General features: G+C 44.3%; 1 protein-coding gene across 2 annotated transcripts; it reads right to left on the bottom strand.

Moving 5' to 3' along the window:
* Positions 1-33,172: 33,172 nt before the first annotated feature.
* On the bottom strand, positions 33,173-69,313 carry IRS2 (insulin receptor substrate 2). 2 transcript variants are annotated; one of them, XM_075918593.1, is made up of 2 exons: positions 65,539-69,312; positions 33,173-35,455 (listed from the first exon to the last, which is right to left on the bottom strand). In XM_075918593.1, exons 1-2 carry the CDS (start codon positions 68,984-68,986, stop codon positions 35,451-35,453), a joined length of 3,453 nt encoding a protein of 1,150 aa, XP_075774708.1. In that variant the 5' UTR covers positions 68,987-69,312; the 3' UTR covers positions 33,173-35,450. The 2 variants fall into 2 exon arrangements, with proteins under 2 accessions (XP_075774708.1, XP_006121905.2); XM_006121843.4 differs by lacking the exon at positions 33,173-35,455 and adding an exon at positions 44,725-46,403 and having other exon boundaries at positions 65,539-69,313.
* Positions 69,314-72,089: the final 2,776 nt, after the last annotated feature.

The raw sequence follows: 72,089 nt of genomic DNA, 5'->3' as shown, positions 1-72,089 counted from the left end.
AGAAAAGACTTTAAAAAAATTCAGGGTAGCTTTGATCAGAGCTGCTTTGACCCAGCTAGGGAAGATGAATGTCACTAATAAGCAAACTCCAGATTTTAAGGAGAAACTGGGAAATTCTTGCTTGGTGCATATGAATTGCATCATGAACAGGATCCAAAGGACCAAATCTACCCTCATATCTGTGCTAACTCACCTATAGTAAAGGTAATGCAAAGGAGAGAATTAGTGCATGGCTAGAATTGAGCAGAATTTGACTCCATTTTCCCCATGGAAAAAATAAAGACCCCAGTCCAACCTGAGACAGAGGAGTACATGGTACAGTTCATGACGGTGGCAAGAAAGTGGCTGTAAGTTTACTTTTATTATGCCCTCAGTCCATGCTGACTCCCTGCCCAAGATAAGGGATCTCACAGGCCCCCTGAGGCATAGGCATCAACTTCTCTTCTTGCCAGGGGTTGCTCGACACCCCCAACCTTCTGTTCCAGGCCCTGCCTCCTTCCCTATCCCCCTGCCTCAACCTCCCGCCTCTGTTCCACTGTCACCCTGCCTCCTCCCCTGAGTGCCCATGCCCCCGCCCCCACCCCCACCCCCACCCTCACCCCTCCCCTCCCACTCCGTCCTGGAGCTTGAAAGCTGCAAATAAACTGCTTTTGGTGCTCAGGAAGTGGTGAGAAGGGGAATAGTTGGTAAGTGCGGGGCTGCCGGCAGTCAAGAGGTGCAGGAGGAGAGGAACAGAGAGAGGGAGCTTGTTGCTGTGGGGTGCTCTGCACACACTATTTTTTTCCTGTGGATGCTCCAGCCCCGGAACACCCATGGAGTTGGCGCCTATGCCCTGTGGCCATTTTAGCAGGGCCTGTGGACTCCCTAACCACATCTTCATTTCTCTCATTCACTCAGTCTACACTAGGCATCAGGAAGGAAGTTGCACAAGAATAACTATGGCAGCTCCAGAAAACCTAAGGATTCCCCTTTCCTTTTCTGTCCAGATCCACGAGCTTTCAGGCTGCTTCATGCTAACAGAGTGAACAAAACCGCCCCACCATACTAGAGGATTAGGACCAAGAGTAATAAATATGCAAGTTTAACTAGTTTTTCTTGGCACAGGGGACGGACTGTATGTAAATATAGTCCTCTTCAGCATGGAAACCACTTATTCAAATTGTTTCTTTGATTTGGCTGCGCCTATAAGCAATGGAAAGAAGAGGTTAATATCCATTCTATGCATCATTTGAGAGAACAACGCAGTGGCCAGTGACACGTTAATTGAAATGGCTCTGGACCTGCTCCCGAAAATCCTTCCTGGAAGGTTCTCCCATTTAAATCAGTGCATGTTCACATCAGTTATCTATTTCCATGTATTCTAAATCTCCAGTGCTAAAGAACAGTTTTCAGTGCTAGTCTATTAGGGCCTAAGCAGGGTGCGTCCTAAGGACACATTTGAGGAGAGCAGGGTGGGGAGCAGTTGTGCGTACTGGGACATGGCTTGCTTTTCTTTCTGTCCCCCTGACAATAAGGGAGCAAGGGGAATGTACTTGGATTCTGGGCATGCCTCTCACTCCTAGCTGGTGAAAGGAGGCAGCAGAGGAGTAATTCACAGAGTCCAAGTTCTTTCCCCTCGCTCTCTTATCATCAGGGGAATGTGAAGAAAAGCAAGCCACATCCCAGTATGTATGGCTGCTACCCGCCCTTCCCACCACCACCACCTGCTCTCCCAGAATGGTGCCCTTGGACTCTCCCTACACACAACACATACTGAAAAAGCAAAAAGAGGAGGCTTCATGAGCTTCTTGGTACCCTAAGCAGTTGCTTAGTCTGCTTATGTTTATGTAAGGGGACTGCTGTTAGCCCCTTACTAAAATTCAGTGGGAGTTATTGGTTGGCCAGCTCCCAGTACCAAAAGGGGAAGGGTCCACGAGAAATCAGGGCCCTGAGACTGACAGACCCCAGGCACAATGGAATGAGGAAATTAGGAGGCCAAGTTCAGTCCTCCGTGAGCCGGGATTTTCTGGGTCCCTCTGAGAAAAGGAGAGTGAGCTAAGAAGAGCTAGCTGTACTGAGGAGCAGTCCTGCAGTGTCGGAGCCAGAGGTCCATACAGCCCACAGAGCACAGACCCTGTGCTAAGAAGCAGACCTGCAGTGTCAGAGTTAGACACACACAGCCCAAGGAGTGCAAGCTGAGCTGAGGGGCAGTCCTGCAGCAACAGAGCCAGGCACACACAGCCCAAAGAGCACAGGCCCTGTGGTGAGGAGCAGACCTGCAGTGACCAGAGAGCCAAAGGGGACAGAGAAGCAACGCAAGGAGCTGGAGACTGGCAAAGCAGCACAGTCTGCAGCTGGGTGTGGTGAACAGCTGGGACCAGCAAAAGGGGGGGGGGGGGGGGAGAAGCGCTGGGCAGGGAGACACCACCAGCCAAGAGGCCCTGCCGGCCAGACTGGGAGAAGGGTCCTGCCACCTAGAGCCTGAAGTCATGTGGTCACTGCCAGAGCAAGCGTGTCCAACCTGCAGCCCCCCCTGCAGCACAGCCAGGACCTGAGAGAGCCCTGGGACTCATAAGGAACAGACTGTGAACTGTCCTTACACTCTGCAGACTGCTGTTTTGATGTCCCTGTGCTACAGAGCAGGACTACGTGTTCTCATTGAACCTCTCTCATTTTTTCCTTATTCTTTTCTTTTTAATCAGTTGCTGTTTAATAAATTGTATTGACTTTGAATGCAGTGTGAAGAGAGCACCCCAGAGCGGGGACCCCTTAGCCCCTTTCCTAAGTGACTACAAGGTCGGGGATTAAACCCCAAAAAACCTGGGCCCAGTCTTGTTGGGACTTCGAGGACTCTGCTACTCAGTAGAGTGGAAGGGGAGCCTTCAGGGTCAAGGAGGCCTTTGGGTAAAAGAAGTGGGAGCGGGGACTCAGATCCTTTCACTGGTCCATTTCACCAGGGCAGTATAGAAGCCAGGAAAGTTCCCCACAATAGCGGGATCATTCCCCGCTTACACTTAGCTCGGAAGTTGAGGATCTTCTTTATGATACGGGTTGAACCTCTCTAGTCCAGCAGCCTTGGAACCTGACCAGTGCCAAACCTGAGAATTTGCTAGACCACAGGAGGTCAATATTGTCTAGCAGCATTACCAACACTTCCACTGCTTACTGGGTTCTAAGAAGACATTTTGGGGTAAATTCGAGCTAAATAACAGCACAGAACATTAAGAGCTAGGACTGGTGGCTGTAAACGAACTTTATGGGACCACAGGAAATTGGGTCACACCCATGATAAGTGAACATCTGGCTAACTAAAATCATGCCGGACCATGGATTTTGCTGAACCATAGAGTGCCGGACCAGAGAGGTTCAACCTGTAATATTGCTCCATTGTGCTTCCTTGACAATCCATTCAGCTACACACAACTGGGGGTGGTCTATAGGTAAGGGTATGTCTGTACTGAAGTCAAGGGTTAGTTCAGATTCTGGAACAGGAAAGCCACCACAATATAAACCTTCTGGAAACTCTGAATAATTACTGGGATGGCTAGCCCATGCTGAAGTCCATCAGCTGTGGCTTCCCTGCTCCAGCTAAGCAAATGCTATCTTGTATACGACTACTCAGAAGGTAGTCACACCCCATGGCTGTAGTATGTGTAGACATACTGTAAGAGATTATAAATAGATTATTGGCCCCATTCTCCGCTACTTTGGACCTTTCATGGTCATTTACACCTGCGCAAAGTAGGTGTAAAACGCTGCCGTATGGGTAGAACAGTCTGTAAAGAAAGCCCAAAACATTAAGAATATCTGATATGAGCATTATAGGGCTGTGTCTAGACTAGCAAGTTTTTCCGCAAAATCATCTGCTTTTGCGGAAAAACTTGCCATCTGTCTACATTGGCCGTTTGAATTTCCACAAGAACACTGACAATCTCATGTAAGATCGTCAGTGTTCTTGAGGAAATACTGTGCCTGTTTGGGCAAAAGCCCTCTTGCGCAAATCATTTGCGCAAGAGGGCCGGTGTAAACAGCACAGTACTGTTTTCCGCAAAAAAGCCCCAATCGCGAAAATGGCGATTGGGGCTTTTTTGCGGAAAACCGTGTCTAGATTGGCCACAAATGCTTTTCCGCAAAAAGCGCCAATCTAGACACGATTTTCCGAAAATGCTTTTAACGGAAAACTTTTCCGTTAAAAGCATTTCCGGAAAATCATGCCAGTGTAGACGTAGCCTAGGTGTGTAGAACAAGTTCTTCATGGGAGTGATCATACAAGGTGTTCCTACATGCCTAGGCCAGCTTTTTACATCACAACCACACACACACACACACACACACACACACACACACACACACACACACACACAAACCCACTGTCACAGCAGCTCCAGTCTCACTGGTCTCTAGCAGCTCTGACCTACTATTCCTGATGAAACCACTCTGCTCTGCTTCACTTGGTCACTCCACAGTCCTTCATAGCCGGCAGGTGCTGTGCCATCCTCTTAACTGGCCAAATGAGAGCATGTGCTCTGGTGCTGGGACACTGGATCTATTTAATTTACTAGAGCCAGCCATTTTCCTTCTGTACACTTACAGCACCACATCACAGTACCACTTACTCGAGTAGCTATCTACGCTGACAGGAGAGCTTTTTCTCTCGATGTAGGTACTCCACTGTCCAAAGTGGCTGTAACTCTGTTGACAGAGCTCCCATTGACAGAGCTCTTGACATCCAGGGTTAGAGAGGCATAACTACATCCAGTGGCGGCCCATCAATACAGGCGACCTAGGCAGATGCCTAGGGCACCAAGAAAAACAGCCATTGAGGGCTTTGGAGGCGGGGGCACCGATCGCGCATTTTGCCTAGGGTGCCAGTTGCCGGTAGCTTGTTTAGGGCCACTCCTGACTACATCACTTGGGTGGATTTTCTGAGATAAGTTTATAGAGTATATCAAGCCTAAGCATGACTGGGAAATGGAATTTGTTGTAAAAAACAATGAACATTATTTGAAAATTTTCACTGGATTCTTTTTGTTAAAATTAAATAAAAAATAAAATAGCTCTAGCGCTCAGTTTGGCATTTTTCCCCTTTTTCCCTTCATTGAAAGAGGAAAAACAATCCCAAAATAGCAGAACCCCAACATTTTCCACTTTAATTTGAACTAAAACTAATTTTATATTGTTTCATTTGGACAAAAGGTTGAAAAATGTGCCATGATGTTCCATTTCGCTAGAGTTTGAAAAACATTTTAAAATATTTTTTTTAAAATTGATGGAAAATGTTAATCAGTTCACAGAGTAACCTTATTTCTTCACACACATTGTAGACAGAAATATGCACACTGAGTCATAGCCATACTATGGATTCCCTGGTCACTGAGGTTATTTACGGGCTTAAAGGTAAGCACTGTATTTAAGTGATTTGCTGTATCAGGGCCCCTGAGAGGTTGGTGGCTAAATGCAATGTAGTGGCAATTTCAAATATTCAGGCAGCAGGAAGTTAGTCAGTCATGTGGCCTCTTGCTACAGATAGAAAATAATAATGGCTTCTTGACTAGCATAGGAGCAGGCTTTTTCCTAAAATCTAATGGTATAAACTAGTGTGTCAGCACAGGCAAAGAAAGAGCAAAGCCAAATGATGGAGGAAATGAGAACCACAAGAATAAGTAGATACCTTTCTTTCTGTATTTTTTCCTGAAATGTCTTCAAATGATTGCCTTCTCAGGGAGAATTTGAGATATTTTTGCAAAATGGAATTGTAAATAAAACATAACATTATGAAAACATTTCCTTTGATGGCAAAATACAAAACGAGTAATGCCACTTCATTTGTGAGTAAGTAAGCTGCAGTATAGTTGTAGCCATGTTAGTCCTAGGATATGAGAGCAACCAGGAAGGTAGGATATTTTATTGGACCAACTTCTACTGGTGAGAGACAAAAGCTTTCGGGCTTACATAGACTTGAAGAACTTTGTGTAAGCTTGAAACCTCTCTCTCACCAACAGGAGTCGGTCCAATAAAAGATATTGCCTCACCAAGCTTGCCTGTAAAAGTAAGAGGCCTTTAGAGTGTCAGGAGATGCCCTTCAAAAACAAAAGTACTTGTATTCCTTTTCATACAGTTTCCTTGTATTTCACAACCTCTGTATTCACAATAATGATGGGGCTTATAAATTACTCTTTATTTTGATTTCATTGCTGCTGTTTTATATATTAAAGTGTTTTCCTCATAACCTGGATGGCTCTAAGTTAGTACAATTGTGCAAAACCAGCACCGTTCTGATATTGTACAGGATGGCCATAGCTGTCGACACAAAACATAGCTCTGTGATAAAACTTGTTAAATACCTATTGGTGAATATGTCCAATACCTCTGTTCTGCCCATCTGTCATACCCTTTCTGCCACCTCGACTGTAAACTCTCTGGAATAGGGACTGTTTTCTTTGTTATTTGTTAATGATATTACTTAAGTCCATAAAGTCCCTGGTAACTTCCCTAAATACAGGACTGTTGGAGGTTTTTTAAGTAATGGGATGTGCAATGTTTGGAGAGTTTCCTTTTTCGTGCAGAGCAGCACATATTGTTACTTAAAATTAGTCTCCAAGTCCTTGCCTCATATGCAGTTACTTCATTCACAGAGGTATTGCGTAAGCTGCTCCAAAAACCCATTCTACAAACATGAGGGGGGAAATAAGTTTATCACAGTGTAAATGTCACCTTTGCAAATAAAGCCAATTTATGAATAACATCAATTTGTAATCTTTCAGGTTCATCCCAGTATAACCTCAGGCACTTATGCTAGCCTGATTTAGTTTTTGAAGTGAGAAAGAAGTAGGAAGCTCTAATATTAACAGTCTGGATACTCAAGGGGAAAATTTTACTGTTTCCTTCAAGCCACATTGCAAAATCCCACTCACAAGAAATATGCACCTACACAGGTGGGGGTGGGGGGGAGGTGGAGAGTATGGGGAGGGCCTCCTTGCCAACAGCAGAGCAGATATAGCCAGCTCTTCACCATCTCCTGTAGGAACCCTTGTGAGAAGAAAGAATGGTACCCAGGTTATGCCTATTTCTCCATAACATAGAGGCCCACTGCAGCTGGAGCTCAAGTTTGGACAGTTCTCATTTTGACCAGGGACCAGCATTCCTAGTATGGAGAAGGCACAAGCCAGCCTCATCCCAACTCCATGAATGAATCTCTGTGCCATACAGGGATGAATTCCTGTAAAAATATACTAGGACAGATATGCATGATTGTAGGACATGTGCTAGGAGAACATGAAAACAGAGCGCAAATTGGTCCAAAGTAGACAGGGTTGGTACTATTAAACCATTACACAAACTACTGTATCAGGAGCATATAAATATGTTGCACTCTAATATATATCATGTAATATGTCCCATTGACTCAACAGGATAAACAATGCACAGGAGCCACCTCAATGTGATGACCATTGAGAATTCTCTGACAATATGTAATTCTGTAAATACTTGAACTACATTAACTCAGAGGGTCAGACCCAGAACTCAAGGACATCATGCCTTGCTGCAGTCTACAGTTCCCATGATCTCTCTAGGAGCGACATCCTCCAGAATAGTAGAGGTCAATCATATGTTGTTGGCAGAAATAAGAAAATCATAGCACAGGATCTTGAAAGGGTGAGCGTAGTATATATTTTACATTTGCTATGCAAAGAGCAAAAGGCACAACCGCAAGCACGCTGTTACTCACACTTAAAGTACAAAGACAGTCTGGGGGTAATGGGCATAATGTAATTGCTGCCAAACAAGTGTTGGATGAAAAGGACAGCTCAGCACCATTTCTGAAGCAGAGGTAAAATCTGTTTGGAAGAAGTGGAAGCACATTTGTTATTCCTAGCTGTGCATTTAATCTTGAATAAGAAAAACATACATTTTTGGGGTCCAGTCAGCAGCAGATAAACTGCTGGAAACAACGTGTACAGTATACAAAATGAGAAGATGAGGAATTTGACTTTCATATTTAAAAGGCTGTTTTCATTGATTGCTACTTTGTTCCCCGCACTGTGGCACACTGACACTAAACTATCATGCTTGTAAATGTTCACTTGACTATTAACACTATTTTTGTGAATCTCTGCTCTTTGACATTCTCTGGGGTATATTAGCACAAGGGATGACTACAACAAATATTTGCAGTAGAAACTTTCATTGTTCTCCCTTTTCCCCTGCTTTGTATTGGATTATAAAGAGTCTATGAAATATATAAATTCATTTAAAAATTGATCATTTGTTGTGAAAAGATTCATGACACCCTTCCCAGGGTGGTCTGGCTTAGGTGCCAGCCATCTATCTGATTTCTCCACCAGTATATACAAGCACTTAGGGGAGATGATATTGGGAGATTTTGCTTTGTTTTTTAAATCTTCTATCAACTGCTCATTATTTTCTCATCTACTGAAGCAAACAGAAGTTACAGTATTATATAAGGGTGTGCCCATAACTAACAATTAGGAGCACTACGAGTGTCACCTTAGGGCAGGGGTTCCCAACCTTTTTCGGTCCCCGTGGACAGAGGGGCTTCTAGTAAACCCTCTCGTACCCTCTATTCAATATGAAAGGAAATAAATTCTAGACTCTAGAATCCACAACTTTTTCCACTAACACTACTACTTTTGGAATATTTCAATTAGGATAATCTAGTTATTTACCAAATATTCCCCATGCCCCCTTGACAAGTTTCTCATACCCCCTGGGGGTACGCATACCCCAGGTTGGGAACCCCTGCCTTAGGGGAAATATCAGACAATGAAGAAATACCTTTTAGAAAAGATAGCAGATGATAGAGGCTGGTCATACAGATACCAAGACTAGGATCTCAAATCTCACTTGCTCACCTGTTTTCCCAGCAGCAAGACCTCAAAGGGGAGAATAGGCATTATCTTGCCCTCTACTCTGTCACAATGCGCCCTTGCTGCACCAATGACAGGGAAGAGTCCACAAACCAGCCTGCTTGCATGCTCTTATTAGTGGTGATTCCTTTCTCTTCCCCTTGTCTCTGACTAGCCTGCCATTTCCTGTTTTGCAGGAGCCAATTCCAACATTCTATCCTTATTGCACTTTTGTTTGGATTTCGCTGCTGTTTCTCAACACTGTTCTAGCTATCCCTCAACCACTCCTGAATACTTTGTTCCAGAATCTTTGTCCCTGCTCTTTGCCTTTCTTTTAGTTTACTTGGTTCTCCTCCTCCCCACCCCTTTAAACCTCCATTCTCTACCCATTTTCTTCTCTTTTTCATGCTCTTACTCTCTTCCTCCTTTCATTGCATCAGCTCAACACCATTCTCTGCTCCTCCCAATCTCAGCTCTGTTGCCTTCTCTTAGTCTCTGGTGACAACTGCCTAGTCCATCCTTTATGTTCGCCTTCTCAACTATCTCTTGCTCGTTTCTCCACCTTCTTTCCTGGCCTATGGGCTTTACTCCCCTCTGTCTTATTTCTACCATTTGATTCCCTCTGTCCACAAAACACACACACATTTTCTTTCACCTGTTGTCTCTCATGTTTCATTGCTGAGAAGTTCAACTCAGTCCACAATCCCACACCTCCTTCACTGTCACCAACACTTGATTCTCTCCCTTCAATACCACTTCTCTTGCTGTTCTCTTCTTCAATGATCTTTCTCACACTTTGTCACAGATACAGAGCTACGTGCACCTCTATCCCCTTCTAGCCTCTCTGAATGCACCACTTCAGGAGTTAGACTCTGCATAACTGACCTATCCTGCCATACAATTTCACAGTTCTCTTATTCCTTTTCCCAGTCTTATACAACATCATCCAGAGTACAAACCACGTACCTTGCTGATGCAATTAAATGTGACCTCTTGTGGTGTTTCCTTTTGGGAGTGTGTGGCTAGTGGCATCCAGTGGAATTTTTAACTTTTTCAGTAGGAACTTTTAGGGGGGAAAGGGTTTTAAAACAACAAACTGCATACATGTACGCCTATCTCACCTCATGCCAGATCAGCCCTTGAGCTAGACAGACCCAGATTCTCCAGACACTCCAGCTGAGTCCTGTAACCTAGGGCTTATACACTTGAAACATTACAGCCATGCAGCAAGAACAAGCTGTACTGCTCCAGTGTAGACAATATCTATGCTCATGGGAAAGATTCTCCTATCAGCATAGGTAATCCAATTTCCCAAAAGGCAGTAGCTATATGGATGGAATAATTCTTCCATCCATTTAGCACTGTTTACACAGGGGTTAGGTTGGTATAGCGATGTGTGGATTTTTCACACTCTTGAGAGAGCTAGGTATGCTGATGTAAGTTCCCAATGTACACCAGCCCTAAGTCTGGTGTGCCTCTTTAAACCTTGATACATTTTCTTTTTTTACTCTGTGTTCATGGACTATGACCCTCCTTATCAAATCAGCCCCATAGTCTCACAGTCAATGGTATTGGTGTTGCCCTTTCATGACTCTTAACTGTCAGTGGATAGAGGGCTATTTGGAGCCATTTTCTTCTTCCTGTTGGCTCTCTACTGACTCCAGACAACCCTCTATTGAGTTAACCCTATGTATTTGCACACTCGACATTCCAATCATTGGGACAACTTACAATGTTAAGAAACTATTACGGGGCAGCTTCAAATCCACTGCATTTCTGTTTTCTGCCCTAAAAATGGCGGTGATAATTTTAGGCACCTCTCATACTTCTCCTGTTGCTTTTCACCTTTTCTTCCTTCAGCAAAGACTCCATCTAACTCTTCATGTTTCTGTCTTCTGCCATCCTCCTTTATCTCATCCTTCCTAGACTTTGATGTCTAGCCTCTTCCTCTTGTCTCAGTCCTCTGCCTTTGTCCTAAGAGACTTCATCTGACACCATTGCCTTATTTCCTGACCTCATTCTACTCAACTTACCTCCAGCTCAGCCACCTTCCTCATTCCTTCCATAGTTAACCTCTGGACTGGCATTCACCAAACACTGATCAGTTTCTGCTCTAAATTCTCTCTTTCTGATAGCTCCCTCATTTCCTTTATCTTAGCTCATTGCCCTCTGACCATCTGCTTACCAAAGTGGATGAGTTAATATCTTTAATTGAACCAACTTCTACAGTGAGAGAGAGACCAACTTTCAAACTACACAGAGCCCTTCTTCGGGTCTGGGAAATGTAGTGGCACAGCTAAATATACATTTCCCAAACCTGAAAAAGAGCTCTGTCACTGTGTAGCTCAAAAGCTAATTTCTCACACCAACAGAAGTTGAGCCAATATACAACATTTCCTCACGTACCTTGTCTCTCTAATATCTTGGAACCAACATGGCTACAAACTATACTTCATACATCTTCTCATCATACATTCCTCCGGGTGACATCTCTATGACTCCCTCCCTCTTCTTTTCTCTATATGCTCTGCAGACTCCAGTGTCTCCATTTTCAACTCCAAGCCTTGCCTTGTCATCCCAACTAACTCTAGCAAGGGCTTTCCTCAGGCATCCACTTTTTCAGTTCTGTTCCATGTTGCAGAGTGTTCAAACCTTTTCTCTTTATTTAACACTGCCCTTTCCCTTCAAAAATAATTCGAGTTACTATTCCTGGGCAGTCTTCATGCTGCCTGTACCTTGCAAATTTTTTCTGCCTTCTAGTCTCCTCAAACACCCTCTGGGAGTTTCTTCAAAGGGTAAATCTGATATCATTCAGATGAAGTTCTCACATTAATCACTTTCCCATCCACAATCTCCCACCTTCAACTGCCTCTTCTAGTTTACCACTCTCTTAAATTCTGTGAGTTCTCTCTTTCTACAGATTTCTAAACCCTCAGCCTGACTATTCTCTCCTAAGTCTTAATCGCCCTCATTCATTCTTTCATGCTATTTTACTCCATCTACAACTGCGCTCTCTCTCTCTCTCTCTCTCTCGCACACACATACACAGTTCATTTCCCCATCATGTAAACGCATCTTCATAATGCAGCTATGGACAGCCAGCTCTCTTCTGCTCACACATGGTCAGTATGATACTTTTGTACTCAATAAATCAGTCTCATAATGTGTTCTAGGTCATTTTTGCTCCATTTAGTGACCAAAATAAATGTGTCATTGGTTTATACCTCTATGAATACTGTAGAATCAATACAGCTATAGGAGTCACCTAGGTTCTTTTCTTGGCTGTGCTTTATAAAACACATGATTCCAACTAAATTCTAGTTTCAGAGTTTTTATTATTAGAAGTAATGCATGAGCCAAGAAAACACAACCTAAACCCATTGATTTTCAATGAGATTTAGATGCATAATTACATAAGTCACTTTTGAAAATGGGACTTGGGCTTCTAAGTCACTTTGGTGGTTTTGAAGTTTTTTTCAAGGTCATAAGCACTGTCAGCAAAATGCTGAACATCCTCATCTCCCATTTACTTCCAGCAGAGTTGTGAGCAGGGGTGAAAATAACTTTAGTTTCTTGCAGGTGCTGTCACATTGCACCCCTGTGGGAGGGCTCAGGGCAGGGAGATAAGGGGGGTGGGGGAGGAGTGCAGTACAACAATACCTGTGAGAAACTTAAGTGAGGGATGAAGTATGTAGGGCTCAGGGAAGGAGTCAGGGTAGGAGCTTAAGAGTGAGGAGGGGCTCAGGGCAGGAGGCTGGGGTGTATAGGAGTGAAGGGGGGGGGGCAAGGGCACTATTTCAGGAGTCCAGGAGAGCTGCAGCCGCACATACCTGTTCCCTGTTGCTCTTCTCCTTCCCCTGACTATCACGGAGTGGGGGAAGAAGTGCACAGTTTTCTGCATTGCTCTCCCACCTGGCTGCCTGCCCCCCTCCCTGCCTGATAGGAGAAGAGAATCAATAGAGACCTGGTAGGTGCAGCTTCAGTCCCCCTACTCTCCCAAAATGGTGCCCAGGAGAGGAGGCTCAGGGCTGGGGCAGTCCTGGATAGTGGGGTGCCCCCAGCCAGGCCCTTTCACCTGCCTGAGTGCCTGCTGCTTAAGACTGCAGCCTGCAAAAAGCCCCAGGAGCCGGACTGGGAATGTGCACTGCCTTTTCCTGAAGCTGAGTGCCCCAGCCAGCCACATTCATGCCAGAGCACTGCACTGGGGTGCATAGGCTTATTTTCACCTCTAGATCTGAGCAGGGAGCACCTGAAAGTGTCAGGCTGCACTGCTCTGTATCTCTAGCTCTTGGCTTCTTTTTGACACATTCTCACCAACCAGCATGAAGTCACTTCTCTTCTGATATCCAAATATAAAGGATAACCCAGAATTATGACAATGCCCCAGATTCTCCACAGGCATAATTGGCCACAGGTCCAAAGCCTCATGCTCATAAAGCACGTTAACTGACATAATAGTCAGGCTCCCAAATAAGACATCTCCACAGCTGATCAAACTTAAAGCAAGACTTATAGGATTGCCAGCATTCGTGTATCTGGCACTGTCAAGATCTGGATTATAATGGTTAACCTCATCACTGTGGTGATCTACTTTATCACATCATCTAATGATAGTTAAGAGAGACAAGGTCTATTTTAGGTGTTTCTGATTTTTGAGTCTTCACCCTGAACAAATCAGGAATGGTTCCCAGACAGAACAAACATGCAGAATCTTGTAAAGAACTTAAATGTAAACCGAGTGTAAGACCTATTATTATCCTATTTAAGTTATGTCCATTCAGTTGACAACTCTCTTTTTAGTGCAAGTACAACGAATGTCTCAAGTTCTCCAAGGGTGTGTCTAGACTACCTAGTTTTGTCGACAAAAGTGGACTTTTGTCGACAAAACTATACCAGCGTCTACACTACCGCTGAGTTCTGTCGATAACTTCGACAGAACTCAGCAGTTTTGTCGACGCTGGTATACCTCATTTTACGAGGCATAACACCTTCTGTCGACAGAACTCTGTCGACAGAAGGTGTTATTGCCCTGTAACATTGCGTCCAGACTACGGAGTTCTGTCGACAACGCAGCTTTCTTTGTCGACAGAACTCAATGTGTCTGGACGCCCTTTGTCGACGGAAGTTTTGTCGACAGTATCTGTCGACAAAACTTCCGTCGACAAAACACGGTAGTCTAGACGTACCCCAAGAGTCATCCTGGTGCTTATGCTATAGGCCTTTCTTCATACAGAGTAGCCTTTTAGAATATGCAGATGGAATTGATTTATCAAGCTGAACACCCACAGATGTCCAGCTTGTTATAAATGTTACATGTGTTATCATGGCTTCCTTTCTTCTACTTATCATAGTTTTTTCTTGGTATACAAGTTTTAAAGCAGTTGCAATCCACTCTAAAGAGGCATCTGGGATTCTTGCTGAAGAAATTCTGCAAGTAGAGTTATGCTTCCCTTCTAAATTCACATTCCCTTGATTCTTATGCCCTAATCTGACTGACTCATACATGAGCACAGAATCAACCCAACAAACTAGCATGATGGTAGACAAGCAAGACATGATGAATGTTCATTGTCTAAACCTAAAGTGAAGAGCTGCCAATAGGACTATCCACATGGCTGCCCTTCATACATTTCTGTGACTACAGTACAATGTTGTCAAGAAAGTGCAGAAGGAGGGTGCCCACAAGAGACTTTAAAATACCCTACCCCTAAAGGCTTCTGCTTATAAACTTCCCAAAGTCACAGATTCACTGACCTTCCATGGTACACTGCCACATCCCAAATGCAAAACCCCCTTTGAGAACTCAGGAAAATTTACAGTAAACTTCCGATAAACTGGCACCTTTAGGACCCAGGGGGTGCCGGATTATCAGATATGCCGGACTATCAGAAGGGGGGACTATGAGGGGTCTGGAGTGGGGTGGGAGGGGATGCCACCCCAGACCCCTCATAGCTCCCCCTTACGATAGTCCGGCTCTGCCCCAGGCATCCCTGATTCAGCTGCTGCTGGTGAGTTTCAGCAGCAGCTGAATCGGGGATGCCTGCAATAGAGCAGCTGGGGTGCTGCCGGGTTGGTCCCGCAGCGCCGAGGGGCAGCTCTGCCCCGGGCTTCCTGGAATCAGCTGCTGATCTGTTTCAGCAGTGGCTGAATCGGGGACCCCTGGGACAGAGCAGCTGGGGTCCTGCTGGGTTGGTCCCGCAGCGCTGTCCTTTGGCGCTGCTGAACCAACCCGGCAGCACTCCAGCTGCTCTGCCCCAGGCGTCCCCAAGAGCAGCTGGGGTGCTGCCGGGTTGGTCCCACAGCCCCGAGGGGCAGCGCTACGAGACCAACCAGGCAGCACCCCAGCTGCTCTGCTCCCGGCTTCCCCAATTCAGCTGCTGGTCAGTTTCAGCAGCAGCTGAATGGGGGAAGCCTGTCCGGCTGCCCCAGCACTTCGGGGTTCCTGATGGTGCTGGACCATCAGGAGTCCCGGAGCACTGGATGCCGGACTAATGGAGTTTTACTGTACTTGGGAATTTCTTCCTGTGGGTTACCCTCAAGTTCTTTAGCCCTCTCCCTGGAGAGAGCTTGAAAACAAATTGTAATTTCTTAATACTGTACCTGATCTTTCAGTCTCAGACATGTGCACACAGAACCACCTGCATTCTGGGACATAGAAATCAGATCACAGTCTTAAAAAGGTGATTTTATTAACAAAACCAAGACAACATACTTGGTAAAGCATATTTGGTTGTTAGGTATTACAGAGCAACTGAAAAAGGCACATTAAAAACACAAAGGATTTCTTCCCTGGGATTCAATTTAAAAGTGATAGTGTATGGGGGAGGGGGCTATTTGGGATAAGCACAGAGGAGTCCAACAAACCCGAAAATAACCTTATTGTGTCTGACTAAACATTCCCTGTTCCATTTACATATCTGTTGTTCCAAGATTTAGTCCTTCCGTAGGCATGGATATCACTGGAAATTCCATGCCTGGTTCCTGGCTCAACCCATCTCTCCCAGCTCTCCTCTGCTTACACAAAGACTCTGTCTGTACTGCACTCTTCTTCTGCAAATGAAGTGCAGATTAGCATATTGCCATGCTTCATTTGCATAATTAATTAGGGGCTGTTTTTGTGCAAGAGGCTTTTGCATGAAAAGGAGCTGTGTAGACCTACAGCTACTTTCTGCGCAAAATCCCCCTCTTGCGCAAGAGCTGTTCTTTCTGAAAAAACTGCTCCTTTTTGCGCAAAAGCCTCTCACGCAAAAATGGCCCTAATTAATTATGAAAATGAAGTGTGGCAAAGTATGCAAATGAAGCTTTTGAAGAAGAAGAATGCAGTATAGACGTAGCCAAAGAGGGTCTTACTTCAATTAAAACACTCACCCTCTGTTTTCATTAGTTCTCCTGGCTCCCTCCCAACACTTCCTGGAGAATCTCAAGGACCCACTTTTTCTGGGTTTAACTCTTACAGGCAATTTAGTTAACTGAATGTCTGGGATGTCCAGAAAAGGGTAGTACCCCTCCCATTTGTCATATATGCCATTAATAATCTGCTTTCATATGAGATTAAATGTGCATAGAAAAACTACATTGAGATACTGTTAAAAATGACAACACATCAATAATTAAGGATAAAAAACATGACAAGTGAAGAAGAATAAAGACTAAAATGAAGATTAAGAATAAAAATAGATGAAAGGATACCATCTATAACTACGGAGCTATCATTGGGTTCTCCATAATGCATTCTATAATCTTACACAGTTTTTGTTCTTGTTGAATTAGTTATAATGGGAGAAATGGAAGCGCAGGTGAAGCCTGTCTTCTGTTTCTCAGAAGGCCTTCACAACATGGACCAATACAAAACAGCACTGTAGCCTGTGGATCATATTCAGAGGACTCTGAGTGTTAGGGACTCACACTTCTAATTACCTAAGGAGGCAGCTTTTAAAAAGTTAACCACAGGTGACCAGGTAGACATCTCTATTTTATGTACTTTTGTAACTTTTAAATTTTATTTGTCAAAATATTCTAGATCAGGGTTACTCGACTTTGGAAGCCCCGGGGGCCACAATGATGCTCACAACACAAGCTGAGGGCTGCAACTCAAGTGTGGTTGCACATACATGCAAATATATATGCAAATATTTACAAATAGCTTATTTTACACAGTGCCTTAACACTCCCAGCACCTTCTCCCTGGGGGCTAAAAATGTTGACACCCTGTACCCGTCTGTTCCAGCCAGCCTGTCCGCTTGCGTCTTTCAATGCCCACCTCACCTAGGAGAGACCCGCCGTTGTGGAGTGTGTTCCCAGTGCAGCCATTTTCAAAGGATCCCACCCATGGGACATATGTTGAGCCCAGCATAAACCCCAAACCACTCTGCAGGCCACAAACAAATGAGCCGCATGCGTCCCGTGGGCTGCGTGTTGAATAGCCCTGTTCTAGATTGTCTTGCTAAATGAAAATAAATATGCCAATCATCTTGGATGTGGAACAGATTGCAAAATACAAAATCTTTATCATTCTTATATTTTATTCATAAAATCTGTTTTAGACAAATTAATTTATGAAAGACCACAATGTGTCACCACATAATGGTTTGCCACCTTGAAAATAAAGCAAACCGACATGATAATTAGACAAGCATTTCTTCTTGTCAAGGGAGCCATTCAGTTAAGATATTTCTGTCCCACGTGAAGAGACATTGTTGATAAAAATATTAGAAGACAGAGTATTGTAGCTGTATAGTAGAAGAAGCTCTCTCATAGAGCCTTTTATTGATAGTGTGCTGCACTTTTAAATATAATTCTGTCTTAATTTATTCATTAGCCCTCTCTCAAAATCTGGTGCTGAATGTATGAAAATAATTAAAACAACTTCTTCCCAAGATGACAGCATTTTGTAAGACAATTTAATTGAGCACTAAAATTTAGAAATGGAATACATGTCTTATACTCCTTCCTGCATGTGAACCTATTCGTTTTAAACAATCAAATGAAAGCCACTGTAAATCTCTGCAATATGCTGACCATCTGGCCTCACAGATCTCTACCAACCTGATTGACTCACCAAACACAGGGAGCCACAGGTGATTTTTAATATGTTGCATATTGCACAAGCCATTGCTCCTTATTTTAAAACAGACCCATAATCCCAAGGTGGTGCACAAATGCAGTCCTTTTGATATTTGCATTTTAAACCACATCTGGAAGTCTATAGACAAAATCATGGAGAAATTTTTTTTCCAGAAAAAACACTAAACAGAGAGAGAGAGATCCACTATTTTTATTTCCAAAATATCAACACACAATTGTTTTGTGCCCTCTGGGGAAAATGATAGTATAGGTAAAGGTTTTACAAACTATTGGAATCTGATAGTAGCTTATTCCTGTATTTGATTAGCCTTTAAAGCCTTATCTACACAAGCAAAAATCAGACCAGCAATTCTCCACCAAAGCAACTCTACTGTATAATCAAGGGCTTAGTGTTCTACAACTATGTTGGTCTAAACCTGACCAGGTTATCATGTTTTAATGACCTACCATGTAAATGCCTTGGCCCAGTCTACAACATTAGTGCTTACACTGCTGCTAGTCCCACTGCAGTATCACCATGACTGGCAGTTACTGAAATAACAGTGTAATTTTGCCAAAGTAAACGTGGCTATAGAGAAAGCTGAAGGGTAGAATCAATGATAGTGTGTTTACTTCTGTTACTGGTCACAACCATGTAATGTCATTGACTTCAACAACTGTAAGCAAAACTTGGCACAGTGTTTTAAAAATAAAAATCCTTCAGCTATAGAATTTATACTTTAGACTTTATAGGAGCACAGCTGTACTGATGCAGCTGTTTCACTGTAATATCTCTCGTGTAGCTGCTCTATGCCAAAGGAGAGTTCTCCTGTTGACATAATTAAGCTACCTACAGTGAGTGGGGATAGCTATGTCAGTGGGAGCAGCTCTCCCTCCAACATAGTGCTGTCTACACAGACGCTTATGACAGCTAAACTTACATCATTCTCAGGGCAGGGGTTGTTTTTTTCACACCTGAGTGACATTAGTTTGCCAACAGAAGGGATAGCATAGAGATGGCGTCAGAGAAAAAGCTATAAGTTAGAGAGACAAGGGGTATGTCTAGGCTACAGGCTTTTGACAGAGGCTTTGTCGACAGATAATATAAGTAGTTCACCAAGGTAAAACCAAGGTAAAACTTTATTTGCCTGAATGCCTGCAGGTACAGCCACTCACAGCTCCTGTTGGCTGCAGATCACTGTTCCCTGATGATGAGACCTACAAGAAGAAGTGGTGTCCTGGTCCATAACACTTCCTGCAGCTCCCACTGGCCAAGAATGGCGAACCTCAGCCAACAGGAGCTGCAAATGGCCATTCCTGTGGAAACATAGGTAATTAAAGCATCTAGAAGCCTGCCATGGGCTAACCCTGATGATTGCCTCTGGCCTGTGGGCTGCTAAATACCCACCTCTGTAATAAGCCATAAAACCAGGGTGGACTGATACGTCAAATACAGGGTGATTATTTTTTGAACAACGTTCACCCATAACTGACAGGAAAATAAGACCAAAACATATGTGACTTCATTTGAGATGCACAGTGATTGTTTGGTTTCACCCACACAATTGTTATTGGGGCATTTAGTGACCATAGGTTGTGATAGGCATGTGTAGGATGTAGAAAGGTGTGTTGATCATTGCAGGAGAGGATATATGTCTGCAAGGGTGTTAACAGGCCACTTTACTTTGAAAGGTATCTGAGCAAGTTTCTCAGACCTGAAGAAAAGCTTTCAAGTTACACAGGGATAATCTCTCTCACTAACAAAAGTTAAAGCAAAATGCAGGACAATGTAGGACTTTAAAGACTAACAAGATGGTTTATTAGATGATGAGCTTTCGTGGGCCAGACCCACTTCCTCAGATCAAATAGTGGAAGAAAGTAGTCACAACCATATATACCAAAGGATACAATTAAAAAAATGAACAAATATGAAAAGGACAAATCACATTGCAGAACAGAAGGGGAATGCGGGGGGGTGGGAAGGGGGAGGAAGGAAGGTAAGTGTCTGTGAATTGATGATATTAAAGGTAGGGAGAGTGGGATGTTTGTGAGTTAATGGTATTACAGGTGATAATTGGGGAAACTGTCTTGGTAATGGGTGAGATAGCTCAAATCAAACAAAAGTTAGTGCAGTAAAAGATATAATCTCACCCACCCTCTCTCTCTAATATCCTGGGATGAACATGGCTAAAACAATACTGCATACCATCAATACATTATTTATTTTGAAAATAATAAAAAAGTCACCAATAGTGATAAAACCAATACATCACCTACCCCACCTCCCCCCAGCCCATGTACTACAGGTTGGACCTCCCTCAGCCAGCACCCTCAGGACCTGACCGGTCCCAAACAAGGGGATTTATCGGAACAGAGGAGGTCCCTCCCAAATCGTCCCATGCTGAACTGCTGCCCTTTGTTAGGGCTCCAGCTTGGCACCACTGCTGCCTGCCTGGCCTTTGTTCCCCAGAGCTCCCTAGCTGTAGTGGGGGCCAGAGCTCTGCCACTTCAGCCAGGGCTTGAGCTCTGCAGCCACTGCGGGACCCCGAGCTCCGTGGCCAGGGAGGGAGCTTCCAGGCTCAGGCAGAAGCTTCGCAGCTGTTGCCAGACCCCGAGCTCTATGACTGCCACCAACACCTGCTACCTCCCAGCTGCAGGGGGCAGAACTCTCCACTGTGCTGCCTGTGCCCTTCCAGCGGCTCCCAGCTGAGTTGCCAGCCCCCTCCTTCCCGGGCCGCACTTCTGCCCCACAGCCTGATCTCCCTGTACTTTCTCCCTGTGGTCCTGGAACACACCTGGTTCCGCCAGACCAGCGATATTGCTGGACCACAGAGTCCCAGTTAAAGGAGGTACAACCTGTAGTAAACCAAATTGCTTACACAGTATAAATGACACAGAAGTAAACTTAAAAAAAAAACACATTTTCTTTTAAGGTATAAACAAACTTTTGGTTTCTTGCTAAGGAGGGATGCATTGAAATTAAGCAAGGGATCCTAGAAAGCACAGCAAACCAACTGATAAAGCAGCTTTAGTGCTGTAAATGAGGCAGATACAATCAAATGATTCCTGTGTGACACACATTAGCAGCAAATGACCTGCCTTGCAGCTACACACAGCAGGAGACCCTATATTTGCAGCCTTGTCTTTTCTCTCAGCTAGACTAGAACTGTAAGTGGCTGGTTTACTTTCCTTTGAGGAATGCGCTAAAATACCTCAAAGATTCTTTTCTTGTCTTTTCAATGGGTAGAGCACAATAGCAGAAAGAATCAGCGGAGGTGGAATTTGATGTTTTGTGACAAACCCTACTAATACAGCTCATTTAAAAGCAAGCATCTTGAGGTGAAACAAACAGATAATGCATGCCATTATCTCTTGAGCTTTCTGTATGATCAAAGTAAAGGTTAAAGGGGGTTCTTTAGCTGGACATTTTATTTTTTCTATGGAAAGATTTATGAAAAATGTAAATAAAATAGGGGATATTTTAAAAAACCCACACATACACACTTTCTTTACTCGAATTATTGACACTATAGAACTACCTTGCCAATTAATGCTATAAATAGCAATTCAAAACACCTTATGGAATATTCTCACTCATGTACATATACAAATCTGACTCCAATGGACTAATATCATGCACTAAATTTAGACCCGATGATGGGGGTGGGGAGAGACAAAGAAGGAAAGTGCCTTTGGGGCCTGGAAATTCAAAAGGGCTCAGGACGCTCCAAGCACTGAAGGGAGTTAATGCAATCAGAGATAAAAAGAGATTATGCCGCCTTTGAAGGGTTAATCCTAAACTTCAAAGGCCATGCCTAAACTGCAAGATTAGATCAAATTTAAAGTCGATTTTTTAGCTCTTGATTTTGTAAAGTCGAAGGTGCAGGTCTCTATTGAGCCCAAGAGTTTGACATAGTGCATCCTCAGTAGGGTGGCTACCATCAATTCTGACACCAATGCACTGTAGGTAGGGATTTCACATTTCCTGCCACCCCTTTGCATTCTGGGTTAGGCTCCCAATGCCTGGGCAGCGGGAGGTTCTGGGTATATGTCATCAGCCTCCCATGGTGCACTTATCTCCTCCGTCTCCTCCCTCTTCCCTCACTTGAAAGCAATGGCAAACAGTCTGTGTGTCCTTTTTTCCCTGGTTATCCTTGCAGATGCCATAACAGGGTAAGCATGGACCCCATCAGCTGCAAAGTGCTGTGGCAAGAATTGCAAACACGTCGCGCACCCCTTGAGTTGAGTTATTGGCAAATGCTGGTGGCAGTTGATTCTGTTGACACAGTGAAACACTGACTCTGGTGCCATGAGTCAAGCACAGACTGATGGGACTGCATAGTTATACAGCTATGGGATGATTAGCAGTGGCTGCAAAAATCTGACGGTTGAGAAGCAAGTAGCAATAGCCCTGCGGAAGCTTGCAACCCTGACAGCTACCAGTCATTTGGGAATCAATTCAAAGTGAGTAAATCTACTATGGTGGCTGCTGTGATCCAAGTAGCCAGGGCCATCAATACCCCTCTGCGATGAAATGCAGTGACTCTAGGAAACATACAGGATATAGTGGAGGGTTTTGCCATGAGGGAGTTTCCCTAACTGCGCTGGCGGAACACACATCCCTATCTTGGCACCTGACCAACTTGCCAAAGAGCACACAAACTCCATGGTGCTGCAGGGCCTGTTGGATCAGAAGGGCCCTTTCACCAACATCAATATGGGATGATCAGAAAAAGTGCATGAGGGAGTCCATCTTTAGGAACTCCTGCCTCTTTGGCAAGCTGCAACTTTTCCCCCAGACCGGAAACTTACAATCAGAGATGCTGAAATGCCCATAGTGACCCGTGGCAACCCAGCCTACCCCTTGCTCCTGTGGCTCACAAAGCTGACAAAGGGAAAGATTTTGCAGTTTTTGACTAAGTTAGACCTCAGAGAGAGTAACATTTCCAGTGTTGTGGCAGCCTGCTGTGTGCTCCATAATATCTGTGACAGTGAGAGGGAAAATTGTATGGTGGCATGAGGGTCAAAGCAGATCACCTGGCCACCGATCAATTAATTAATTATTATTACCAAGACTAGTCCAGCATCTGCATTTGTAAAGGGGGCGGTGGCGTGGTTCGCAGGGGCTGTGCCAGGGAGGGGCCAGGTGTGGCAGCAGGGCAGAGCAGGGCAGGGGATCACCCAGTCAGCAATCCATGCTCTGATGGAGATGAGCAAATGGAGCTGAACTGCCATGGTATCACTTACTGGCTTCATCCAGGTTGCCATGAATGTTATCAGTCTTCTCTGAATCACATGGGATGATAGGAAGTGGATGCTGTCTGAATATTGCCAGAAACTTGGGCCTTATGCTGCAATGCTTTGTGCTGCAGTGATGCCGGGCCTTTTATTGCTGAATTGGTGTGGAAAGGTGTCCTACTGTGGAGGATAGAATAAGACAGTCCCGCCTCCCCCCTCAGAAATCTTGTGAGAAGGATAAAAGTATACCTCCATGAGAGCTTTTCAGAGATGTGCAGGGAGGATTCCCGCTGTCTCCACACACTTTAACAAACTGTTCTGGGGAGCCCCCGGCTGAGTAGACAAAGCAGTTGCCACTGATCACACCCAGTTACCTTGACCCATTTGTAGCATAGATTAAAAATGGGAACTCACCAGAAGTGCCCTCCCTGCAATCAGGGCAGATCCTGGGAGGAGAGGATTGTCACCAAAGTTATAAAAAAAAGTCCCGGCTGTTGGTGAGATTGGATGCTCTGCTTGCCTACTGACCATTCTCCTCTTCCTCATTAACAATGTACTCCCCACTTTTACCCAAGGCTGCCTGGAGAGTCTCTTGGGAGGTATCCACGGACTCCTGTGGGACACTCATAGAAGTGGCACGTTTGCAGCACTGACCCAGAGCATCCATTTACCTCCTTTGTCTTCTGGTACATCTGCCTGAGCTCCTTCATTTTCATGCAGAACTGCTGGGTATCCTTGGTGTATCTTTTTTCCACCATGATCTGTGTGATTTTGCCATAGATATAAGGGTTTCTTTTGCTGCTTTGTAGTTCTGTCTGCACAGGAATCAGTTCCAGGATCTCCTCCATGCTGGAGCTCATTTGTGACCCTGGGCAGTCATGGTCAGGTATGTTGCTGAGGTGTACTGCCTTTCCTGCTCACCACTCGGCCCACCCAGAGTTCAAATTTCCGTGGGCTTTTCCTGTACACTTGGGCTATGTCTACACTCGCGGCTTCTTGCGTAATATGCAAATGAGGCTAAGCGTGGAATATCACCAACCCTCATTTGCATACCTAATGAGCCACCATTTTTTTCAGAAGAGGCTCTTGCCTCTTTTCAGGAAGAACGACATTGCGCAAGAGGGTTTTTCTAGCGCAAGAAGGGGCAGTGTAGACGCTCCTTCTTGCGCAAGAGCTTCTTCTGAAAAAATTGTGGCTCATTAGGTATGCAAATGAGGCTCAGCGATATTCCATGCTTAGCCTCATTTGCATATTACTCATGCAAGAAGCCGCGAGTGTAGACATAGCCCTAGAGAAGAGCAGAGTTGAAAGTGCTAGCCAGAGAGCTGAAAAAACAACAAATAGTTTGGTAGCACTTTATAGACTAACAAAACATAAAGATGTTAGTCTATAAAGTGCTACCAGACTATTTGTTGTTTTTTCAGTTTACCTGTGCAGACTAACTCGGCTACCCCCGGAAGCTTCTAGCCAGAGAGGTCATATTGGGGCACCGCGGGACACCTTCTGGAATCCAAGAACATTTGCTTTCCCAGTGCTGTGTCTGCACTACCCTAAAGTTGACCATGAAAGGTCAAATTTACTGTTACTTCTCTCAACAAGCAGAAGTGCCAAAATCAACTTTAACAGCCTTTAAAAAAATCAGGAGAATGGACTCGGAGGTGTGGTCTCATTGTTTAGCAAATCAGCCTAGTGCAACTACGTTCAGATTAAATTAGTAGTGTAAACCAGGCCAAGGAAAGTAGACTACCTTCAAGAGTCTCACTTTAGAAAAATCAGGTGAAATTTGAACTCCCATTAATCTAAAATCTTTAGGTAGCCCGTACAATGGAAGTTAATATTGGATTGCTTTACCAATTCATTAGCTGAAGGCATTGTTGTAAATTTGGCCAAGTTTATAAGCAATTCCTTGATTGCTGAACTGAAATATTGAACAGAACTGCCAATTTCACACAGGTACACCAGGGAATCATATCATAACAGTGCAGCTTTGGGGGCAATGGCCAGCCATGTCAGGTTTTGCATCTTAACATAAAAGATTCTGAGTATATGCAATTTAAGAATAAGGATATTTGGATACTTTTGAGGTGCAATAAAATAGTTTGACAGAGGAAATAAATCATTAAAAGAAGTTAATTTTTTCCATGTATTGCAAAAAGGTCATCCTGGAGCTCACCCAAAAAGCTTTTTCTTCATCGGTGGATAAAAAAAAAAAAAAAATTATTCTAGGTCAGCTCATCAGTTGGAGTAAATCAGCAGAACTTAGGGATGTCAACATGTAGTTGACTACACGATTAACTGATAAGTTTAGGCTTATCGGTTAATCTTGTCAGCTACACTCATTCCTCCCCACTTGCTTCATCTATATCATGCAGTAAATGGGTGTGGGTGTGGATGGGGGGAGCTGATGCCAGTGAGGAGCTGGCTTTAAGCTAGCTCCCCACAAGCTCCCGATCTGCTTGCCCCCTCTTCCATGCGCTGCTGCCTCTGATAGAGAGGTGAGGGGGTAGGCTGGAAATATGTGCAGGGAGATGGCTTTCAAGCAGGCTCCCTACGCGTGCCGGCTCCATGGACCCACCTCCCCACCTTTGCTGCATCCTACAGAGGCAGCAAGGGAGGTCAGGGAGAAGCCAATGCTGGGGGGTGCCGGCTTTTAACTGGCTCTCCTGCCAGGTTGGCTCCCTCCTACAGAGGCAGCAGTGCAGTGTGGCAGGGGACTACCCAGGAGTGGAGATGGGAGCGCACTGGCTGCCAGCCCTGCTCCCGGGGGGGGGCTATCGAATAGCCATGTAGACGCTACGATTTCATGCGGTTACACAACTATTCAATTATATAATATCTAACATCCCCAGCAGAACTCCAGGGGCCTTTTACTGATTTACCCTAGCTGAGGATCTGGCCCTTAAAGTTTACTCTTTTGCAGCAGTGCACAATATTTAGAGTTTGCCTGACTTGTGCTTTCTTGATCTTTCACATACAAAGATGAATGCGAATGAATGATGGCAAAAATCAATGGTGTTTAGCAAGAATCTTCACAAGTATATTGTGGTATAGGTTAATTTGCAAAATGGCTTTACTATCCTCTGTTACTTGTCCTTTTTCAGTATGTGCCTCTTGACATGCATTTGGAAGTTTGCCTTGTTCTGGAAAATGCTGAAACACCTGGAGAAAGGACCTCCCTGAAGGTTTTATAAGATTTCACCATTACAACCAGTGCAAGGTAGGTAATCCTGCTATTAATTTTCATATTATTTACTTACATTTCATCTTTGAACTGGAATTTATGTTGTTCTGTAATTTGTAAGTGTCAAGTATGGGTTCTCTTGGCCACGCCTCCGACGCATAGCCAAGATCTACCTCAGCAACCTCACCAGTCACATGGATAGCAACAAGGCTTATCTACCAATAAAATGGAGCTTGTCAGAGTCCAGCACTCAACACCATATATGGGCATCACACCGCACCCTGACCACACCCATGCCACTCCCAGAACACAAACAATACTAAATATGGTAATAGGCAATAACATAAAAACCCCTGAGCCCTAAGCCCGGGGAGGACTCCCGAATAGTGGAAGACAGAATTTGAGTCTGGCTTAGAACTGATCACCCAAAGGCCCCCTCCCACCGATTGATGACCGAATCTAATCTAAAAAAGGGTGTACAAAAGGGTGTACGAATCTCATCTAAAAAAGGGCATACGAATCTCCAGCATGCTCCCATTCCTTGTATGTCTTTGTGCTGTTGTTGCTGAGTTTGTAAGTATTTCATTTACCCTCACTGTTGTTAAGTGGTTTAAAAGAGACAGGTTAGAAAATATATTGCTCAGTTGTAACTTTTACCTTTGCTATTGTCAGTGTTAAAGAAACAGTTTTGAAATGTGTATATATTTGACCTAGCTGTAACTTAGATAGAGTTTTAAAAATTGTTGTGGTTCAATTGTTTAGTGGCAAATATTGGGTAATTGCTCATTTTAAGTTGTTCAGTTTAATAAATCATTCTTTCTTTGTTAAAACTTGTTGTCTTGCCATCATTCGGTGTTTTCACTGGGTATTTGGCCTTAAGCCTCTGGGACTCTCGCCATTTTACCAAACCAAGAACCAACAGTAGGATGCCTAGTTTTCTTTTTTTTTTTTTTTTAAAGAAACAAAAACACTGCATTTGTGTTATATTGGATTTTCCTATTGAGGAACAACATTCTTAAAAATCTAACAGAAAACTGCCATACCCAGCTACCCTTTGTTGTTATAATATATAATTGTTGGTGCTGAGCTAGGAGTATGGAACAGTCAGTTTTATCTGGCTATCAAGCGCTTATCTCTATTACCAAATTCAGAGTAAGGTGGTTGAACATAGGGGCTGAACTTTAGTTGATAATAAGCAAGCTAAATGAATTCAGGTCTCTTAAATATCTGCTTCCAAGTCAGGTTGTCAAAGACTGATGTTGTAGAGACTTTAATTTCTTTTCCAATAATAGCTGCTCTGTTAAAAAGGATTTTTTAAGATCCTGTAATGTATTTTATTACCATACCTTTAATGCATGCCTTTAAGGCATCCCAGAAAATGTCTAGGGAAGACTTTACCAATGTCTTTTAGTTCAAAACATTGTCCAGAAGCTAGAACAGCATTTTGGGAGAGAATATTATTTTTAAAAAGAATGAGGATTTGGACAAGTTTTAACTAATCTATTAATATTATACCAGACACTGTTAATAAAAATATTTTGGTTTTAGAGTGTATTAAATTTCATTTCATTGCATTTTTTAATTTTATATTTTATTGTAATTATACTTTCTTTATTAAAATATAGATAAGGTCATTAGATCTGAACCTGCACTTCTTATCCAGGCAAAACATCCAACCACAACTTTGCCAAAGTAAGAATTATAGGACTGCACATTCACTTCATCCCTGTGCTCACCTAGACTAACAAATGCTTAGGAAAGGAATAACTCAAGTGCTTTCACAGGTTATGCCTAGTTTTAGATGCAGGATGTTTATATAACATTAAGGGGTTTTATTTTTATATGAGATGGCATAAGAGGACATAGACCTAGGGGCAGAAGCCAAAGATACAGTTGTGTATAAAATCCTAGGGTGTGGTTTTAATTTCACCATCTGCAGCTCATATTGGGTTCTACTTCTACTGGACACACAAATCATTTTACTTTAAAAAAAAGTTTTTTTAATGGTAAATTATCTAGACTCGCTGATATTTGTATTTATGGCTCTCCAGGGTATGTGGCTACAATTCCTTTCTCTTCTTCTTTTTGAAATATATAAATGTAGCCTGATGTTTAGTCCCTTTTTTCCCTGTCTTTGTAAGAAACAACATGTTTGGCTGACCCTTTGAGAGTCCACGTATTTTAGACATAACTCAGTTTAATATTTCCTTCATTTTTATAATTACGTCTATTCCTTGCTCTGTATTCTTTAAACAATTTAAAAAATGTTTAATCACTATATATAAACCAATCATTAAAAATATAGACCAGGGCCCATATTTTCAAAAGTGGTTAGTGATTTTGGTTGGCTCCATTGATATGCCCAGGCCTGACACATCTTTGAAGGGGTCTGACTTTCAGAAATCAGATTCACTGTTCAATGTCTCAAGTTGTACACATACACACAAAATTAAGACACCCTAAAAATCAGTATATTTTTTTTAACCTTTAGGCCTGGGCTCTAAATAATGCATACATTGTGATTAACCTCCAGCCCACGCACATCCCTTTACTGACCATAAAAAGTCTGAAAGTAATTCTTGCAATATCATAAAACCTTTCTGGGAAGGAATAGTTCTCCATGACAGTTGACACACCTGGGAATGAGAAAACTGCACTGGAGGCATTTCTAGGTGACCTGCCATCCAGGCTGTAACTAGGGGGTGAGGGTCTTGGCACAACCCTTCTCCCTGCTCTGCTCTCAACCCCACCCTCCCCTTCGAGCCCCTTCCCCTGAGCGATGCTGGGAGCTGGTGGGACGGAGCACAGCAGGCTGGGTCACTCTGCTTCCCGATACCACCAGATGAGTGCACAGATAGGCTAATCCCCTGGGCCAACCTTGGCTCCATGTTTCTGCATTCACCTCAAGCATGTGTAAGGGGACTGTTAGCCTCTTACTAAACTCTGTGGGAGTTTTTGGTTCGCCAGCTCCCAGTATCAAAAGGGGAAGAGTCCATGAGGAATCAGGGCCCTGAGACTGACAGACCCCAGAGACAATGGAAAGCAGCCAACACTCCAGCTCAGCCTGACTGACAGGTTGGACAGGCCAGTGAGGAAAGCAAGAGGCCAGGCCCCGTCCTCCCTGTGAGCTGGGATTGTTCTGGGTCTCTCTGAGCAAGGAGAGCTGAGAGACAGCTAAGAGGAACAAGCTGTGTGGAGAAGAAGTCCTGCAGCAACAGAGCCAGGCACAGACAGCCCAAGGAGTGCAAGCTGTGCTGAAGGGAAGTCCTGCAGCAACAGAGCCAGGCACACACAGCTCAAGGAGCACAGACCCTGTGTTGAGCAGCAGACTGGCAGTGCTCAGAGAGCCAAAAGGAACAGAGAAGCAATGCAAGGAGCTGGAGACTGGCAAAGCAGCACAGCCTGCAGCTGGGTGTGGTGAGCAGCTGGGACCAGCAAAGTACAGGGAGAGGCTCTGGGCAGGGAGATATCACCAGCCAAGAGGCCCAGCAGGCCAGACTGGGAGAGGGGTCTGGCCACTTAGAGCCTGAGGCTGTGTGGTCACTGCCAGAGCAAGCGTGTCCAGCCTGCAGAACATCCAGGGCCTTTAAGGGGCCTATAAGGAAGAGACTGTGAACTGTCCTTACACTCTGCAGGCTGCTGTTTTGATGTCCCCGTGCTGCAGAGCAGGACTGTGTGTTCTCATTTAACCAGTCTCATTTTTTCTTATTCTTTTCTCTTTAATCAGTTGATGTTTAATAAATTGTATTTGCTTAGAACCTTATGAAATGATCGCTGGGCCAAGAAGGCCTGCAGTGTAAAGAGAGCACCTCGGAGTGGGGACACCCTAACTCCTGCCCCTACTAACTACAAGGTCGGGGATTAAGCCCCAGGAAACCTAGGCCCAGCCTTGTTGGGGTTTCGAGGACTCTGCTACTCAGGAGAGTGGAGGGGGAGCCCTCAGGATCAGGGAAGCCGTGGGGTAAAGGAAGTAGGAGCAGGGACTCCGATCCTTTCGCTGGTCCATTTCACCGGGGTGGTATAGAAGCCAGGAAAGTTCCCCACAATAGCGGGACCATTCCCCTGCTTACACATGGGGCCCCCAACCCAAGAGGAACTGGGGTGCCTTCCCCAAGCCATCCTATGGACAGATTCTCAGGTCTACTACACTCTCTTTATGCCCCTCAGGTAGCTCAAAAGTAGTAAAGACTGGCTGTAACTCCCCAGGTAGGGATGTAAGGCAGCCCAAAGTAGGTATAGAGCTGACGTAACTACAAGCCAGACACAGATTAAATGCTAAGGGTGACAAGAAGCAGAGATTCACAGCCACAATGCAATCCTCTTATTACAGCCACCTGGCAAGCAGTCCCTCAGGGACTGTTTTCATATAACGTAATCTGGAGAAATCCCTAGGTAGCTCTGGCTGGATCAGAGAATCAGGGAGCTGTCATGGCTCACTAACAAATTCCCACTATTTGTGCTCAGCATAAACCAAGCACAGCAGAAAACTTGGCCCAGACTGATTGGCTACATCTACACTGGTGCGTTCTCACACAAAAACTCTTTTGTGGAAGAGTTCTTCTGCAAAAGTTCTTCCAGATGAGAGTGTCTACACTGGCATGTGCTTTTGTGCAAGAGCATCCATGCCAGCGTAGACGCTCTCTTGCACAAGAAAACGCTGATGGCCATTTTAACCATAGGGCTTTCTTGTGCAAGAAATTCATGTTGCCTGTCTACACTGGCGTCTTCTGGAAGAGCTCTTGCGCAAGAGGGCTTATTATTCCTCAGCGGGCTTATTCCTGAGCATCAGAGTTCTCGCACAAGAAGCTCTGATTTTACACATTAGAACGTCAGTTTACTTGCACAAGAACACGCGGCCAGTGTAGACAGGCAGCAAGTTTTTGTACAAGAGCGGCCACTTTTGTGTGAGATTGTGCCAGTGTAGACACAGTCCTCTTGTTTTCCCCAATAATATTTATCATGAGGTATTGTTGACTCACCCATAGTCCATAGAAGCGGAAGGGGCTTGTTTTCAACGACTCTGCTTCTGACTCTGCTTCTTTCTTGCATTCGCCGAGGCTGGAATAGTAGTTGTGTTCAAGGATGCTGCCATGGGGAAGTTTCACAGGCTCCAGTCTGGTCTCCCTTTGGTTTCATACGTATGGTATCAATGGGAAAGGTGAAATGGATAGGCTGTGCTGTTTGTTCTGATGCAATCCAGCTTTCTTGTCTCCCACCTGACCCTGAATACTTGGGCCAGCATTTGGGGGTAGGAAGCTGGGACATGGATCAGCACTAGCTGGCTCACCCTCAATCTGCACAAAGCTGAGATGATCTTCTAGATAAAAAGACATGATTGGAAATTATAGCTGGCTGTCTTTTGGGAAGCGTGCCCACTCTTGCCAGTTGGGGGTTGTATTGGACTCTCACTGCTTGATAGTAAACTCTGCAAGAAAAGAAATAACACCTGCCTCAGTCACCCCAAAAATGGATTGGAGAGGCTACACTTTCAGCCAGCTCAATAGTTAGGGTGACGGGTGGGCAATAATTTTTGCCTGGGAGCTACTTCAAAATTTTTTGAAGGAGCCCCGGGACAACCCAGAAGGGGCCGGGCCTAAATGGGAAGGGGTGGGGCTAGCCCACCCCCAGATTATGGTTGGCCTAGGAGTGGGGGAGCCCCTTTGTTTCCCCCCCTTTCCACTAGGCACCCGTGCCCTGGAAGAGGCTTGGCACACTCCCCCACCTCCAGGCCAATCAAGACCTGGGAACGGGAGTGCAGGAAGCCTCCTCCTGCCCTGCAAGGAGCATGTGGCACTTTTGAAGTGCTGCGGGATTCTCGCAGGGCAGGGGCAGGGCGAAGGAAGCTTCACACAGCTCCTCCACCCCCAGGCCCTGATTGGCCTGGGGGCGGAGGAACACACGAAGCCTCCTCCACTCTCTCTCCCACCCTGCGAGCAGTGCGCCATGCTTCAAAGTGCCACGTGCTCCTGGCAGGGCAGGAGGACGTTTCCCATACTCCCCCAGCCCAATTAAGGCCTGGGAGCAGGAGCAGCAGGGCGTCCGCTGTCCGGATCCACCCACTTGGTGGGCCAGATCCGGGCCACGGAGGCCCTTTTGCCCACCCCTGGTTAAGATGGTAGAGACAGCAATGGCCTATTTCATAAGTAGTATCTCTTGCCAGAAGGACATGACCCCAGTGCTCAAGACTCTGTAGTGGGCTGTCTAGTGATTTCCAGATAAGCGTGATGTTTTACATTCACCGTACCCATGGGTAGACAACTACATGAGGAGTACGGCAGGGAGGAAATCAGCACATGTCTGCTTTTATGAGGAAACATATGGAGGGACTACCATATAGTGAACTATCTCGCTGTGTGCCTCATGCTCTTTAGTAGAAAGCTCAAGGGTTACCTGCAAAGTTAAAACATTCCATTCTTGAAAATTAGTATGTGTTCAGTTGCTTTGAAAATGTTTCAAAATGTAATCAGATTCTAACAGGAATTAAAAGCTAAGGGCCCTAACATATGTTTGCTGAGTGCAAAGTTGTTTTTTAAATAGATAAATGATTTTTTTTTCAAAATGTATAATTCTAAAAACAAAAAATTGCTAAAAGGAATTTACTAGTTTTCATTGTTATTTTGTCCTGTTACTATAAAGGCAGGTAAGCACCTATAGAACAGTAAGATTTATTCAAAGAAAGCCTGATAAAAGGAATAAAAATACGGGAATCTCATCCCAACAACCAACAAAAACCCTAAAGAAAGCAGGCCCTCAAAGACTTTACTCCTTTAATAAATAATGTATTTTATTGCATATGGCTATTAAGGAGAGCATCCATGATCAATACAGACTAAATACAATACACTACTCTAGTTCCATTTATTCTCGTCTCCAGCAGCATCACATTTATCCTTATATACAGCGTGTACATTGGAAGACACAGCAAGATAAGTTAAGTCTCTTGTCATATCACAATAGCAAGAAATATATTTAACATCTTGATATCCAGAAACAATACGTACCCAAAAAGAAAACACTGCTTAATAACTATAGAGGTTATATAGCAAAAAATATTTTAAATTTAAGGTAAGTCAGGCAAAATGTACAAAGACCCCATATACATTGTGAAGTTTTAGCAAACATAACATTTATACATTTTGGTTCCATTCTGTAAACTAAATCAAGAATGTAAATATTGCATATGCCTTTTGTGAAATATACAGGATAGAGGAGAACTGAGCACATCATCAATTTTTTTTCTCTAAGTTGATGTTAACCATTTGTTATAGTGGCATGATTTTACAATTGGCGCAGAGGGGTTCTTCAAAAGTAGAAGTTAAAACACCGCGTTCAGCAGGTACCGCATTCAGTGCTACTGTTGGGGTGAAGGTGGGGATTTCATATAGCATATGTCAACAATTGTATTTGTTTCAGTTCCAGAACTGAATAAGTACTAACTTAGAACATTTTAGAAATATTTAATGGGTTTTAAAAAACATTTCAATTGATCTTTAAAGACCAACATTGTACAGCCTATGCATTGCTGTGTTGCGAGACCCAAGAAAATTAGCCAAAAAAAAAATTACACACTGTGTTGTGGGGTGGAAAAGGGATTAGTTTACATTCAACTTTGTCTTGTAATACAATCCTGTGTTTAAAAGTTCAGCATGTAAGCAGGAAGACTTTGCATTGCCATTATACTTGTAAGACATTGACTCCTGTCTTCCTCAAAAAAAAAAAAAATGCATTCTGTCTATAGTGATGTATAGGTTCTCCATTTATCACAGAGAATTTAAAAAAAATGCACACAACTCAAATGACTTCGCGTAATACTTACAGGTCTACCAGAGCAGGCACTGGGGAGGTACCCTTAAAAACAATTTTATATGAACTGTTCATTAAATATCTCAAAGGAGCAACAAGGTGATATAACATTCTGCTAGTCTGGTGAAACTGCTATAAGTGACATTTGAGATAATAGCCACCACACATCACTATTATTTTCAGAATACTGAAAATGTTTTTAAAAGGGAATTCTTGTAAAGAACTCTGGCTAAGTGACTGCAACTTTTATTTTTCCTTTTAATTATGCCTTTAGCTGCAATGCTACTCTTCTGGTAAGAGGCAAATATAGGATTTTCTGTATGGCATAGTAATATATTAGAATTAACATTTCAATCTGCCCAATACTTATTATCATCATCCTTGCATTCCTAGCATGCCTGTCTGGATTCTTGGTTATGAGAAATGCATCTAAAAAAAAATCAGGGTTAAATGACAAATATGAGCTTGTAAATAGCAGAAAATGCTTTTGCAATCTGAAGTACCTACATAAACACCTACTTTGAGAGGATTAAACAATTATGTCAAAAGGTAAAAAGAGGAAACCCCCAATGCAATTTGATTATTTTAACTTATGTTGCTTCAGTTATACATTTTATAACTATTCGGAATCTTTCATCTAAGTTCAGTCCACAAAGTTTCATTTCATTTTAGACTTTTCAGTGCCCACATTGGGCTTTGTCTGATAAGTAAACATTGCAGCTAGTGATTTAGAACCAACCAGCAGCTGTATACTTCAAAAAGTTAAGTAAGGCCGAAGACTGTTCTTGAGAGATACTCAGCATAGAGATAAAGGAGGTCCTGTTACACACCAACAATACAAATCCGGCTTTACTTTCAACTGAGGTAGTACTGTGGTAGGCTTGAATTTATGCCAGTAAATACCAGATTTTACTGCTTTTGCAGGTGTTTACAGAATCCCCTAACATGCTGAAGAATAAATACAGTGCGTCTTTGCAGGAAAAGAAAATGAAGGCATTGGCCACAAGTTAAAGAGGCCGGTTGAAAAGTTCCAAATTTCTAAAGAATATCTTGAATAAAATCCATCAAAACAGCAGCACAATGATACTGTAGATGTCAAGGATAGGAAATGAGTGAGGCAGGTTGCTCGCCCTTCCTTGCCGATTTGTTGTCCAGTATAGTCCATAACTGTTTTCAAAATTAAGTAGCCGTTCAGACCACCAACAAAAATAAAGTAAATCTTAAGCAGCTTCAGATTAAAAAAAAACAACCATAAGCCAAGCAGCTTTTTTCAATATTGTATTCTGTTGTTTGAGGTCATGATGATAAAACTAACTCCTTCACTCTGCAGGGAGAAAACAAAATGAAACAGAATCAATAAATACTGTTAAACAAATCAGCTGATTTAAAAATCATAAAGATCTATTTCACCTTTTTGTCAGATTTTAATACAACAAAATATTATCTAAATGAGATGGCATTATACAGAGGGGGAGAAAGAGCATTTTTAAAACCTAGCACTATTTTATTTTCATGACTAACAATGATAAATGTTCAAACCATCAAAAATGTTTTCTGGAAGGAAAGTAGAAAAGGAAATACCAAAATCCTCCCCAGTTCTACCCACCCCACACACTCTCCTTCTGAAGAGCACTGGTTGGTTTTACTAGAAAGGTGCAAGTTCTATAAAATGTATAGAAACAACAGTTCTCTATCTAATTGGAAGCTAATTAGCGGAGTCTACTTCCCGACATTGAAAAACAAGATTATTCTGACACTATTTTTACAAAGGGCATATCTTCTCAAAAGATGAGTGAGTATATTATAATGGATATAACCATCTTTCAGTTTCTAAGAAATCTACTTGTGCCTGATGAAGATCTAAAAGCCCTGTAGCTGGAAAGTAATAATGGCCAACCGGCTCACCCTTCAACCAAAGGGGGGGAAATTCTCTCCTTTATCTTTCATGGAATGAATTGCTGTTACCTAAATATCTGCTTCAAAGAACTAAGCAAAATTACATGGTATATTGTTTTTAAAATCCCATTTCATTTTATGCTGTTTTAAAGAACCCAGGTTATTTTACTATAAAAAATACATCCTTTTCGTGTCACTTTTTTAAAATATAAGTTGTTCTTAGCTTGTTAGTTAGAATCAATTTATAATAGGCAAGCATACATAATTTGCAGATATCTGAGCCCTTGTAAATTCTACATCCAAAGAAAATAATATATGCACAATACAATATCAGATAATATGACTGCAAAATTGTGTTCAGGTTAGGTGCCTAGGTTTATTTAATTTATCTTTGCAGCAACACTTAGTTTCAAAAGCTCAGAGGAATCTGTAGTTTAAAGGTGAACTGCAAAATTTTTGCCAAAAATTGAGGGTGCTTGTACAATGCCAGAAACAAACTATTATACAGCTGTTCAGAAAATCAGGCAAAGATCCAGCAATCCTCAAGGCAAAAAATCCATGTTAACTTTCCTGAGTATGAACATAATAAGATCAAGGGTGTAGTTGTCAATGTACTTTGTCATTTATTTATTAATTTTGGTATGTAGCATGAATGTAAAACTACATACAAAGCCAATACATAGCAAATTATACATAAAACTGGATACTATATTTAACAAAAAGGTATTAATGGAATTGATTTTCTCTGTATGGATTCCTTACTAATCAAATACCACACTTTGTTACAACTACAACCACCAATTTTATACAAGAAAAGGGGCCTCTTGAAATCAATGGGAGCTACTAAGTGCTCAGCACTTTTGAAAGCCAGACTTTGTATCTAGGTGCTAAATATGGACTTATTTATACACCTGTATTTAAAAATTTTAACCTTTGCTTCTAACTTAAAAAAAACAAAACTAGTACAGTCTAGTTCTAGTCACAGACGAAAAAAGCACCTTATACACATTTTTATATGGAAGAAGGCAATCTATCAATCTGCATGGGGATTAAAAATTTTTAGAAGGGTCATGTAACTTAGTGATTGGTACATACGTTGGCGTTAGCACTCTTATTTACACTCTCATTATACAAGGAGAAGGAAACTTAAATTGAAAGAAAATATTTTCAATATAATGTATAATTAACCTGTGGAACCCATAGCCACAAGAAACTGTTATGATCAAAGTGAAATAGACTCTGAAGGTGAGCTTTCTGGTAAACAAAGATGTTCATGGTTACACGTGCACTGGTTCCTAGGGAGCCCTGCCCCTCTCCCCCACGCTGCTGCCTCTGTCCCGAGTAGGGGCAGGCGGGAGCCAACTGCCGCCTGCATGTAACCGCTGAAATTGTCATTGGTTACATGTTTATTTAAACTGAGTTTAACATCCCTCCTACTCATAGGGACAACAATATAACTAAGGCCAACAGCTTAATGGGATTAAACAGGGGACAAAATATCTATATGAATAAAAAGAATATACCTGGTGACAGTAGTTAGGATTTCTGTACATTACAGAGCATAAAGCAGTCATACTTCAGGACATATATATACACACCAAAATTGAAGAAACTTCTGCTTTGGACAGATTATTCCAAAACAGTCCATGAGCTTTCTGGAAGCTTCCTATGAAACATCCAGAACTAGTTGCTTCCAGACACAAAGATACTGATATAGGTGGTCTGATATAATACAGCAACTGCTCTTATCTAGATTTTGTACTCTTTAGGAAAATATTGCTTTTAAATTATTTTGAATACAATAACCTTTGTAAACTACAATTTTGTTCACATGTATTAAGGAATATCATAATACAAAAGATAAGTAAGCAGTACATCTTATTGCCCTGTTGTGGACACCTATAAAGCAGCATATATAGAAATCTGGCCTATAAGAAACTGTATTTGTACAATGCTCTGAAACGCTTTTAGACTCTGATTCAACAGGGTACGTAAGTATGTGACAAATGATTCAACTCACATCCTTAAAGTTGGGCGTGTGCTTAATAACTACGTTTAGAGCCCTACCGAATTCATGGCCATGAAAAATGCATCACAGACCATGGTATCTGGTCTTCTGCTGTAAAATCTGGTCTTTTATGTGCTTTTTTTACCTTAGATTATATAGGATTTCACAGGGATCCAGCACTTCTCAAACTGGGGGTCATGGTCCAAAGGGAGTTGCAAGGGATGGGGGGGCGATGTTTATTCCAGAGGGGGTCATGGCATCGTCACCCTTACTTCTGTGCTGCATTCAGAGCTGGGTGGCCAGAGAGAGTGGCAGCTGTGGACCAGGCATCCAGCTCTGCAAACAGCAGTGGCACAGAAGTAAGAGTGCCAATTCTATATCTTTCAGATGCCTTCAGAGCTGGGTGACTGAAGAGCCATAGCTGCTGCAGACTGAGGGCCCATCCATGCCACTCTTACTTCTGACATGCTGGCAGTGGCAGCTCTCATAGAATCACAGAGCTGGAAGAGATCTCAGGAGGTGATAAAGTCCAGCCCCCTGCCCAAGGCAGGACCAATCCCAACTAAACTCCCTTCACAGAGCTGGACTCCTGGCCAGCAGACACTGTTCTCTAGTCACTCAATTCTGAAGACAAATAGTGTCACCAACAGTAGCACAGAAATAAAGATACTGCAACCATCCCTAGAAAAATCTTGTGACACCTTCCACAACTCCTTTTTGGGTCAGGATCCCTATGATTACAATACTGCAACTTCACATTTAAATAGCTGAAATCATGAAATTTTTAATTTTTAAAATCCTATGACCATGAATTTGACCAAAATGGACTGTAAATTTGGTAGGGCCTTAACATATGTTGTTCACCAGAAGTCTTAAGACCTGATTCAGAGCTAAATGGTTTCCATTAGTATGAACAGGCTTTCAAACATGCTTTTAATGAAGGAAAAATAATCACTGCTACATGTGATGCCATGTGAGCCACATGCTTCTTGTTGCAGATTCAGAAGAAGCCATTTACCTGCTTGCCTAAAATAAAGATGACAGTTCCTGCCAAGTACTATCTATTACATTTCACTTTGGCCATTAATATGCTGTGTGTAATTTCAGGCTCCAAATTCAGCAGTACTTCACTATGTGCTTAATTTCAGCATTTATGGAAATCCATAGCTTGCAATAAGACTACAATAGGTGCTTAACTTTAAGTGCATATTCAAGTGCTCTGCTTACTTCAGGTAAAAATATGCAAGATACAGGACAGGTTCCTGGCTGTTTCCAGAAAGAGAAATGTTCAACACCTTAATTAAAGAATCACAGATATTGTTCAGCAGGAGGAGATGCATGTTTTCCAGTGGGGGTGGAGGAACCAAATAAAAATCATAATCAGTGACAGTAAAAAAAATCAAATCTGTTAAACATGCATATCTGTGTGTCATGCATGGATTAAACAAATAAAATATCTGGGAGAATTATGCATCCAATAAACCCTATATCCAAGGCCATGCAAAAATCTTTCAAAATATAAAATCTGATACAATTTCTACTGTCTTTTTCTAAATTGTTTATTCCACATTAAAAATAGATCCACAATTACAAGATCACAATTTCCAAAACTACCAAAGTAAAACTCATTCACATTGTATTAATGTTTCTCTTGAATGCACAAAGCAATAAATACTTAAACAAAATTAGCCAGAGAACAATTCAGTATTGTGACTAATCAAACACCATGTGTACCGAAATATAGTGGTTTGCCAATTAAAACAAATTAAATCTGTTTATTAATTTGCAGTCAGTAAGCAGTGAATAAGAGTTTACTGGGGTCTTAATTCCTAAAAATGAATAGAATTCTCATATACTAATATGCATATGTATCAGGGTTACTGATGTGGCTCAATACGGAAACACATCAATGGTCATTTACAACATAAAAATTTACTCAAAAGACAATATGATCTAGTGAACTGGACTGTGGATTGGGACTAAAACACCTGGGCTCTGTTCTCAACTCTGCCACTGCCTTCCTGTCTGACCTTTAGTATGTCACTTCACCTCCCCCATCCCTTTTAATTCTCCTCCTATGCTTCAGCTGTCTTGTAAACTATGCTGTAAACACACTAACTTTTCTATCACAAGTAGTCCCATTGAAATTCAAATTCCTCATGGCAGTAAAGATAAGCATGTGTTTGTAGGATCCAAGTCACAGATTGTAAACTCTCTAGGGCAGTGATTCCCAAATTTTTCGGCATCATGCCCCCTTTTTGATTTTTGAGAAACCCTCATGCCCCCCTCCCAAAAATACAGCAGCAAAATTTGGGGTGGGATTGACGGGGGAGGGGTGGAGGGCTGAGTTGCCTTGCCGAATTTCTTCAGGCTCCCCCAGTTTGGGAACCCATGCTCTAGAGCAGAATCTGTCTCTTATTCTGTGGCTGTATGGTGCCTAACACAAAGGGAGCCCTGTAGGCATACAACAATATAAAATACAAAAAGTAAAATTAACACTGTACATTATTTCAAAGGAAGGGAAGCATCAGAATGAAAACAAACGTCTAAACTCTCTCTGATCAGTATTTGTCACCCCTTCCCCTCATGATATTAATTCACAGATATATAGATCAGGGGCAAATCATGACCTTACTCCTGCCCTTCTTCAGCAAGTTACTTAGGAACATGTTTAGTTTCACGTGAGTAGTCAATTCAACAAAAATAGTCATGTGCATCTAGACATACTTAAAAAGAGGGTCTTTGCAAGATGAATTTAATGAGTCTACACATGTAAGAAAAGCAAAATTTGTTCCTGATCAAAGGAAAAGGTTTCAGACTAGAGCTTAACTATTTGCTAAACAATATATATATCCCCTAGCATCACATATTGAAAGTATCCACAAATACCATCAATCTGATGTGACTAACACACATGTTTCAAAGGAAAAACAATTTAGCTATGAAAGAGGTAACATGGTTTTTATTCAGACAAGTTATGTTTGGATACAATTGAGGCAGGCTGCTCAATGAATACTCTTTTGGGTTTGTTGTTCTAACAAGAAAACATTAAAATGCCATTTAAACTTTGATTTGTTTTAATTTAGAAGAAATGGGGACTGGGTGAACATAGGCTATGACCCACGATAGCACTCAAAATATACAACTGGCATATGTAACAATATACCAGTTAGGCTTTTTAAATAAGTGTAACAAGGTCAGTAAGAAGTTGTATACCATTACTTGAGGATGGATTTTGCATCTTAGTTTAATTTTTTTAAATTTTCAATTATGGATGTAACTTTCATATTTGTGTAAATGTGTAGCTGGATTTTTTAGCAGTTGCATGATTACACGCGGGGGGGGGGCAGGTGAACACAGGAAATCAGCTGTCTCAGCTCCTCCCCCGTTGCGCTTGTGCTTTTCTAATGTAGTCGCCAGGAGGGTGGCTGAAGTGCAGTGGGGGGGAGGGAAGGGGAGAGCACGGAGGGAACAGGTATGAGCCAGGGCAGCTGATTCCCAACTCACACTCAGTCCCCGGCTACGCCTCTGCCTCCCCTTCCCCACCTCCCACCCCCCGCGGAGACAGTGCTGCAGGGAATTGGCTTTTAAGCTGGCTTACCCCTCCCTAGCACTGGCTCCTGCTCCCCCCCTTGTTGCCTCTAATAGAGGCAGCAATGGGGGAGAGGGGTAAGTCAATACTTGAGTCAATACTCGACTATCCGATAAGCTTAGTCAACTAGTCACTTACATCCCTAGCAAGGAACCAACTTGAATGCCGCTTCCCATGTGTACTGGCTCCCACCTGCCCCCCTCACCTCTTGTACTGCTGCCTCTGTGGGCAGGCAGCTCAGTGAGAGACCTGCTCCCACCTCCACCCTCTTTGCTGCCTCTGATACAGAGGCAGCAAGGGCGGGGGCTGTGTGTAGTTGTAAGGACTAACTGATAAGCCTAGGCTTATCAATTAATCGTGTAACCAACTACATGCGAACATCAATACAAACTGGACATTTTAAACAATTTCTTGAACTAGATAGCACTTTCTCTGCTTAAGGAATTACACACCTCACTTTTTTAACACTGAGTTATTATAGTCACTTCCATTTTCTAGTGGAGTGTAATGGGTCAATCCTTCAATGGACTGCAAGAGCTATGCTTCAGTTCTTGCAGAATCTGGTTCTAAGTTTGGAATAAACTGTATTTCAGTGCCAACTAGTCAACAAGTTCAGACTTCCATGTATGAGCACCTACATATTAAAATACAATATCTAAATTAGAGACTTATTTTTAAAATATTATAATGAATTTATAGTTATCATGCTGGGCCTTAATATATACTTCTCAGATCCATTTAAATACAGCTGTAGGTTTACAATAAATAACACACACAAAATTACATTTGTACTTCCCAGATTAAAAAGTTGTCTTACTATATTTCTCAAATTAAGAGCTCCCCACAAGCATTGGTTCCTGCCTGCCTTCCTCCTTCCCTCTCCCCCTCCCCCCATCACAGCTGCCTGATACAGAAGCAGCAGCACAGGAGGAGGGGGATGAGAGGCAGCTCCTTGTGTGCCAACAAGTACAGGGGGCTGGCTTGAAAACCAGCTTCCCGCAAGAACCAGCTCCCACCTGCTCCGCCACCCCCGTGCTGCTGCCTCTCTATCAGAGGCAACAGCGCAGGAGGGGAGGGAACGTGGCTCTATGGGAGCCGTTAAAAGCCGGCTCCCCATGAGCACCAGCTCCTGCCTGATATAGAAGCAGCAAGGAGGTGATGGTGCATGTAATCATTAGGATTAACCAATGAGCCCAGGCTTATCAGTTAATTGTGTGAACGAGTACACACTAACATCCCTACTGTAGACCACACCTTAGAGGGTTTACCTAGATAATCAAACCAATTTACCTTACAAATGATTAATCTAGCCCCCATCACTTAAAAAAAATCAAAATTTAATTAGTTCTACTATTATTAAATCACTGGGGACAGACACTAGTCATACTTTAAAGCACAAGTTTTCATAAAAGGGGATCTGAGCCAGATTTTACCCTCAGAAACGAGGCATCTTACTTGACCACTACAGTGCTCTCTGTTTGAATTCACCATTGAGTTTCTTTCCTGCCATCAGATTCACCACAGGACTCACGGAGTCCTCTATGTTTATATTTATAAAAAGCATTACTGAACCAAACGACTGAAGAGAAACCAGACAAACTGGATTCTCATGCATAGGTTTGCAATATAATTTCTACTTCAATAAGGTTGCACACCAATAACTGAAAGCAGACTTTGGCTCAGTGGTTACTGGCTACTTTTCAGCAGTGCTTTATGTGGCCATGAAAATATTGGAAAACAGTCTGCCCACCTGCATTCCAACCTAACTCCCACAGTTTCTTTCTGTGAGTAGGTAAATAAAACCTATTGCAGAATATCAACATTTAAGATTAATAATAAAATCAACTGTGTATCTGATTAAAATATTTTTTCTGGTTTACAATACAGATCCCACTGTTCCCTACCCGCACCTTGACTACAATACAACTCTATTGTTTCAAAAATAATGCTATAAAGTATCCTGGAAGGGGGGGGGGGGGGGGGGGAACAGCCAGTATTTAAATCTTATATTTGAAGCAGTATTTTCTTAAAGAAACATCAGTAATTTCCTTATTGATATAATTCATGATTCTCCAAGATAAATCCACAACAGATGTGAATCTCCTCTGAAATTTACATACAGTACTATTGCACACCACAACTATTATGTTAAAAGTTGAAAAGTTGTCATTAACACCCTGAACATCCCATGACATGTCACACTTGAAGACAAACGGCTATACCTTCTAAAAGCAGAGGCAACAAACTTGATAAATACAGTAAAACTCCATTAGTCCGGCATCCAATGCTCTGGGACTCCTGATGGTCCGGCACCATCAGGAACCCGGAAGTGCTGGGGCAGCCGGACAGGCTTCCCCCATTCAGCTGCTGCTGAAACTGACCATCAGCTGAATCGGGGAAGCCGGGAGCAGAGCAGCTGGGGTGCTGCCGGGATGGTCTGGTAGCACTGCCCCTCGGGGCTGCGGGACCAACCCGGCAACACCCCAGCTGCTCTTGGGGACGCCTGGGGCAGAGCAGCTGGAGTGCTGCCTGGTTGGTCCCGCAGCGCCAAAGGACAGCGATGCGGGACCAACCCGGCAGGACCCCAGCTGCTCTGCCCCAGGGGTCCCCAATTCAGCCGCTGCTGAAACAGATCAGCAGCTGATTCCAGGAAGCCCGGATCTTTTTCAGCAGCGGCTGAATTGGGAACCCCTGGGGGAGAGCAGCAGGGGTGCTGCCGGGTTGGTCCCGTAGCGCCGCAGCACCCCAGCTGATTTGCCCCAGGCGTTGGGATTCAGCCGCTGCTGAAACTGACCAGCAGCGTCAGTTTCACCAGCAGGCTGAATCCGGACGCCTGGGGCAGATCAGCTGGGGTGCTGCCGGGTTGGTCTTGTAGCGCCGCCCCTCGGTGCTGCGGGACCAACCCAGCAGCACTCCAGCTGCTCTGCCCCAGGCGTCCCCAAGAGCAGCTGGGGTGCTGCCGGGTCGGTCCCGCAGCCCCGAGGGGCAGCGCTACGGGACCAACCGGGCAGTACCCCAGCTGCTCTGTCCCAGGCGTCCCCCAGAGCAGCTGTAGTGCTGCTGGGTTGGTGCCGTAGCACCGCCCCTCGGCACTGCGGGACCAACCCGGCAGCACCCCAGCTGCTCTATTGCAGGCATCCCCGATTCAGCTGCTGCTGAAACTGACCAGCAGCGGCTGAATCAGGGACTCCTGGGGCAGAGCCAGACTATCGTAAGGGGGAGCTATGAGGGGTCTGGGGTGGCATCCCCTCCCACCCCACTCCAGACCCCTCATAGCCCCTCCTTTCTGATAGTCCGGCATATCTGATAATCCGGCACCTCCTGGGTCCTAAAGGTGCCGGATTATTGGAAGTTTACTGTAAATAGAAATGCCATACCACCTTTAAAATCTTAAAAGAGATTTCTTATTTACACTCCACTATCAAGCAAAAGGACAGAGGCAGTATTGAAGGAATAAAGGTTACTCCTAGTTGTACTGCATGTATTTCGATTGCTCTTACCTAATTGTCTCTCTGGGAAACAATTGAAATTTCACTTTCACAAAGAGGCAGCAGCAGGGGGATGGGAGGGGACAGGTGAATCTGGTGGTCATGGTGAAAATGGTGGTCATGGGGAGCTGGGTTCTTTTGAACTTTTTATTTGAATGGCAGAATGAGAGCCATAAAAACAAATAAAAATAGGATCTTAGCTAGCTAGAAAGTTCAAATCCAATTCCACAACCACTTAGCACACAGAACTTTCCTCAGAACTTCAGCGGGTGTTCCCACTACACAGCTCTTGAACGAATGTATCCATATGCAGACATCCTACTCGATCACAGCAGTTTGAGGCACCACAACTGGTTGCCCTTAAAGTTACTGGGATGTCACATCAAGGGACTATAACGTCATGCGGGGAAACAAACAGTAGATGAAGTCCCACAAAAGCAAGGAGTCTGCTCACAGAAACAAGAAAATACAAAAAAAGAGGAATAAACCAGTGAAAATATACAGAATTCTTCCTGGTGTCAGAGGATCTTTACAGCAAATGTCTCAGAGCAGGACACCCTAGCAAAATATGTATTATACTGACCAGAAAATATAATCAAAATAAAAAAGAATACACTTGGCAGCAGAGGCAGTGGAACACTAAAGAATACACAAAAACCCTTTAATTTCACATTTACCAAACAAATACAATACAGCATGTATACTAGACACAGTACAGTCCAGGTCAAGCAGTTGTACTTAAACTATCTCCAGCTGATGCAAATATACAACATGTATCATACCAAATTTAAGTCTGTTAGTCAAAGAGACATTTTCATTTAAACTGGCCTATCTTATCACTGGTGAAAGTGAGCAAAATTAAGGCCATTGAACATTTACATTTACTCAAAATCCATTCCTGACACAATAGCAGTATATTCCTCAGAATAATGTTCATGCTAATAAAACAGGGGAGTGTGGTGGTGGTGTGTAAGAGTACATTGGGCAAAGCAATTTAATGAATATTACACCTTTTCTCTCTGGATTCACAATTTCAGACTTAACTAAAATGGAAGGAATTAAGTGAAGCCATTTAGTTCTGCATTAAAGTCAGAAAGAAAGCACATGTAGAAAGCCAATATTAGGATCCCCTAAGGATTTTAAGGTCACTTGGTCATTCTGAAAGTTGGCTCAGAAGAGGAAATTTCCAGCCATGAATTGTGTTTCAAGTTCATGAGCCCCAAAATACAGGCCCATGAATTTTCTGCCATCGGGTATCCCAAATATGATTTGTCTTCCAGAAGAAGACCTGTTAAGAAAAATGTGAATAATTATTACTCTTGTAATGTCCCATCTTATGTACACAAATCCCATCCTGTCTTTTGTGGCTTTCCCCCATATAAGAATGTGTCAGCAGCTATCTCAGGATTACAGTTCAAAAGCACAGGAGTAAGCTAGAGCATCGAGAGGCAGCTCAATTCTCTTTATACAGAGGACATAGCAATCCTGAGCACAGCTACTGGATGCCTCTGACTGGCAGGTCATCCAAAACCACCAAGAAATCAATTTGTGTTTCTGGCAAAAGATCACAGAAATACCTTCCTGCTTTCCTTACGTTTTGCAAATACAACTGATAGCTTTCATCCAAGATTCCTATCTAGTAGGAAAACATTTCTCAAAATCATACATAATAAGGTATGAATAAGCTTCACATACATTAGTTCCCATAGCTCACAATTTTCCACATTTTAGACTTACAGCTCTCTGTATGCCATGAGAGCTGACTGGCTACATGAATATTTATGAATAGTTCTATTTCTAGTTGCTAAATATCACTAAAACATAGGGACGGACAGACATACAAGTTGGATGATATATCTGCTGTTGGACCAATTTCTGCTGGTGAAAGAGACAAGTTTTCAACTCCACAGAGATTAAGGCCTGGAAAAGATCTCTGTGCAAACTTGAAAGCCTGTCTCTTTCTCCAATAGAAGTTGTTCAAATAAAAGATATACCTCACCGGGTTGCCTCTCTCATATCCTAGGGCCAACATGGCTACAGTAACACTGCAAATGGAAAAGTAATGTCGGGAAAGTGAGTCATTACAATAGCTCCACTGGGATGTTATATGACCACAAGTGGTATGAAAAATTGCCTGATCAATCATAAATAAGAAGGAAAAAGGCCCGCATTCTTTAACATACAGCCCATGCTATGAAAAAGTACAGAAAATCCTGCTTTAGATGGATTAAGAATACTGTGCAAAAGTATTTAAATTAGAGTATAAGAGAGGTCCCACAATCCACAAGTAATTCACTTATTCATGATGAAAAGTTCTAGAGGCAGGTATCTACACAGCATCTGACCCAAGTGGGTAACATAACTCTCGGCTTAAAATGAGAAGACATGTTGGTATGTAGCCAATCCTGATACTTACATCTCATTATACTACATTCTACACTGCTTTACATACCACATATTTTCATTGACTTCCATCGAGTAATAAAGGTAGAATATGGCCCAGTATCTCCTGTTAGCTGACGATTACTTAATATAATTTCATCTGATCATTGTTACACTGTATTCATCTCTCTTAGTATTGGAATGCTTTTTATGTACTGACAATATTTCATTTCTTGTTCATGGATAAGAATTTGCTTTGTTTGTATAGATTGTGAATGATAATTTTTCTGAATATCACAATAACCCTTTTTCAAATCTGCCACATCTGGAATATATGTTTTTTAATAAAAGGGCAAAAACAATTTAAATAGTTACTTTACTGTTTCAGTTTCTAGATTTGTATTACTAACACAGATCAAATAAAATAATTATTTTACTAACAGCTCTTCAAATCATTAAGTTATTTAGCCTTTTTAACGTAAGTTTGTTACATACCAAAAGAAATCTAAAAACTCTTGTTAGTTGTGCCTAAAGGCATGATTGCCAATACTGTCATTTTCACAGAACCCTACTGTTCACATTACTAACAATGTAAAAACAGCTGTTTTCTCATTTAGGCCTTACTCTTGTCACACTTTTTTTTAAGATGGCATCAAGCCTCTTCTCCATCATTTATGTGATGAGCAACCAATAGCTGTCAAAGATGCTTAGAAGTACTCTGTCTTTTAAAGTTAATTTTACAATAAGAATTAGAATACATTATATCCGAGTAAGATACAGCTATTCTTTTACTGAAGAAAAAGCAATTATTCATGTTCTGGAAAAAAGAGGATGCAAAGAAGAGATTAAGGCTTCTACTTATTCTATGTCTAATTAAGGAGACAGACAGTACAGATTTATATGAATTTAGTAAGTAGTACTGAAGACTTATCCTTTTACTGAAGGACACTAAGTGGAATTCAAGTTCAAGTCTTGAAAAATGCAAGACAAATGCAGATAATTCACAAGATTTTAAAAAATACTATGGTTCAAAACTGCATCACAGTACTTAGCCAGAGCAGTGATAGAAATGTAGCCGTGTTAGTCTGGGGTAGCTGAAGCAAAATGCACAGCCAGAGCAGACTGTGAATAGGAACTGTAATTAAGGGAGGGGGAGGGAGGGAGAGAAGGGAGAGGAGAGAAACAGAATCCACTTTCTCAACCTGGGGACAGAGCACTGATGAAGCCTCTAATGCAGCCTAAAAGCTGCAACAACATTTTTAATGCAGTATGCAAGCCCTTGCTCTTAGGAGCTTTGCAGATTCATAGGATGCTGTCTTGTTGAGCATTTGTTTATTCTTCTCCTCCCCATGAGTGTTGTTTAGGCATCCATAGAACAGCACAGGGTACAGAAACTCCTTAGGTAGCCTTGCCACAACATGCCCCTCCCTAAATACAAAAGCTGTGTCAGTTTTGCTGCATTGAGGCCACTTCACCATTCCTTCCTGAGCTGCAGGATTTTATTATTGTTTTTCCCAGAGACACCAAGTTAGGTATAAAACTATTTAAATGTTGTATTTTGTCAACTTATTTAGGAGCACATTCTGGTTATAGTGAAGGCAACGGCATAACTTCTGTTGACTTCGTTTCAACCAGTTCTGACCCTCTTATAAAGAGTATGGTCAATATTTTTACAGGGGATATATAACATACTGTTGTCATATATTAAGTATCTTTCATTTATTGTCACTACAATGTTCATACTAATGTACAACCACTAATGGTTAAAATGGGATTTGTTCCTTAAATGACCTGCAATTCTGAATTAAATTGTAAGTGATGCGTGCAACTGGAAAACATTCTAGTGGACAACATTCAACTACTGATTACTAGCAATTTTATTTAATTTAAAATTTTCATTGGAGCCCACAACTTCGCCTCTCTTGTCAAGTCTTTTATTTAGAAGGCATTATAGTGGCTCTGTTAAAATACTTTGGCAGGCATTTAATTTGATATTAATGATTCAAAACTGTAATTACAAATTTGCTTTTATAAGGAAACAAAATACCATCCTACAGTTCATTTCTGCATGCTTGAAAAAAGTTTGCAATGCTGTTTGAGTGCAGCTACTATGATAGCAACACTATACTTTTATAAATGATTGCGCAAAGATAATTGTAGAGACAGCATTTGCTTCATTGCAGCATATTTATGTCTGTCCATGTACAAACTTTACCCTGCATTTTCCTATGGAATAGGGTAGCACTGATATTAAGACTATAATAGACTGATTTTCAGTTTAAGAGGAATTCCCCATTGATTTCAATAGGAAGAAACATTTTTAAGGGGAAGGGAGGAGGGGAGCGGAAGAAGAATAAAATGCACCCAACACCTAAAAGTTTTTTTCATTAAAAAGAAATCATAGCTTATGTAACAAATCCAGGTAGTTCATGAAAAAGTCTGACTCAGCAGAGAAATGTTACAAATTTTGATTCTGTAAGGCCACATATAGGCTTAAAATGTTTCAAAACTATGAGTTAAATATTAACTACTTAAAAAAAAATCCATGAACAATTTCATTTTTCATTTCATACACAAATTAATTTTAATCAACCAGAGCACTATGGCTTTTTTGTAAAATGAATTTGTCAAGAGACCATAATCATTAGAATTAATATTTAATCAATATATCTATTATATACTCTGCATTTTAGAAGATTAAAAATTTAGTCAGAAGACTAAAACTTGGCATGCATGGTGTAGGTCTATGTCCCCAATGAAGCAATTTTGTCATTTTAAAATCTGTTATGTTGTTAAAAGAATTAAAATGGTGCTGTACTGCAACTGAATAACTGCCTTTCAAAAGGATTACTACAGATCTGTGGCTCAAATCCCATCATACTTCTCATGCAGGAAAACCTTCTTTGACCAGAAGTGGTAAAAAGTAGCTTCTGTAAGGAGTTTTGAGGATATAGCCTAAAGTGTAAACAAGAACTCAGAAAAACAATAAAAGATAAATATCCTGCTACACAGAGGCAAACATGCTTCACAAAAATGATCACTCCATATCTGACCTCTTAGTCCTAGTTCTCAAAAGAAACCTGCCAAGCGCCTTCAAAAGATGAACCTGGATCTTAATCCCTTAAACCACATCTACACTAGGCAATTACAGGCAGTCCCCGGGTTACGTACAAGATAGGGACTGTAGGTTTGTTCTTAAGTTGAATCTGTATGTAAGTCGGAACTGGCGTCCAGATTCAGCCGCTGCTGAAACTGATCAGCGGCTGATTCCAGGAAGCCCGGGGCAGAGCAACTCTGCCTCAGGCTTCCTGTAGTCAGCGCTGGTCAGTTTCAGCAGCGGCTGACTTGGGGACACCTGGGGCAGAGCAGTTGGGGTGCTGCTGGGTTGCTCCAGTAGCGCCGCTCCTCGGCGCTACTGGACCAACCCAGCAGCACCCCAGCTGCTCTCCCCCAGGCGTCCTGATTCAGCCGCTGCTGAAACTGACCAGCAGCGGCTGAATCAAGACGCCTGGGGCAGAGCAGCTGGGGTGCTGCCGGGTTGGTCCAGTAGTGCCCAGAGCGACGCTGCGGGACCAACCGGCAGCGCCCCAGCTGCTCTGCCCCAGGGTCCACAACAAAAGCCTGCTCTGCTGGGGGGGGGGCACACTAGCTGCGCGCCCCCCCCCCCCAGCAGACCAGGGACACGGGGAGCAAAGCCGCAGCGGCAGCGGGGTGCCAGAGCAAAGCCTCAGAAGCGCGGGAACCTGCCGCTGCTGCGGCTTTGCTCCCGGTGCCCCTGGTCTGCTGGAGATGGTCCCCAACAGACATGGGGCACCGGGAGCAGCTTTTCTCGCCCCAGAGGTCGAGGTGGCGGGACCGCCCCGTTCGTAAGTGTGGATCCGACGTAAGTCAGATCCGCGTAAGTCGGGGACTGCCTGTATTTCAAATTTACTAATTTTAAGAATTCGAAGTTCTCTGTCCTCACTACAGGGAAAAAAAATTGAATGTAGTCCGAGGTAGCGCATCCACATTAATGGAGCCTGCCTCCAACTCAAAGCCCCAGGAAACACTCTGGGGAGCTGCAGGAGGCCTCCCAGAGGCCAATTAGTTCGATTTAGTGGCACTGGTGCATCTACACTAACGTTATTTTGGATTTACAAGTTCAGGAATATCATTATGCCTCATGAAAAGCAGGACTACAGAGGTTGAATTTTACAGCTCTTTATTCCAGAACAACAGGCTTGGTAGTGTGGATGCAACACTTAGAGAAAAAAAATCAACTTTGGGAGGTTAATTTCACACTAAGGTCGTGGGCTACATCTAAACTGCATTTCTCTCTCAAAGAGGAATACAAATGAATGACATTGAAAATGCAAATGAAGCGCAGCTTTATGAATCTCGTGATTCATTTGCATAATCGTGTCCGAGCGCTTTTTTTTTTTTTTTTTTTTTAAATGCCGTCTAGACAGAGTTCTTTCGAAAAAAAAATCTTTAAGCCTCATTTTTTCAGGAGTAAGGGTTCTTTCAAAAAGGTTTCCCTCCCCCCGAAAGAACCCCATCTAGCCCCCTTTTTTTCCAAAAAACTCCCCAAAATGAGTTGACATGATTATGCAAATGAAGTGCAAGATTTGTAAATTGGCACTTCATTTGCATTTTCAGTGTCCTTCATTTGCATTCCTCTTTTGAGAGAGGAATGCAGTCTACACGTAGTCCTAGTGTAGACCAGGCCTCAGAAACTAAAAATCAAGGACTCAAAAAAATGGTTATGCTCTTTACACTGCAACAACTGGTAACCCACCAACACTATTTTTGTCTGAGATTGCAGAGGTGTTAACTGTCCACTTCACCTTAAATGGTCTCTCACAACAGGTGAGAATTCATTATGCTAAGCAATCTGTTTCACTTTTTATTTAGTTGAGACATTTTTAGGTACCTTTTCCAGATTTGAAGACCAGTTCTATATAAAACTCAAAAGCTTTTCTCTTTCATCAACAGAAGCTCGTCCAATAAAAAAATATCTCCTCACCCACCTTGTCTAATATCCTAAGACCAACTCAAATACAACCCTGCCAAGCAACATAAAGTGTTAGTCATTTTAAACAGTCTACCCTGAAATATGGGTCAACAAAGCATCTACAGGAAGGACTGTTTACATGGATATTTACTAGTACTATTACCTTTCATAAAGGGCTCATCTAGACTACACTAGAGTGTCGAAGGAGGATATGCAAATTTTGAAAGTGAAAGTAATTTAGACGCGGCTTTTTCGGCGAAGACCCCCCCACCCCCGGTAGAAAAGCCGCTCTTCCTCAAAAAATTAGGTTTATGCGACTTTTCAACCAAGGGGACGGGGTTGCTGAAAAAGCCACATTTAAACTACTTTCACTTTTGAAAGCTCTTCTCTGCTTTCAAAAGTGAGATTAGAAGCATATCTTCTTTGCATATCCTCTTTCAAAAGTGAGATTGGAAGCATTTCCGTGGGAATTTGCATATCCTCTTTCGACACTTGTGTAGTCAAGATGAGCCCAAAGAGAAATAAACAAAGTTTTCTCCACAGACTTTTTGTAAAACTTCCAAATCTTGAAAAAAAAAAAAAGAAGAGATTGCATCGAGGGAAAAAAAAAAAAAAAAAAAAAAAAAAAAACACATTACTTCCCCTCCTCCACAATTACTTGTATATATCACTCAAGCACTGTAGAAAAAAAATAACTTTGAATAAATCCAATACTGTTGTGAAAGTATTACACAATACTCTGTTAACCACACAAATCATATCAAGTATCATATACTTTAATCAGACTATTTTGGTTTTATTCTTGCTGTTTAAACCACATTCAGGTGTCATGTTGTAAGTTATTATGCTTGCTTACTTTTCACTTTTTCAGTTGTCTTGACCTATGAAAGTCACTTTTTCTGGCGCTCAAGAAATAGCACAAAACTAGTTTGTGTCTTCTCCATTAGACAATTAAAGTTAACAGCCTCCCAAAAGTATTTCATTGGATTTTTTAAATCTATTCCTATCTAGTTGCATACAACCCTTTGTCAAAAAGGCCTCTAAATTCTCCCCTTAAATAGTCTGACAATATCCTTTAAGAAACAATTTTAAGGGGTGTTAAACTCCACAGAATGACTACATTAGCTATTATTTTTAAATAATACACTCCCTGGAGAACTGAGTCAGAGAAGAAAACCTAAGGTTAATTAGATTTCATTCTATCCAATTTAACAGTTTTCACTGACATGATTTTACAACTGTTATTGGAAAGACTTACTGATGTGTTTGCATCTTAAGTCATCCCTACAGTATTACTGCAGGCCAACTTTACCTATTTAGAAATGAGTACCAAGTGAAAGCAGAACATTGCATATTCTATATATTCATCACCATATCATTTAATCACATAAATATTGTTAAAGCACCATTTGAAGAAGCTGTACAAAATGGAAAACAATCCCATTATGTTCTACTGTTTCTAAGAAATTTCTGCTGTTTCTGGTATCAGCAAGTTTGCTACTTTGATATTACACTGTAGGGGTCAGAAATGGAGCCTTTAAACAAAAATAAACTGCTCAATAATGTCCAATCTGTGTGTCATGTAATCCTGCTTAATACTAGGATATAAAAAAAATAATGTAAAAATTTAACTGTGCAACTGTTAAAAATCCTAGCAGTTACACATGCTGTGGACTCTACTGTATAACATTTAAACGCAGCACCAGGATGACAACTTGATCCCTGTTGGGGGTCGCAGGAGGGGGCGCACAGCTGGTGTGTAACCATTTATGCTTATCTGTTAACCGTTAAATGGTTACACTTTTACAATCCCACTTAATACTCTCTAAATTCAGGGTAATATTTGGATGGTTTTTAAATGTAGCAAGACTATGCTGCGCTATTTAAAGGACACACTCTCCTTTGCGAAGCTTTCCACTCAAAATTAAAAATATCTTCCATCTTCAAAATCAGAACACACATAAAACTTTAATGCATAGAAGAAGTAAATAAAGGTCTAATTAACAGAAGATGACCCCAATGACATTGGTTGTAACAGATGGTGTTGCAACTCAAAAGACCCTAAGATTCTGCTATATTCTGCGGCCACAATGCAGCACTCGTGTAATGAAATAGACATTCTTACTTTTTCATAGACTTTTTTTGTGGATCTGCTTAACAGTCTCAGAGTGGACTGTGCATAACAATTTCAGCCTCCTCACAGCCACAGTTGAGAATCCCACATGGAAAACCCACTTGTCTTGAAAAGAATTCCACTACAGGTTACTAGAGACAAGGTGGGTGAGGTAATACAGGTTACTGACAGATAACTTAACTAAATATGCTTTAGTAATGTATAAGTGTTCTTACTGCCTAGACAGAACTATTAAATCCATGGGCTATCACTCTGTTGGATAAAAGAACAGAAAATCTTCTCCCTGATGACACAATCATAATTTGTCTTAAAGTGGCTCACTACACACTTCTAAAATAATATTTCAGACTGTATACAATTGTTTACTGTACAGCCTCTACTGTCATTTCTAAGATCTTTCAGTACCTCGATGAAGGACAAATGTGTTTCCTATTCTATTTAGGCTGCAAGCCCAACAATGGGGTGACAACCCATTGTCAACAGCGAAGCTGAGGTAGGTTACTACAGCTTACTGCTTGTAATAGCAGGTGCATGGCCCTGGGGCTGCCATCTGCCAGGAAGGAAATATTCTTTTCTAGGATACTGAAGAGACTGACAAATAATGTAAACAAAACACTGACTCACTACTAATCTGTGGAATCAAGCTATTACCTTACCAGGCATTTTGCAGTGTGGATGCTAATTGGGTTTTTCTTCATCAGTTTAATTATTATTAATATAGTATTCATTAGAATAAGATACACTCTGGGGTTACTTATATAGGACAGCTATTCTGTGTTTATTGTATAAACACACATGCACAGGCAACATCTTAAAAAACTGTAGAGCTTGTTAAATTATGAACTCCCATAAAGATAGCATAGTGTCATATGACAACTATTTAATTTTCTATGCACAGGCAAATCTAAGCATTAACTATTTAATGAGTTTATGGTTTATTTTTTAGGAATGTTATTGGAATTAGCTAATAACTAATGTGGGAAGAATACTAATAATCCACCAAAATCTTTCCCCCATATTTCTTTGTCTAGTTCAAGGGTTGGCAAATTGTTGTCAATCCTCAACTGTCAGGGAAAACCTCTTGCAGGCCATGAGAGATTTTGCAGTTCCCCCCGCTCTCAGAGGCCATAGTTTGCCATTCCTACTCAGCGGGGCTGCAATAAGTGACTTTGGGCTTCATGGCCCGCCAGTGGATTACCTGAAGGGGCCAAGAGCTATAGGTTGCCATTCTGGTCTACAGGTTGAAGCAGGGCCGGCCCGAGCCATTTTGGCCTACCAGGCCAGGCGTGTGGCGCCACCCCCAAACGCATGGTGTATGCACGGGCCTGCCGCCCCCCCAGGGAGCACAGGCCCATGGCACCCAGTGCGCACGCGCTACCCAGCTTGGCTGCAGGCACGCAGCCCGGGTCTGCCACCGGGGTGCACGGCACATGCACTGCCCAGCCCGGCCCAGCCACTGCTGCTGGCACACAGCGCCTGGCCATGCAGGGTCCCGCAGCTTTGGTGGGAAGGGCACTTCTGGCTGGCGCCGCGGGGATGGGGGAGGGGCGGGGGGCGGCACTGCGGGAGCCGGGTGCATGGCACCTGATGGCGCCCTGGGCAGCTGCCTGGCTCACCCACCCCTTAGTCCAGCCCTGGGTTGAACCTCTCTATTCTGGCACTCTCTGGTACTGCATGATTTTATTAGACCGGTGTCCATTTATTGTGGGTGTCGCCAAATTATCCACGGTCCCATAAAGCTTGTTTATAGCAATCAGTCCTGGCTCTCAGTGCTTGGTGCTGTTATTTAGCTCTCATTGACCCTAAATGTCTTCTAAGAGCCCAGTAAGCAGTGGAAGTGTTGGTCATGCTGCAAGACAACATTGACCTTCTGTGGTTCAGCAAATTCTTTAGTCCGGCACAACTCAGGTCCCAAGGGTGCCAGACTAGTGAGGTTCAACCTGTAGTTGGTTTGACTGCTCATTGGGATAAAAAGTCTTTGAATACGTATGTACAGCACCTGATCTCAGCTGGAGTCTCTAGGCACTACTGTAATACAAATAATAAATAATTTAACACAGAAAATAAATCTTAAAGGACAGTGAAAGTTCCCTCTGAATTTCAAGCAGAACATACTACTGACAAATTATCTTCTTTTTCAGTTATGGATCTTGTCAGCTGAAAAAAAAAATCGGAGGTATTTATATTCATTTGGAAAGTATTTTCCTTTTCAGATGTTTGAAAATGAAATTGAAACTGCTTCCTTAACAGAAATACAAGGTAGGTGAGGCAGCTATTTATTAGACCAATCTCTGCTGATGACACAGACAAGCTCTTCTCAAAGGTTTGTCTCTCTCACAAACAAAAGTTGATCCAATAAAAGATTTTACCTTGCCCACCTGGTATCTGTAAAATCCTAAAACCAACACAGTTGCAACAATACTCTACAGAATAATGGAAGTTATCCACCCTTAAAAGAACACATGTACCCAACATTGCATTCAAACATTGGCATGTTTTGTACATTTCCACACTGAGCAGGATGGCTGCCTTTTTGCTAAAAAAATTTAAACATTAGTTTTGAAAGAGTGTTATATGAATCTTACAATCTGATTCAAAGGGAAAAAAACTGCATAAACTTTTGACCTTTTATCCTTGATTGTGTTCCTTTAAATGTGTTTGCAACCAAATTTTAGTCCATTAGATTGAAATATGAAGTAAATGTCTCCACTTTTAACTCAATCCAGCTACTTTTAGCAGTAGGTTTTCATCTACAGGCAGTCCCCGACTTACGCGGATCCAACTTATGTCGGATCCGCAGTTACGAACGGGGCTTTTCTCACCCCGGAGGACACAGACTGCGGGACCTCGTGGTCCCGCCGCCCGTGTACTCCGGGGCGAGAAAAGCTGCTCCGCGTCTCCCTGGTCTGCACACCAGGAAGACACGGAGCAAAGCCGCGGAGGGGCTCGGGCAGCGGAGCAGCCCAGGCGTGCCTGGGCTGCCCCACTGCCAGCTTCCTCTGAGGCTTTGCAAAGCCCGGAGGGGCTCGCGCAGCGGAGCAGCCCAGGTGCGCCTGGGCTGCCCCCCTGCCGGCTTCCCCCGAGGCTTTGCAAAGCCTCGGGGGAAGCCGACAGCGGGGCAGCCCAGGCGCGCCACGGCTGTCCCTCTGCCAGCGACCTCAGAGGCTTTGCTCCCAGTCTCCCTGGTCTGCTGGTCTCCAGCAGACCAGGGAGACTGGGAGCAAAGCCGCGGAGGACCCAGGCGGCGGTACCGCAGTGCGTCTCGGTCCACCACCCGCGTCTTCCTGGTCTGCTGGGGGGGGGAGCGCAGCTAGTACGCCCCCCCCCCCAGCAGATTAGGCTTTTCTCCGGATGCCTGTGGCAGAGCAGCTGGGGTGCTGCTGGTTGGTCCCGCAGCGCCGCTCTGGGAGCTATTGGACCAACCCGGCAGCACCCCAGCTGCTCTGCCCCAGGCGTCTTGATTCAGCCGCTGCTGGTCAGTTTCAGCAGCGGCTGCATCAGGACGCCTGGGGCAGAGCAGCTGGGGTTCTGCTGGGTTGGTCCAGTAGCACCGAGGAGCGGCGCTACTGGAGCAACCCAGCAGCACCCCAGCTGCTCTGCCCCAGGTGTCCCCAAGTCAGCTGCTGCTGAAACTGACCAGCACTGACTACAGGAAGCCTGAGGCAGAGTTGCTCTGCCCCGGGCTTCCTGGAATCAGCCGCTGATCAGTTTCAGCAGCAGCTGACTTGGGGACGCTTGGGGTTCTTAAGTTGATTCTGTATGTAAGTCGGAACTGGCGGTCAGTTTCAGCAGCGGCTGAATCTGGACGCCAGTTCCGACTTACATACAGATTCAACTTAAGAACAAACCTACAGTCCCTATCTTGTACGTAACCCGAGGACTGCCTGTACAATACCAACAGAAATACATTTGCATGTACATGAATAAATATGTAACAGACTACTCTCCACATAATCATGCATATTGATTAGACACTATCCACCAGCATGCTTAGCACCAGTGTCTAGCTGTTCACACGAGGGCCAGATGCAATTCTACCTTTCCAGGCCTGTACGCAGGAGGGGTGTGAAGGGTGCAAAAGCACCCCCCCATGATCCTCCAAGTAAACATGCTCCGGCCAGCATGGGGAAGGCAGGAGCAGCGTGCTGCCCGAACCTCCCTCCCCTGCTCTCTGGCCAGTTGGGGGAAGGTTGTGCTTACTTCCCCATTTACCTGGGGGACCATAAGGGGTGCATTCACACCCTCGCGGTCCATATTTACTAAAAAGCACCCTCTCTCACAGAAATTCCTCAGTACAGGCCTGCTGTCAGTAAAACTAAAAAGTGGTTGTTTTTAGGGATATTAATCAACTAGTCGATGGATTTTCCATCAACTAGTCAACAAGTGGGGAGCTGCAGCGGGGTTATCTCCTGGCCTGTAAGCTAACCCAGCTACGGCTCTGTCTTTTAAATGTATTAAGAGCCTACTGGCGCTTATAAACTTAAAAGGCTAAAGTGCAGGAGGGGGGACCCAGCCTCAGTCGGGACAGCTGATTCCCAGCTCGCACAAGGTCTCCGCACTGTGAAACAGCTTTTAAAATATATTTAAAAGGCTTGTGCGCAGCAGGGAGGAAAGGAGGGACCATGCGCAAGCCCGGGAATCAGCTGTCCCGGCTCACGCTGGGTCCCCCCTGCTATGCTTTAGCCTTTTAAATGTATTAAGAGCTGACAGGCTCTTGTTGCATTTAAAAAGTAAAGGTATGTCTGGGACTAGGTGTGAGCCAGGAATCAGCTGACTCCTGGCTCATGCCGAGTCGAGTCCCTGCTAGCACCCTACCTCTCCTGCCCTCTACAGAGACTGTGCTGGGGGGAAGAGGGAACTGGTTTTTAAACTGGCTCCGCCCAGCACCAGCTCCAGCTCCAGCTCCCCCCATTGCTGCCTGGGGGTGGGGAAGTGACTAGTCAAGGGACTAGTCGACTACCCAATAAGCTTTTGCTTATCTTATAGTTGAATAGTCGCTTATATCCCTAGTTGTGGTACATTCTTATCAGTTTACCAATCAATTATTTTATCCTTATGCAGATCAATAAAGAAGTGAGGGGAAAGGGAGAATTTCAATGAGCTTTAGATCAGGTCGTTAGAGCCTAATCCTGCAAATCTTGTTGACATACACAAACAATACTACGTTCATTAAGAATTTTGCTTTAGTGATGGCTGCATTGTCAGGACCAATCTTTGTAATATGTAGTGCAAGTCTGCCCCTGGTGACCTCCTTACTAACATATACAGAGAAGCAGCTATGCAAAATAAATAACTTTTTTTTAAAAGCTAAGAGAGAGGCAATATGAAACTCAGAAAAATAAGCAGCCAAATACCAGGCTTGTGGATACCAAAATGAGAAATTAGATCTTAATACTGCAGCCAATGAAATCAGTGAATGCTACTGGCTTTAATGAGCAGGGCTCAACAAATGAGGCAATCTACTTGCCTTGGCAAGTATATTTTAGCCCGGTGGAGCTGCGCAGCACGGTCAGCGCATGTGCAGCACGGTCTGTGCATGCTCGGTGTGCGCTTCCATGCAGCTGGCGAACGGGGCTCGCCGCCGCTGGGCGAGCCCTGTCATTGAGCATAGAATCAGACCCACAGAAATCAACAGTTTGTTTTCAAGCAAATACTATGAGAATTAAATAATTAAAACTAAATATTAAATGAGCATACATATAAAAGTCTATATGATTGATAAGTTCTTTCTATATTTGTTTTAGATTTTTTTCAATATATTAGCAAAGTGAATGAAATAAACTAACAACTCTTAGCAAAAGGCTGTCTTCAAAATTTCAGAACACAAGATAGATGCACTCATTGGCATAAATTCAGCCCAGAACTGGGCATATGCACAAACATACTGCACCACATGATGGTCTTTAAAAAAAGTTAAACCTATTAAGCATTTATTTTTGTTTACTAGATCCAAGACAGACATATTGTTAAGTGCTTTTGACGAGATCTGTTTAAACGGAAACTAAAATTCCTGGATTATATATACACAATACACTAACTTCCTAATGGGGGAAGAGATCCATTAGTTAAACTGACTATGGTGTACACATGCCATGTTTTAACCTTTAACCAACTTCAGTATTTCAATATAAGGGTATTTTTTAAGAGTAAAACCAGCACAAAGAAGTTAACATTATTTCCTCCTTGTATACAAAGTATGTTCTAATGCTCTTTCTGTTCATACCTTCCTTTCCATATTTTACTTGTAGCACAAATTAATGTTAGTCTCTGCAGCTATCTTGAAAGAAATCAAATTATCAGAAAATCAACCTAAGCATTTCCTCTGCCCTGAGCAACTACACTACACTAGTTCACTTTAGAACAAACCCACCATTCAACTTAGGCTATATCTTTTTATCTTAAATGATTCAAAGTAACCATGACAATCTTCAAATGTTTAGTGCAACTACATTTAATTTGAATAACACAATAAAATCCAAAATACATTTATGGATTTTGGTGTTTTACCTCAGTTTTTTAAATCAGACATCCATAAATGAAAACAATTGAAAATTTTATAAAATGTACAGTTTTCAGTATGTATTTTATAGGTTATGTTACCAAATTTGATACCCAATTATTGCACTCAACTAGAGGTAAAATAAAATCTGAAAAAGCAAAAGAACATTTCCCAACAATTATCTAAGGTGAAATTGGAATTCTTGTTAACTGCGAGGGGATTTATAATCACAGCTATATCAGACACGAGACAAGCCATTCTTGAATCCGTAAGTTCTAAGGTATATAGCCTACTTCATGACACTAGTTCAGTAAGAGAAATTACATTTAGTATTAATGTACTCTAAGGAAAATTAAGCTTTTTAAAAAGATTAACAAATTTGTACTTGAATGTTTTCATAAAATTAACCAAGACTTTTTGAAGAAAGGATTTTTTAAAAAATACAGGCAATTAAACAATTCCATGCAGTTTCTAAACCAAAACATTGTGGCAATCAGTACCTAAAAAACAAAAAGTGAAACCGACTTCTTTAGTTTTATTGCTCAAACTGAGCACAAAGGAAAAAGTAAATCAAAGTTTCTGGTTCGACAATTTGAGAATTTTTCTTAGATATTATTTTCATACTATTTAAGTATATTCCTGTAAGGATTTTATGAATAATGATCTAATCAGACAGGTTCTTACCTATTTTCAGAGACCTTACTTTAGGATAATTCAAAACTAATGCATTCTAGATTATAATAAGACCTTTTTAAATAAAGAGAAAGTAAAATGAAGGAGAAAATAGCTAACAGACCTCAGTATTTGCTATCACACTTTGGAAAACTAAGTTTTTCCACTAGCGCTGTTTAACATGTTTCAGACAAAATGTTGCTTTGGGAAACCACTCCTCCTCCCCCGCCCCCAAAGATAATGCCCCCAATTCTAATATCCTTAACCAAGAAAAAAAATACTTATGCAGGTTGGGAGGGAATGGACTAGATGGCCTATGGAGGTTCCTTCCAATCCTATAATTCTATAATAAGAAACTTCCAAGTAAGTCAAAACTTATGCATAACTACTACTAACTTATTGGGAATTCTGATTAAGGCTTTCCGGATAAAATATATATAGAAATCCTGACCTTATTAAAGCCAAAATTACTAGTGAATTCAATGGAGGTAGGATTTCGCCCAACAGTCAGATCCTCAGTTGTTGGACATGACAGCTCCAAAGCAATGAACAACCTACACTAAAGGAGGAACTGGGTAAAAATGTTTCCATAAGGAAAGAAACATGTACACTAATTCATAACAAATTTATTTTACAAAGGGGTTATTTCACACTTGTAAAACTGAATGGTAACTGACAGTCATCTTATAACAAGAGTTTCAAGATGTCTAATAAAAGCACAATTTAATTTATATTTCAGAAGGTAAGTGTACTTGTTAAGCTTTCAGAGGCCTGCACATTTTCAGAGTGAAGCAGAACTAAATTAAACTGATCAATTCTGAATGGTTGTTTTATTTTTCTGTTTTCAGCTATTTTGGTTTTGTTAGCTTGCTCTCAACAGGATACAGGTTTGAAATTACAAAAGCATACTATTCTTTAAAACAGACAGGTAAGTGACTGATGAAAACCAATGCATCTTTATTTCTAAAAGTCATTGATTATTTTTCATTAGAAGGATAAAAACCTCAAACAATTACATACAATATATCTTTATCTATAAATGTGGGGAAGTATTTGAACTTTGATTTATATAGTTTACATTGAAGTGTCTTCTGATAAAGCAAACAGTTAACTGGGCTTTTTTTTAACAATATATGTGTTAAAGAGCTCTTCATGTTACTTCTTTTTAAAGAACACATTTCAGTTTATTGCTCTGAATAAAAATGTTAACTTCTCCTTAACTTTGAAAGGATAACACTGGTTCACTCAATTCAATGGCTTTAATGATTCAGTTAAAAAAAAAACACAGAAAAGTAAACAATACTAATCACATTTGATATAGGTTACCTCCATGGTAAACTGTACATAGTAAAAATCATCAATAAACACTAGCTAAATCATTCTGAACTGCTGTCTTAAAATAAGACATGAGTCATACCTGCCCCTAGTTTAATATATACATTTCTGTAATTATGTATGTGTATTTCATCATAAAATATGAAAATCCTGTTTACCTTACAAATTAAAGTTCGTTTAGAACCCTGAATGTCACTGTGAACTGTACTGGTAATCTTTAAGAAGTAGCAATAGTAACATGGTAGTAGTACTGTAAACAAACGTCAATGTGGTTATGTAAACAAAACTAAATGAGCTCAGGAGTTGTAAATGTTAATGGCTCCACTCAGTAGTCCACTACTGTACTTATACATTCCCTTACTAAGGTCATATACTTGCACTTTTCTAATCAAACTGTTCTGTTTCAAATTAGTTCACTACAAATACCTTTACTATAAAATATGGCCTTGGACACCAATTAACAGTTATGCAAAGTGTTCCCTGCCAGTTTGTCCTGAAATTGGCTACAATTCTCCTGAAGAGTAAGTGTAATATGCAACAGGGACACACAGGTTTTCTTCTTCAGGGAAACAGAATGGCAGAAAGAGTCATTGGTTGTGCCTCCTCCATTCAGCTCAACGCCCAATTCTGATCTTCACTGCATGATTACATTATATCTGAATAAGATGGCATATGAACTACTATAATTAAACTGTTCACACTAGCGTCTAAATTCATGTTGCTACATTAATACTGTCTTTTTGTTAACTTTATCAGAAAGATGTAGTGCCAGTTTCCCCTTGTTAGTTTAATGAATGCAATTTCCACAGTTTAATCCAAATCTGGATGGTAGGAGCACTTTAATCCAGCCCAGGTTTTCCTCCTAGGCAGAGCCCTCACTCTTTCTCTTAGGGTCAGCAGTTTGGCTGTTACTGTGCAAGTGGTGCTTCCCCAACATGATTTGCTATGCAGTTGGGGGGCTGTAGGTGGGCCAAGCAAAACTCAAATCTTGCTAACCTCAATTTACAACTATATATAAAAGAGAACTCATGATTTTACTGGAAGGTAAACCAATCCAGGGGGCACAGCCAAACATTTTTTACATAAGGCAATTGAAGTATTCACACGGATTTATTGCCAAACCATGTAAATCCTGAAGCCAGTTCAAGCAAAACAACAGACAACTGAAAAGTCTGTCTCTGTCCTTAACTCTCCCATTTAGTGTTGTCTTGAAAAATTCTGACATTTCAGTCCACCAACCCTCTCAATTAACTTCAAAACTCTACAGATGGTGAATTTGTCTATTTTCATCTCTTCCATCCTTCAGCACTTCCTATCAAAAAAGAACATTTTCTTCTTCAAAAAATCAAGAAGCCAATAAAAAAGTAACAAAAACCTCTATGAATCGTTATCAGAAATCACCACTTCTTTTACTTAAAACGGATTATCTGTATCAAAATTATAAACACATGGAAATAAAATCTAGTGGGGTTAAGTCACCTTTTATAGGTTCAGATCCCTGAATCTATAAAACACGTAACAGTTACAGGTACACAGTCTCACACACGTTAGAAATGCCCCGGTGCAATAGCAAAGAGGATCCCTGCAGTGCCTGAATCATTAACTTTTAATCCTTGACATATTGTCTCTTCCTGGCTCACCAACTGTAGACTTTCCCTCCTGCTATGAAGAAGTCTTTAGAGCACAACTAGCACCTCTCAAAAGGAACAGCTACATGATTAAAACAAACTCTCTCTCCAATTAAGGTTTAGCTTATTTAGGATTGTTTTAGTCTTTGAGCACCCTGCATTTGCAATTCATTGAAAAAACAAACCAACCAACTGGCATTGATACTGATTCAATTGGCAGCTGCAGAAAGTTACACCTCTCTCTTGGGTAGGCTCTTAAACAAAATTTGCAAAACAATATGTAACCCTCTCACACTGGTGACTCCTGAAAAGAAAGATGTTTTCACATGCTCACTGCAGATTTATGGCAAAACGTTAGCAGGTCAAAGTAATTCAGAAGTAATATATTAATCCTTCCCAGGTTATTCTCTTTTGACTTTCAGATAGATTACCAACAGATCTTTGGCCAACTGATGTGTTCCCTCCCTTTTAGCTCAAATTTTATAACCTCTTAGGAGAACACTTCGAGAATTCCAACTGCAATTCTGCAACTATATCCAAGATATAGAACTGAGTTCACTTGTTAGGGTTCTGGGGAAGAGGAAACACTTGGACATCTAAGTGTTTCCTTGTATGTAGATAGTGTGAGGCCACTCAAGTATGATTTACTACTGGATGTTTTATTTGCAAAGCTTACAAGAACTGAAAGAGAGGGTGAGAGAGAGCGAAACCGTGCTCTACAGGGCAACAGTCCCTAGAAATACTAACAGCAGCACATTGGGACAGTGACCTACTACTCACCTTTCACAGCAGTTGCTTCTTTCAGGTTGTGGGACAGGAAGTCTATGCTGGCATAGGCGCTGGTCTCCACTCCATTGATGTCCCCATTCAGGGCATGTCTGCCTTTGGGTCGGACTCTGTCACAGTTTGACAGGCTCCCATCCACCACGTCTATGGCGATGTAGTTGAGGCCATTCTGGAAGCCAGCAGAGGTCTCCCGGCACATGGGGCTGCTGCCCTGCTCCTCCTCCAGGCCTTCGCTTTTCCTGAGGGACACGTTCTCCACCGAGGCCGAGTTGTGCCGTTTGGGGTTATGTGCAAAGGAAGGGGACACGGGGGTCACAGTGGTGGTGGAGGAGAAAGTCTCCGAGCTGTGCCGCCGGCGTCCCTGGGGATCCGCCCGGATGACCTTAGCCCCACGGTTGGGATCCGGGGGCGGGCTGGAGAGGATGAAAGCCTCCACCCCGGCCAGGGTGAGTCTCTTCACCCCGGCTGTGGGGCTGGTGACCCGGGCACTTTCTGGCTTCTGGGCGATGGGCTGGGGCGGGGTGGTGGCCATGCCGAAGGTCATCTCGGTGTAATCCCCCCCGTCGGGCGGGCTGGACAGGCAGGCCACCCCCACCACCGCCTGCAGGTAGCGCCCGTCCGGCCGGCCGCTGCTGGAGCAGGACTCCGGTGAGAGCGTCTCCAGGGAGCCCACCGAGGCCGGGCCCGCCCGCGGGCCGAAGTCGATGTTCATGTAGTCGGAGAGGGGGGAGCGCCTGCGCCCGGCGCCCGAGCCCAGCGAGGAGGCCGGGCTGTCGGCCGGCAGGGAGGGCGGCGAGTCAGCGGCTGCCGCCTCCCCGAAGTCGATGTTGATGTACTCGCCGGGGCTGTGGGGCTCGGGCGGCAGGGGGTGCTCGTGCATGCTGGGCAGCAGCGTCCGCAGGGTGTCCAGCGAGAGGCGGCTTGGCCGGACCGCCCGCGGGCCCCGCTGGCTCAGGAAGCTCTCGGTCCGGCTGGGCCGCAGCGGGGAAGGCACCGTGTGGCTGGAGGGGGCGACGGAGCGCGGCTCCTCCGGGGGCAGCCTGCCCGGGGAGCTCATGAACACGTACTGGTCGCTGTCCTTGGCCGGCTCCTGGCCGGGGCAGGAGCGGGGCAGGGAGCTGCAGGCGTAGGCGGCTCTCGGGGGGTCGCCGGCGCCCGGAGCGGAGGCGAAGAAGAAGTCAGGCGGGGTGAGCGAGGCGGCGGGCGGCCCGTGCGGGGGGTCCCGGGGGGACATGTTGATGTAGTCCCCGGCGCTCAGCCTGCCGTCCGAGCTTTCCACCGACAGCCGGGAGCCGCCCCACATCCGCATGTAGCCGCTGTCGTCCGGGGAGCTCTCCCCCGGGGAGCTGGTCTTGTAGCCGCTGCCGTTCCCCGGGGAGGAGCTGCCGCCGCCGCCGCCGCCCGCCCCAGTGCGGGGCTGCAGGATCTGCTTGGGGGCGGACACGCTGGTGGGGCTCATGGGCATGTAGTCATGGCCGCCCCGGCCCATCGCCGCGGCCACCCCGGGAGTCATGGGCATGTAGCCGTCGTCCCCGCCGCCGCCGCCGCCCCCTGCCGGCGGCCCCAGGTTGGTGCTGCTGCTGCCGGAGCTGCGGTGGGAGCCAATCTCGATGTCGCCGTAGTCCTCTGGGTAGGGTGTGTAGGTCATTTTGGGGGAGGCGGCGGGGAAGAGGCGGCCGGAGCTGCCGGCGAAGGTGGCCCGCATCAGGGTGTATTCGTCCAGGGAGGCGGAGGAGAGCTGCGGAGGGGCGGCCCGCTGGCGGCTCGGCGTGGTCAGCGAGTAAGTCCGCTTCCTGGGGCCCTTGTCCCCCGCCGAGTCCGGGCAGGGCCGGTAGCAGAGCCGGCCGCTCTGGGGCCTCTCCATGGCCATGTAGCCGTACAGGTCCGCGCCGCCCCCGGGGTCCCGCACCGGCGGGGTCTCGGCGATGGACTCGGGGGTGTTGCTGCGGTTGCTGGCGGTGGAGGAGAAGGGCCGCAGGTCGCCGCCGGGGCTCGAGCCGTATTCGTCGAAGGACATGAAGCCCGGGTCGCTGGGGGAGCCCGAGACAGAGGCGCTGCCGCTGGAGGGGCGCTGCGGCTGGTGCGGGTGGGGGGGCTCGGAGCCCAGCCCGCTGCTGGAGGAGAGGCTGATGGGGCTGGTGGCGGAGGGGGGCGAGTGGGACACGGGCATGGACATGGAGCGGCTGTTCTGCAGGCCGCCCGCGGGGGGCAGCGGCCCCAGTTTCCCCCCCGACCTGCCGCCGCTGCTGAGCGTGTGCGAGCGGCTCAAGGGAGTCCGCACCGGGCCCGGGCTCATGGGGCTGCCGGCGACCGAGCCCGCTCTGCACCCATCCCCTTCGCTGGCCGTCCGCACCCGGCCCGGGGCGCCCTTGGGGCCGGCGGCGTTGGCCCCGGCCGCCAGGCTGTCCGTACGGGAGCGGCGCAGCAGGCCGGTCTGGCTGGGCGGCAGGTTGACCAGGTGGTGGTGCCGGCGGCCGGGCACGGTGATGGGGTGGGTGGAGGAGGCGCCGGGTCCAGCGGCGCCCCCGGAGGAGGAGGACGAGGAGGACTGGCTCTTGCTGCGGGGCCGGAACTCGGACAGCTCCTTCAGCGCCTTCATGGCCTCCAGGATGGTCTCGTGGATGTTTTGTGCCACCACCGAGTCGTCCGCCTGCATCCACAGCTCGCCGGGCCCGGTGGCCGCCGACCGCCCCACCTCCATGAAGAAGAAGCTGTCGGAGTGGCCGCAGCGCCGGATGTTCATCAGCTGCAGCGTGACCGAGGGCAGCTCGCAGTTGAGGCGCACGAAGCCGATGGTGCGAGCCGAGAGGCAGAGCCGGTGTACCCCGGTCAGGTTCTTACTCTGCCCCAACCCTTTGGGCTTCAGCGTCACCTGCCAGACCTCCCGGTAAGCAGCGCTGGCCGGGGCTAGCAGCCCGTAGTTGAGGTCCTCGCAGGCGCCGGCCAGGGAGGAGGCGGCGGCGCTGCAGGAGGAGAAGGGCGAGGAGAGGTGGCGGAGCGGGGAGCCTTGGCAGGCGGCTTTGCTCTCGTTGAGCAGGTCGGTGAGGGCCCGGTACCAGCCCTCCTGCTCCTGCTCGTTCTCGGCCGCCACGGCGAAGTACTCGTCCTTGGTGTAGAGGGCGATCAGGTATTTGTGCTTGGCGTCCGCCCGCTTGTTGATGTTGAGGCAGGAATCCAGCGCGATCACCCGCTTGGGAGCCCCCGACTTGTTCTTCCATTTCTTCTCGTTCTCGTAGTACTCCAGCCGGGCGCCCCCCGCCCCCGGCTGCTCCTCCCCGCTGCCGCCCGGTCCCCTGAGCACGAAGAAGCGCTTGTGCCCGTGCTTCTGCTTGCGCAGGTAGCCGCATTTCCTCACGCTCTGGTTGTTGTTGTTGTTGTTCAGGTTGGGACCAGGAGGGGAATGCAGGGGGGGCAGCAGCCCCAGCAGAGTGGGGCTCGCCATCCCCAGCCCAGAGCGTGGGGCAGAGGGGGAGCTGAGCTCTTAGCGCCCTGGGATGGAGGGCGGGGAGTTATTCCCTTGGTCCCCGGAGCTGCTGTGACCCGGGCTCCTCTCTAAAGCTCGGTGGCGATGGTGCCGTTGCCGACCTGGCCCTTCAGTGCAGTAAGGAGCTTGCTGCTGCTGCTGCTGCTGCTGCTGCTGCTCGAGGTCCTGCTAGATCCTGGGCGCTGCTGCTCCTCTCTGGATCCTCGGAGCTGGTGGCTGCCGCCTGGCTTGGTAGCAGTTGAGCAGTAAGTAACACATTGCGCACCCAGGGCTGAACTAAAGAGCAAAACAACACGTGACCTGCTGAGTTACCGAGACGCTCACACACCGAGACCAGGGAGGGGCGGGAGAGGCCGGAGCAAAGGGGGGCGAGGCCATCAATCCACCGCCTGCTTCCTACGGCATTGGGTGTCGCGCCGGGGAAAGGATGGCGCCGCGCACCAATGGGAATGAAGGGAGGGCGCCAGGCCAAGGGAGGCGGGTTGTTATTGGGTTGTTGGCGGCTCCCACCCTCTTCTCTCCCGGGCTCCCCCTCTGTGTCTTTTCCCGCCCACGCCCTCCCTTCTACGCACGTTAGCTCCCGCCTGCCCCTTTGCCCAGACCCCCACCCCGCGGAGATACACACGGGAGCTTGCCTACAACGCCAGTCTACCGTGAAGCCCACGTAGAAACGCGAGTGGCGGAGGGGCTGCGGAGTGATCGCAGGCGCGGGACAGCCCCTTTGCCGGGAGGCAGGTGGGGGGGGGGGGAGGTACAGTAGATTCTCGCTCAAGGCCAATTCAGTGAAGACAGATTTACATTCGAGGTGAAAAGGGAGAGGGGGATCTAGGGGCCTGAGTGCGTGACACCGCACACTGAGCCGGGCTGGTGTGTACTCCCCCGGTTCCGACAGATGTGGGGAAGCCGATCGCCAGCGGTCAAGAAAGAGGTGCAATTTTCCTCCAAAGCTAGAAGCAGCAGGATGGGCCAAAAGTGGAGAGGAGGCGGTCAGAGATAGCCATCTAGTCATCTCCTTGCGTGCCTCCCCAACTCCATCAGACCGACTGACCCACCGCCCATCAAGCCCGAACGCGGCTGATGATTATGGGCATGGGGTCACAGCCCAGAACAGTATGAAGTCCTGCCCTGGACAGACTGACCGATGCCAGGGGAATCTAGATCTTTCATGCTTTGGTAACATTTGTGTAGTTTGTCATGGCAATAAAGCTCTGTTGCCTCCTGCGTGGTTCTCCTCTGTATCCCCCAGACGACAGAGGAGTCTCCCCTCCCTCCCACTCCACACACTGAAGTTTGCCGTCCTACTATGCTTCTCCAGCTCCACGCACCCTGCAAGCGTGCTTGGTCCCTCTTGTCCACAGCCTCGCACCTCCCTCTCTCCTCCGCCCCAATCCCTTCCCCGCCTTCTGGGCTTGCACGGACACACCTCTGTGCGGCTCTGCCTGCTTTCCCCGATCCCTTCTTGCGTCAACACTAGTGTGCCTGGTCCCCTCGGGGTGCCCCCTATTTACTTTCCCCTCATTCACATGACACTGGTTGTATCTCCACCCTCGCTTTCTCCCCTCAGAGAATTCAGAGCCTTCTTCGCCACCTCCCCTAGACATTCCCAATCCTTCACCTAGGTCTCTAGCCCCCTCTCCCCAATCCACACAACAGCGCCCAGATGTCCTAGGCCCCCTCCCCTTTCGTCCATTAGCTCTTGGCTCGCCCCCGTAGATCCCTACAAAAAGTAACGGAGAATCGAGGGGGGTAGCTTCTGCTAGTTTGTCATTACTCAGGGGCTTGTTTGCCTTCTCCCCACAGTTGCAGTGAAGGAAATGCCACCTGGAGAGTGAAGAACGTGGGGGGAGGGGGGAAGGCTGTTCATTTCTTAATTCAATTAATTAATTGATCGCAGCGTGTTTTGCGTGGCTGCGAATAAGGGCAACGTTCGTGTTTCCTTGCGAAACAAAGCCAGCCGCACCGAGGGATTAGCGCCCATCGAGGCAATTAAGTAATGAGTTGTGAAAGGGGAGTGGAGCAGCCTCACCCCCGCCCCTGCCCGCCGTGTTTACACTCTGGAAATGTGCCGCGGCTGGAGTGTGTGTTCGCTTTGCAGGCTGCTTGCCGTGGGGAGAAGGTGCGCGCACGAGCCGGTTTAGCCGACCCTGGCAAAGCCCCGTATCTATGGTGCGCGACTCTGTTTTCAACTCCGGCTCCGTGTTACGGGTGATGGGTTTGCGGGGGGATTCCGGCCCTAGTCGCCCCTCTTCGTGCGCAGCCCCGGCCGCTGAACGGCTTTCAATGAGAGAAGGTCCCTGCTTGTTTACGAGATTCAGAATTAGTCATCTCTGGACTTACACACGCAGCTACCAGCCACCGCCGGGAGCAATATGCCCCTGGCTTGTACGTACGGCAGGGGATGCAGGGGCGGACTTATACATCGGGGGGGGGGGGGCGGAAGGAGGTGGATTTACCATCCCCATCGCACCCCTTTTGTGGAAGGGAGTGGGAGGCGGCACAGGGAAGCTCTTGTTCTCTGGGTAGGGAACAGAAGGGGGATCAGACAAGCTCTATGATGCGGCTGTGTAGGGAGGGAGGGAGGGGGCGGGAGGGCTCGCTATACAGGGAATAGGGGGTGGAGAAAGAGTGGGAACCAGAAACCATCTGTAACGTGTGTACAGGGAGGGGGCGGCCGTGTGGGGAACAGAGTGGGAAGCAGAGACGATCTGTGATGTGCGTGTGTGGGGAGGGACCAGTGGGTGTGTAAGTGTAGTCCCCCCGCGATAGAGGAAAACAAAATCATAGCTCGTCCTGTTCGCCAACATAGAAGATATTGGGTTTGAAAAAAGGGGAAAGTTATAATAGTCTTGGGATAAAGGGAAAAGTACGTATTGAAAATCTGGGCTGTTTTTAATCACAGCTACATCTCTTTCCTTAGATCCACCCGCAAAAAATTATTTCACTTTTCTATATGCTTGGGGGGAGGCGGAGGTTTGGGGGCCAGACAAACATTCTTGGTTTGAATTTTCTGTTCTGAATGCCATCGGGACATTACTGTGTCTGTATATTATGCAGCTGAAGT

This window comes from Pelodiscus sinensis, chromosome 1, assembly GCF_049634645.1.
Source record: "Pelodiscus sinensis isolate JC-2024 chromosome 1, ASM4963464v1, whole genome shotgun sequence".
NCBI classification, from domain to species: Eukaryota; Metazoa; Chordata; order Testudines; family Trionychidae; genus Pelodiscus; species Pelodiscus sinensis.
The sequence above is the reverse complement of the archived record's forward strand: the minus strand, read 5'-3'. Positions and strand labels throughout refer to the sequence as shown.

What these genes read in the sequence shown, in the direction of transcription:
- IRS2 (XM_006121843.4), bottom strand. Translation starts at nt 68,986, where the DNA reads ATGGCGAGCCCCACTCTGCTGGGGCTGCTGCCCCCCCTGCATTCCCCT. An exon ending in AGAAGCAACTGCTGTGAAAG is followed by an intron (nt 46,404 to 65,538) that starts GTGAGTAGTAGG and finishes TTTTCTTAACAG; the next exon opens with GTCTTCTTCTGGAAGACAAA.